Source organism: Cherax quadricarinatus, chromosome 56 (genome assembly GCF_038502225.1).
Source record: "Cherax quadricarinatus isolate ZL_2023a chromosome 56, ASM3850222v1, whole genome shotgun sequence".
Classification (NCBI taxonomy): Eukaryota; Metazoa; Arthropoda; class Malacostraca; order Decapoda; family Parastacidae; genus Cherax; species Cherax quadricarinatus.
The window spans coordinates 20,778,192-20,850,045 of NC_091347.1; the positions used below are offsets into that span (position 1 = coordinate 20,778,192).

At 46.0% G+C, this 71,854-nt stretch overlaps 4 protein-coding genes across 6 annotated transcripts; 2 read left to right on the forward strand and 2 right to left on the reverse strand.

Moving 5' to 3' along the window:
* The first annotated feature begins 349 nt into the window (after positions 1-349).
* On the forward strand, positions 350-39,453 carry LOC128700810 (uncharacterized). The gene is made up of 3 exons (XM_070097170.1): positions 350-791; positions 34,924-35,084; positions 36,644-39,453. The coding sequence occupies exons 1-3, from the start codon at positions 789-791 to the stop codon at positions 37,386-37,388; spliced, it is 909 nt and encodes a 302-aa protein (XP_069953271.1). The 5' UTR covers positions 350-788; the 3' UTR covers positions 37,389-39,453.
* Positions 39,454-44,014: 4,561 nt separating this feature from the next.
* On the forward strand, positions 44,015-46,824 carry LOC128700747 (uncharacterized). 3 transcript variants are annotated; one of them, XM_053794149.2, is made up of 7 exons: positions 44,015-44,149; positions 44,422-44,568; positions 44,880-44,971; positions 45,128-45,230; positions 45,306-45,444; positions 45,522-45,646; positions 45,746-46,824. In XM_053794149.2, the coding sequence occupies exons 2-7, from the start codon at positions 44,521-44,523 to the stop codon at positions 46,712-46,714; spliced, it is 1,476 nt and encodes a 491-aa protein (XP_053650124.2). In that variant the 5' UTR covers positions 44,015-44,149; positions 44,422-44,520; the 3' UTR covers positions 46,715-46,824. The 3 variants fall into 3 exon arrangements, with proteins under 3 accessions (XP_053650124.2, XP_053650126.2, XP_053650125.2); XM_053794151.2 differs by having other exon boundaries at positions 44,017-44,149; positions 45,546-45,646; XM_053794150.2 differs by having other exon boundaries at positions 44,019-44,149; positions 44,403-44,568.
* A 1,421-nt stretch (positions 46,825-48,245) lies between these two features.
* LOC128700750 (uncharacterized) lies at positions 48,246-52,247 on the reverse strand. Its single transcript, XM_053794154.2, has 3 exons — positions 52,104-52,247; positions 49,545-49,800; positions 48,246-48,983 (listed from the first exon to the last, which is right to left on the reverse strand). The coding sequence occupies exons 2-3, from the start codon at positions 49,789-49,791 to the stop codon at positions 48,805-48,807; spliced, it is 426 nt and encodes a 141-aa protein (XP_053650129.1). The 5' UTR covers positions 49,792-49,800; positions 52,104-52,247; the 3' UTR covers positions 48,246-48,804.
* Positions 52,248-62,427: 10,180 nt separating this feature from the next.
* Positions 62,428-65,149, reverse strand: LOC128700749 (uncharacterized). The gene is made up of 3 exons (XM_053794153.2): positions 65,016-65,149; positions 63,996-64,369; positions 62,428-63,390 (listed from the first exon to the last, which is right to left on the reverse strand). Exons 2-3 carry the CDS (start codon positions 64,360-64,362, stop codon positions 63,185-63,187), a joined length of 573 nt encoding a protein of 190 aa, XP_053650128.1. The 5' UTR covers positions 64,363-64,369; positions 65,016-65,149; the 3' UTR covers positions 62,428-63,184.
* Positions 65,150-71,854: the final 6,705 nt, after the last annotated feature.

The window sequence follows — 71,854 nt, forward strand, 5'->3', positions numbered from 1 at the left end:
TGGCAACTGAGCACTCACATAGAGTTGCAGAGATATTAGGACACATTTAAGCAGCACCAGAGTAGTAGAAAGATGGAACAGAAGAGTGAACAATATAATTGAAACTGAAACAATGATAGGTCAGGATCAAGCCAGTCATTACGATGTTAAGAAGCCACCATTAGAACCGGAGTTCAAAAAAATAGCAAAATTTGCTAGGAAATTATACAGACGGAGACATACAGGCAAGGGGTAAAGGCAGGCAGGGAGACACATATAGACAGAGAGAGAGGCAGGGACACAGGCTGGCAGGGAGACATGCAGGGTGGAAGGTGGGCGGGTGCGGGTGTGGTATAAGAGAGTGAGAGAGAGAGAAGCAAGCATCACTCCGCGGCTCCACACTCCCACGACTAGCCAGACACGACACATCATCCACCGTCGCTCACACTCATCCAGTTCGGTGGCACCCGCCTCCTGTGTCGTCGTCGCTGCCGTTGTTGTCGTGTTGGTACACTCCGACGTCCACGGCAACGCAGCATCGAGACTATGGCCATCTGATAGGAGTGTAAGACTGTTGAGAGGAGGTTCCCCTCCCCCCAAGCTTCTTCCTGAAGAAGAGGTGGACGTCTGTGGGCCCGCAGTGACGTGTTGGAAACAGGAACCATCTGAAGGTTTCCCAGGTGCTCCTCTGCAGCCCTTTATTCAACTTCAAGTGACCATATACCTGTGGCCACTTCACCTTGCCACAAGTTCCCCACTTTCCGGCGTTAAGGTCTCCACTGATTCTCACCTTTACTGCTACAGACATAATGGTAAGTATCTCATGTAAGCTAGTTGAGACTCCCTTCTTAATGGATTCTTTGCTAATTTTTAAACGCACTGCTTAGATCAATCATGCGGCTCGTTTACTCTTTCAAATACGGCTCACAAGACAATATCCAGAACAGAGAGTAAACCTGAGCAAACGAGCCGTTTGCTGTCCTCGAGCCATGACATCACCACATTTACCTTAGAGAACCTTAAATTTATTAGTTTTTTCCTTATGTACAAGGAGCAGAATTTAGGAGTTTTGAGAAAAAGAAAGTACTAAATAACAGCTGGACAGATTGCTGCTTTTAAAGAGCAACGGCTGCATATGCAGGATGAGTCCTGCTCCCAGAATTCTGGTGAAGATTTTGCCCAAATCTGGGGGAAGGGGTAATGGAGAGGAAATAAGTCTCCTTCAAAAAGGAAAAAAATAACGGGAACAAAATGTTCCTAATTAGGTCAAGTGGGTCCTGCAGAACCAGGCACTCACACCCAAGCCTTACCCCAGTCAACACCAACAAGATTTCTCCAAGCCTATAAGAAATGATGTAAGGCGTCGTGAGCAATTGTCCAGCAGCGAGCCAAGTGAGATGAGGACGAGTGTCCTGGGTAGAAGACATGGGAAAGTGCTCGCTGATGCTGGAGGCAGGGACATACAGAACGAGACGTATACAGCTGAAGGCAGGGATAGGCAGAACGAGGCGTACACAGCTGAAGGCAGGGATAGGCAGAACGAGGCGTACACAACTGAAGGCAGGGATAGGCAGAACGAGATGTACACAGCTGGAGGCAGGGACATGCAGAACGAGGCGTACACAACTGAAGGCAGGGATAGGCAGAACGAGGCGTACACAGATGAAGGCAGGGATAGGCAGAACGAGGCGTACACAACTGAAGGCAGGGATAGGCAGAACGAGATGTACACAGCTGGAGGCAGGGACATGCAGAACGAGGCGTACACAACTGAAGGCAGGGATAGGCGGAACGAGGCGTACACAACTGAAGGCAGGGATAGGCAGAACGAGATGTACACAGCTGGAGGCAGGGACATGCAGAACGAGGCGTACACAACTGAAGGCAGGGATAGGCGGAACGAGGCGTACACAACTGAAGGCAGGGATAGGCGGAACGAGGCGTACACAGCTGAAGGCAGGGATAGGCAGAACGAGGCGTACACAACTAAAGGCAGGGATAGGCAGAACGAGATGTACACAGCGGGAGGCAGGGACATGCAGAACGAAGCGTACACAGCTGAAGGAAGGGACATGCAGAACGAGGCGTACACAGCTGGAGGCAGGGACATGCAGAACGAAGCGTACACAGCTGAAGGAAGGGACATGCAGAACGAGGCGTACACAGCTGGAGGCAGGGACATGCAGAACGAGGCGTACACAACTGAAGGCAGGGACATGCAGAACGAGGCGTACGCAACTGAAGGCAGGGACATGCAGAACGAGGCATACGCAACTGAAGGCAGGGGCATGCAGAACGAGGCGTACACAACTGAAGGCAGGGACATGCAGAACGAAGCGTACACAACTGGAGGAAGGGACATGCAGAACGAGGCGTACACAGCTGGAGGCAGGAACATGCAGAACGAAGCGTACACAGCTGGAGGAAGGGACATGCAGAACGAGGAGTACACAACTGGAGGCAGGAACATGCAGAACGAAGCGTACACAACTGGAGGAAGGGACATGCAGAACGAGGCGTACACAGCTGGAGGCAGGAACATGCAGAACGAGGCGTACACAGCTGGAGGCAGGAACATGCAGAACGAGGCGTACACAGCTGGAGGCAGGAACATGCAGAACGAGGCGTACACAGCTGGAGGCAGGAACATGCAGAACGAGGCGTACACACACAACGAAGGTTGCCGCAGACATCTGGTTGTTTAGAGCTGTTCCTCCAACTTAAAGACGATCGTGTATGTTAGATATACATGTCTCCTTTTTGATGAGTAAGATACTTGTGGAAAAATTGGGTATTTTTTTATTGTCGAAAAGTTTCGCCTGTTCTGCAGGCTTCTACAGTCGGATACAGAGGTGACAAATATTGTAGACAGCAGAAGCAGTGGAGAACTGAAGATGATGTGGTCAGTCCCTCAGCCATGATAAGTGTTCAGCTCTATAGTCTCGATCAAAGTGAATAATTGAGACCATGGAGCAGAACACTTCTCAAGGTCGACAAGCTGACCAGCTCAAAACTCCTTCAAGACTGACTAACTGCCCACCATCTCATCTTTGCCTCTCAATTTCTGCTGTTTACAATAATTATCAGCTTTGTATTTGACTGAAGGAGTCTTCAGAGAAGGCGAAACGTTTCCACGGTAAAGATACCCAGCTATTATACGAGTGTTTCGCTCATATTATGACCTGTGTCCTGGGTGTTGAAGGATGCATGGCTGCTTCTAAACTAAAGACCTCTCAGTATAACAGGTCATTGTGGTCTTCAGACTTTCCCAGTCTTTGTTTACTGGTCTTCAAATATTGTGTCTCTACCTGTTTTTGAGGTCGCTGTCTACCTGTCTTAGTGCACGCTGTCTACCTGTCTTAGTGTGCACTGTCTACCTGTCTTAGTGCACGCTGTCTACCTGTCTTAGTGTGCGCTGTCTACCTGTCTTAGTGCACGCTGTCTACCCGTCTTACTGCACGCTGTCTACCTGTCTTAGTGCACGCTGTCTACCTGTCTTAGTGTGCGCTGTCTACCTGTCTTAGTGCACGCTGTCTACCTGTCTTACTGCACGCTGTCTACCTCTCTTAGTGCACGCTGTCTACCTGTCTTAGTGTACGCTGTCTACCTGTCTTAGTGCACGCTGTCTACCTGTCTTACTGCACGCTGTCTACCTGTCTTAGTGCACGCTGTCTACCTGTCTTAGTGTGCGCTGTCTACCTGTCTTAGTGCACGCTGTCTACCTGTCTTACTGCACGCTGTCTACCTGACTTACTGCACGCTGTCCACCTGTCTTAGTGCACGCTGTCTACCTGTCTTTGAGGTCGCTGTATACCTGTCTTACTGCACGCTGTCAACCATTTCTTAGTGAACGCTGTCTACCTGTCTTAGTGCACGCTGTCTGTCTTAGTGCACGCTGTCTGTCTTAGTGCACGCTGTCTACCTGTCATACTGCACGCTGTCTACCTGTGTTAGTGCACGCTGTTTACCTGTCTTAGTGCACGCTGTCTACCTGTCTTAGTGCACGCTGTCTACCTGTCTTAGTGCACTCTGTTTATCTGTCTTAGTGCACGCTGTCTACATGTCTTAGTGCACGCAGTCTACCTGTCATACTGCACGCTGTCTACCTGTCTTAGTGCATCCTGTCTACCTGTCTTAGTGCACGCTGTCTACCTGTCTTAGTGCATCCTGTCTACCTGTCTTAGTGCATCCTGTCTACCTGTCTTAGTGCATCCTGTCTACCTGTCTTAGTGCATCCTGTCTACCTGTCTTAGTGCACGCTGTCTACCTGTCTTAGTGTACGCTGTCTACCTGTCTTAGTGCACGCTGTCTACCTGTCTTAGTGTACGCTGTCTACCTGTCTTAGTGCACGCTGTCTACCTGTCTTAGTGCACGCTGTCTACCTGTCTTAGTGCACGCTGTCTACCTGTCTTAGTGAAAAATTAGACACATGTGCAACATCTGGGTATCTGTACTTTAGACGTTTCGCCATCCAGTGGTTTTATCAATACAAATTCAATGACATAATTGGAAGACAGAAGAACTATACACAAAAGGTGAGGTAATTAGTCACCCAGTCTTGGAGTTGGTGTGAAGAGCACCGTAGTTGTGAAGATTCTGGAGCACAGGCAATGACTCAAGAAATCGTAATGACACGATTGCTGGTCTAGTGGCTAACGCGACGGGCTGGAGTTTTGAGACTATGACCGCGGGTTCAATCCCGGCCGGGGGTATGGTTTTTTTGGTGCACAGGCAATGTTCTGTTGTAGATTCGCCGGTATATTCGCCCCGCCCGGGCCTTTTCCAAGAGGTGGACTGGCCTTGGCTCCCTTTCGCGGGAGTGTCTCAGATCAATGTCTGCCGTGGGAGGAGGTACAAGTACCTCTTCGTCTTCTGGGACTAGCTGTTCCTAAGCCTTGCCCTATTTCCCGCCCCCACGGGGCTCGGAGGGAGAAACTAGGCACGTTGGGCTGCCACAAACCCCGCCCACAATGGGCTCGACGGGTGTGGCAGCTGCATAGCAGCAGACGATGTCAGGAGGTGCAAAGGCAGCAAGCACTACAGGGTCGTTTTGGAGTCACACCCCAACTTTGGGCATTAAGCCCGAGCGCTGGGGAAGCTCAAGAATGCCTCTTGCTATGTATGTTGCTGCTGCTACTACTACACTTGTCCGTTGCACTCTGTCAGCACAGGCAAGAAGTGATAAATAGTTTAAAAAGCCGACAAGTTGAAGACTGAAGGCTGGCGCTTATATACTGGCGTCAGGTGGGGAGGGACGGGTAGCAGACGAGGGCATAGTCACTGGTAGGCGGGATTCACCAGTGGAAGTAGGTCATACTCGAGGCACAGGTTAGTGGTAGTAGTAGTAGTAGCAGCCGTGAAGGTCATGTAGATGTCCTCTGAACCAAGATTCCATGATGTTGTAGTGTCTGACAAGTTGTATATAAGTAGAATACAATACCGACAAGATGTCTTAGTGCACGCTGTCTACCTGTCTTCATGGACGCTGTCTACCTGTCTTCATGGACGCTGTCTACCTGTCTTCATGGACGCTGTCTGCCTGTCTTCATGGACGCTGTCTACCTGTCTTCATGGACGCTGTCTACCTGTTTTCATGGACGCTGTCTGCCTGTCTTCATGGACACTGTCTACCTGTTTTCATGGACGCTGTCTACCTGTTTTCATGGACGCTGTCTGCCTGTCTTCATGGACACTGTCTACCTGTTTTCATGGACGCTGTCTACCTGTTTTCATGGACGCTGTCTACCTGTCTTCATGGACGCTGTCTACCTGTTTTCATGGACGCTGTCTGCCTGTCTTCATGGACGCTGTCTACCTGTCTTCATGGACGCTGTCTACCTGTTTTCATGGACGCTGTCTGCCTGTCTTCATGGACGCTGTCTACCTGTCTTCATGGACGCTGTCTGCCTGTCTTCATGGACACTGTCTACCTGTCTTCATGGACGCTGTCTGCCTGTCTTCATGGACGCTGTCTACCTGTCTTCATGGACGCTGTCTGCCTGTCTTCATGGGCGCTGTCTACCTGTCTTCATGGACGCTGTCTGCCTGTCTTCATGGACACTGTCTACCTGTCTTCATGGACGCTGTCTGCCTGTCTTCATGGACGCTGTCTACCTGTCTTCATGGACGCTGTCTGCCTGTCTTCATGGACGCTGTCTGCCTGTCTTCATGGACGCTGTCTGCCTGTCTTCATGGACGCTGTCTGCCTGTCTTCATGGACGCTGTCTGCTTGTCTTCATGGACGCTGTCTGCTTGTCTTCATGGACGCTGTCTACCTGTCTTCATGGACGCTGTCTACCTGTCTTCATGGACGCTGTCTGCCTGTCTTCATGGACGCTGTCTGCTTGTCTTCATGGACGCTGTCTGCCTGTCTTCATGGACGCTGTCTGCTTGTCTTCATGGACGCTGTCTGCCTGTCTTCATGGACGCTGTCTGCCTGTCTTCATGGACGCTGTCTACCTGTCTTCATGGACGCTGTCTACCTGTCTTCATGGACGCTGTCTGCCTGTCTTCATGGACGCTGTCTGCTTGTCTTCATGGACGCTGTCTGCCTGTCTTCATGGACGCTGTCTGCTTGTCTTCATGGACGCCGTCTACCTGTCTTCATGGACGCTGTCTACCTGTCTTCATGGACGCTGTCTATCTGTCTTCATGGACGCTGTCTACCTGTCTTCATGGACGCTGTCTACCTGTCTTCATGGACGATGTCTACCTGTCTTCATGGACGCTGTCTGCCTGTCTTGATGGACGCTGTCTGCCTGTCTTGATGGACGCTGTCTGCCTGTCTTCATGGACGCTGTCTGCTTGTCTTCATGGACGCTGTCTGCCTGTCTTCATGGACGCTGTCTGCTTGTCTTCATGGACGCTGTCTGCTTGTCTTCATGGACGCTGTCTGCCTGTCTTCATGGACGCTGTCTACCTGTCTTCATGGACGCTGTCTGCCTGTCTTCATGGACGCTGTCTGCTTGTCTTCATGGACGCTGTCTGCTTGTCTTCATGGACGCTGTCTACCTGTCTTCATGGACGCTGTCTACCTGTCTTCATGGACGCTGTCTACCTGTCTTCATGGACGATCTCTACCTGTCTTGATGGACGCTGTCTGCCTGTCTTGATGGACGCTGTCTGCCTGTCTTGATGGACGCTGTCTGCCTGTCTTCATGGACGCTGTCTACCTGTCTTCATGGACGCTGTCTACCTGTCTTCATGGACGCTGTCTGCCTGTCTTCATGGACGCTGTCTGCCTGTCTTCATGGACGCTGTCTGCCTGTCTTGATGGACGTTGTCTGCCTGTCTTGATGGACGCTGTCTGCCTGTCTTCATGGACGCTGCCTGTCTTGATGGACGCTGTCTGCCTGTCTTCATGGACGCTGTCTGCCTGTCTTCATGGACGCTGTCTGCCTGTCTTCATGGACGCTGCCTGTCTTGGTGGACACTGTCTACCTGTCTTGATGGACACTGTCTACCTGTCTTGATGGACACTGTCTACCTGTCTTGATGGACACTGTCTACCTGTCTTGATGGACACTGTCTACCTGTCTTGATGGACGCTGTCTACCTGTCTTGATGGACGCTGTCTACCTGTCTTGATGGACACTGTCTACCTGTCTTGATGGACACTGTCTACCTGTCTTGATGGACGCTGTCTACCTGTCTTGATGGACGCTGTCTACCTGTCTTGATGGACACTGTCTACCTGTCTTGATGGACACTGTCTACCTGTCTTGATGGACGCTGTCTACCTGTCTTGATGGACGCTGTCTACCTGTCTTGATGGACACTGTCTACCTGTCTTGATGGACACTGTCTACCTGTCTTGATGGACACTGTCTACCTGTCTTGATGGACACTGTCTACCTGTCTTGATGGACGCTGTCTACCTGTCTTGATGGACGCTGTCTACCTGTCTTGATGGACACTGTCTACCTGTCTTGATGGACACTGTCTACCTGTCTTGATGGACGCTGTCTACCTGTCTTGATGGACACTGTCTACCTGTCTTGATGGACACTGTCTACCTGTCTTGATGGACACTGTCTACCTGTCTTGATGGACACTGTCTACCTGTTTAATGGACGTTGACGTCTGACTCATGTAATTACAAAAACCCAACAATAAAAAAGGTGATTCACCTTTGCCAGTATTCATTAAAAAAATCTTGTTTCCTTTCAGTAAAAAATAAAATGAATAATGAAAAATGACGATAGAAATTATTTTTAGTATTTTAGGCAGTGTGACCAGTTGACTGTCTACTCTGTCTATTTTAGGCAGTGTGGCCAGTTGACTGTCTACTCTGTCTATTTTAGGCAGTGTGGCCAGTTGACTGTCTACTCTGTCTATTTTAGGCAGTGTGGCCAGTTGACTGTCTACTCTGTCTATTTTAGGCAGTGTGGCCAGTTGACTGTCTACTCTGTCTATTTTAGGCAGTGTGGCCAGTTGACTGTCTACTCTGTCTATTTTAGGCAGTGTGGCCAGTTGACTGTCTACTCTGTCTATTTTAGGCAGTGTGGCCAGTTGACTGTCTACTCTGTCTATTTTAGGCAGTGTGGCCAGTTGACTGTCTACTCTGTCTATTTTAGGCAGTGTGGCCAGTTGACTGTCTACTCTGTCTATTTTAGGCAGTGTGGCCAGTTGACTGTCTACTCTGTCTATTTTAGGCAGTGTGGCCAGTTGACTGTCTACTCTGTCTATTTTAGGCAGTGTGGCCAGTTGACTGTCTACTCTGTCTATTTTAGGCAGTGTGGCCAGTTGACTGTCTACTCTGTCTATTTTAGGCAGTGTGGCCAGTTGACTGTCTACTCTGTCTATTTTAGGCAGTGTGGCCAGTTGACTGTCTACTCTGTCTATTTTAGGCAGTGTGGCCAGTTGACTGTCTACTCTGTCTATTTTAGGCAGTGTGGCCAGTTGACTGTCTACTCTGTCTATTTTAGGCAGTGTGGCCAGTTGACTGTCTACTCTGTCTATTTTAGGCAGTGTGGCCAGTTGACTGTCTACTCTGTCTATTTTAGGCAGTGTGGCCAGTTGACTGTCTACTCTGTCTATTTTAGGCAGTGTGGCCAGTTGACTGTCTACTCTGTCTATTTTAGGCAGTGTGGCCAGTTGACTGTCTACTCTGTCTATTTTAGGCAGTGTGGCCAGTTGACTGTCTACTCTGTCTATTTTAGGCAGTGTGGCCAGTTGACTGTCTACTCTGTCTATTTTAGGCAGTGTGACCAGTTGACTGTCTACTCTGTCTATTTTAGGCAGTGTGGCCAGTTGACTGTCTACTCTGTCTATTTTAGGCAGTGTGGCCAGTTGACTGTCTACTCTGTCTATTTTAGGCAGTGTGACCAATTGACTGTCTACTCTGTCTATTTTAGGCAGTGTGGCCAGTTGACTGTCTACTCTGTCTATTTTAGGCAGTGTGGCCAGTTGACTGTCTACTCTGTCTATTTTAGGCAGTGTGGATAGTTGACTGTCTACTCTGTCTATTTTAGGCAGTGTGGCCAGTTGACTGTCTACTCTGTCTATTTTAGGCAGTGTGGCCAGTTGACTGTCTACTCTGTCTATTTTAGGCAGTGTGGCCAGTTGACTGCCTACTCTGTCTATTTTAGGCAGTGTGGCCAGTTGACTGTCTACTCTGTCTATTTTAGGCAGTGTGGCCAGTTGACTGTCTACTCTGTCTATTTTAGGCAGTGTGGCCAGTTGACTGTCTACTCTGTCTATTTTAGGCAGTGTGGCCAGTTGACTGTCTACTCTGTCTATTTTAGGCAGTGTGGCCAGTTGACTGTCTACTCTGTCTATTTTAGGCAGTGTGGCCGGTTGACTGTCTACTCTGTCTATTTTAGGAAGTGTGGCCAGTTGACTGTCTACTCTGTCTATTTTAGACAGTGTGGCCAGTTGACTGTCTACTCTGTCTATTTTAGGCAGTGTGGCCAGTTGACTGTCTACTCTGTCTATTTTAGGCAGTGTGGCCAGTTGGCTGTCTACTCTGTCTATTTTAGGCAGTGTGGCCAGTTGACTGTCTACTCTGTCTATTTTAGGCAGTGTGGCCAGTTGACTGTCTACTCTGTCTATTTTAGGCAGTGTGGCCAGTTGACTGTCTACTCTGTCTATTTTAGGCAGTGTGGCCAGTTGACTGTCTACTCTGTCTATTTTAGGCAGTGTGGCCAGTTGACTGTCTACTCTGTCTATTTTAGGCAGTGTGGCCGGTTGACTGTCTACTCTGTCTATTTTAGGAAGTGTGGCCAGTTGACTGTCTACTCTGTCTATTTTAGGCAGTGTGGCCAGTTGACTGTCTACTCTGTCTATTTTAGGCAGTGTGGCCAGTTGACTGTCTACTCTGTCTATTTTAGGCAGTGTGGTCAGTTGACTGTCTACTCTGTCTATTTTAGGCAGTGTGGCCGGTTGACTGTCTACTCTGTCTATTTTAGGAAGTGTGGCCAGTTGACTGTCTACTCTGTCTATTTGAGGCAGTGTGGCCAGTTGACTGTCTACTCTGTCTATTTTAGGCAGTGTGGCCAGTTGACTGTCTACTCTGTCTATTTTAGGCAATGTGACCAGTTGACTGTCTACTCTGTCTATTTTAGGCAGTGTGGCCAGTTGACTGTCTACTCTGTCTATTTTAGGCAGTGTGGCCGGTTGACTGTCTACTCTGTCTATTTTAGGCAGTGTGGCCAGTTGACTGTCTACTCTGTCTATTTTAGGCAGTGTGGCCAGTTGACTGTCTACTCTGTCTATTTTAGGCAGTGTGGCCAGTTAACTGTCTACTCTGTCTATTTTAGGCAGTGTGGCCAGTTGCCTGTCTACTCTGTCTATTTTAGGCAGTGTGGCCAGTTGACTGTCTACTCTATTTTAGGCAGTGTGGCCAGTTGACTGTCTACTCTGTCTATTTTAGGCAGTGTGGCCAGTTGACTGTCTACTCTGTCTATTGCGGTTGCCATGGTAACTGTGGCCCCCTCAGTGGAGGTTTTTTGATACCAGTGAGGGGGGGGTAGAAGCTCTTAATCCAAGCAATTGGAGTTGCTCTCCTTTTCCAGGAATCGAACCTAAGTGCCTACCAGGCACTGTATGACTCCTATGGGTTTAGGTCTTCCCCATAGTAGTAATAATAACAAAAATAATTATTATAATGATAATAATAATGATAATAACAGTAATAATAATGATAATAACAGTAATAGTAATAATAATAATGATAATAGCAGTAATAATAATAATAATAATAATAATAATAATAATAATAATAATAATAATGATAATAACAGTAATAATAATAATAATAATAATAATAATAATAATAATAATAATAATAATGATAATAGCAGTAATAATAATAATAATAATAATAATAATAATAATAATAATAATAATAATAATAATAATAATAATAATAATAACACGTGTGGATGTTTAGTGAGCAAAAGAATGAGTGGCGTCGTCAGTCCAAGACAATATAGACTGGAGAGTGTGACAGGAGAGGTCTGACGTGTTCAGTCCCTCAACCTTGGTTATGTTAGGTAATGTTTGTTAGGAAACATGACAAGCGTTTCCTGATGCTGGTCTTAGTTATATGATGACCCACAGCTGGAGCTTCTGGTCATCTGACCGAGGCCTTCTACTGGCTTACCCCTCCACTCCTTTAAAAATTAAGGTTAGGATTATAATTAGTTTTTTTGGCCTTGATGAATCTGTGATTTGTCAAGACCGAGGGACTGAACACCTGCTACCAAGACCGAGGGACTGAACACCTGCTACCAAGACCGAGGGACTGAACACCTGCTACCAAGACCGAGGGACTGAACACCTGCTACCAAGACCGAGGGACTGAACACCTGCTACCAAGACCGAGGGACTGAACACCTGCTACCAAGACCGAGGGACTGAACACCTGCTACCAAGACCGAGGGAGTGAACACCAGCTACCAAGACCGAGGGACTGAACACCTGCTACCAAGACCGAGGGACTGAACACCTGCTACCAAGACCGAGGGAGTGAACACCTGCTACCAAGACCGAGGGACTGAACACCTGCTACCAAGACCGAGGGAGTGAACACCTGCTACCAATACCGAGGGACTGAACACCTGCTACCAAGACCGAGGGACTGAACACCTGCTACCAAGACCGAGGGACTGAACACCTGCTACCAAGACCGAGGGACTGAACACCTGCTACCAAGACCGAGGGACTGAACACCTGCTACCAAGACCGAGGGACTGAACACCTGCTACCAAGACCGAGGGACTGAACACCTGCTACCAAGACCGAGGGACTGAACACCTGCTACCAAGACCGAGGGACTGAACACCTGCTACCAAGACCGAGGGACTGAACACCTGCTACCAAGACCGAGGGACTGAACACCTGCTACCAAGACCGAGGGACTGAACACCTGCTACCAAGACCGAGGGACTGAACACCTGCTACCAAGACCGAGGGACTGAACACTACCGAGACCGAGGGACTGAACACCTGCTACCAAGACCGAGGGAGTGAACACATTCTACCGATACCGAGTGACTGAACACCTGCTACCAAGACCGAGGGACTGAACACCTGCTACCAAAACCGAGGGACTGAACACCTGCTACCAAGACCGAGGGACTGAACACCTGCTACCAACACCGAGGGAGTAAACACCTGCTACCAAGACCGAGGGACTGAACACCTGCTACCAAGACCGAGGGACTGAACACCTGCTACCAAGACCGAATGAGTGAACACCTGCTACCAAGACCGAGGGACTGAACACCTGCTACCAAGACCGAGGGACTGAACACCTGCTACCAAGACCGAGGGACTGAACACCTGCTACCAAGACCGAGGGAGTGAACACCTGCTACCAAGACCGAGGGACTGAACACCTGCTACCAAGACCGAGGGAGTGAACACCTGCTACCAAGACCGAGGGACTGAACACCTGCTACCAAGACCGAGGGACTGAACACCTGCTACCAAGACCGAGGGAGTGAACACTTGCTACCAAGACCGAGGGAGTGAACACCTGCTACCAAGACCGAGGTACTGAACACCTGCTACCAAGACCGAGGGACTGAACACCTGCTACCAAGACCGAGGGACTGAACACCTGCTACCAAGACCGAGGGACTGAACACCTGCTACCAAGACCGAGGGACTGAACACCTGCTACCAAAACCGAGGGACTGAACACCTGCTACCAAGACCGAGGGACTGAACACCTGCTACTAAGACCGAGAGACTGAACACCTGCTACCAAGACCGAGGGACTGAACACCTGCTACCAAGACCGAGGGACTGAACACCTGCTACCAAGACCGAGGGACTGAACACCTGCTACCAAGACCGAGGGACTGAACACCTGCTACCAAGACCGAGGGACTGAACACCTGCTACCAAAACCGAGGGACTGAACACCTGCTACCAAGACCGAAGGACTGAACACCTGCTACCAAGACCGAGAGACTGAACACCTGCTACCAAGACCGAGGGACTGAACACCTGCTACCAAGACCGAGGGACTGAACACCTGCTACCAAGACCGAGGGACTGAACACCTGCTACCAAGACCGAGGGAGTGAACACCTGCTACCAAGACCGAGGGAGTGAACACCTGCTACCAAGACCGAGGGACTGAACACCTGCTACCAAGACCGAGGGAGTGAACACCTGCTACCAAGACCGAGGGACTGAACACCTGCTACCAAGACCGAGGGAGTGAACACCTGCTACCAAGACCGAGGGACTGAACACCTGCTACCAAGACCGAGGGACTGAACACCTGCTACCAAGACCGAGGGACTGAACACCTGCTACCAAGACCGAGGGAGTGAACACCTGCTACCAAGACCGAGGGAGTGAACACCTGCTATCAAAACCGAGGGAATGAACACCTGCTACCAAGACCGAGGGACTGAACACCTGCTACCAAGACCGAGGGAGTGAACACCTGCTACCAAGACCGAGGGAGTGAACACCTGCTACCAAGACCGAGGGAGTGAACACCTGCTACCAAGACCGAGGGACTGAACACCTGCTACCAAGACCGAGAGACTGAACACCTGCTACCAAGACCGAGGGACTGAACACCTGCTACCAAGACCGAGGGAGTGAACACCTGCTACCAAGACCGAGGGACTGAACACCTGCTACCAAGACCGAGGGACTGAACACCTGCTACCAAGACCGAGGGACTGAACACCTGCTACCAAGACCGAGGGACTGAACACCTGCTACCAAGACCGAGGGACTGAACACCTGCTACCAAGACCGAGGGACTGAACACCTGCTACCAAGACCGAGGTACTGAACACCTGCTACCAAGACCGAGGGACTGAACACCTGCTACCAAGACCGAGGGACTGAACACCTGCTACCAAGACCGAGGGACTGAACACCTGCTACCAAGACCGAGGGACTGAACACCTGCTACCAAGACCGAGGGACTGAACACCTGCTACCAAGACCGAGGGACTGAACACCTGCTACCAAGACCGAGGGACTGAACACCTGCTACCAAGACCGAGGGACTGAACACCTGCTACCAAGACCGAGGGACTGAACACCTGCTACCAAGACCGAGGGACTGAACACCTGCTACCAAGACCGAGGGACTGAACACCTGCTACCAAGACCGAGGGACTGAACACCTGCTACCAAGACCGAGGGACTGAACACCTGCTACCAAGACCGAGGGACTGAACACCTGCTACCAAGACCGAGGGACTGAACACCTGCTACCAAGACCGAGGGACTGAACACCTGCTACCAAGACCGAGGGACTGAACACCTGCTACCAAGACCGAGAGACTGAACACCTGCTACCAAGACCGAGGGACTGAACACCTGCTACCAAGACCGAGAGACTGAACACCTGCTACCAAGACCGAGGAACACCTGACTGAACACCTGCTACCAAGACCGAGGGACTGAACACCTGCTACCAAGACCGAGAGACTGAACACCTGCTACCAAGACCGAGGGACTGAACACCTGCTACCAAGACCGAGGGACTGAACACCTGCTACCAAGACCGAGGGACTGAACACCTGCTACCAAGACCGAGGGACTGAACACCTCAAATTACTTTTGCACTTGTGCAGGTATTAGGCTGGTTGTCGAGACGTCTCCTTCACTACAGATGTCCAGCTGATGAATCAGAAACTAAAATTTCTCCCAGCGAAATCTCTTCTCAACACGTCATAACTAATGCCGGACGCCAGGGACCTGACGAAGTTACTTCAGACGCCAATACAAAACTACTGCAGAAAACATGACAAAACTACTGCCAAGAACCCTAGAAACTACTGTCGTGAGCCTCATACCTCACCATAGCCTTGTACCTCACAAAAGTACCGTCGTGAGCCTCACGAAACTACTACCTAGGATCTGACAAAACTACTACCTAGGATCTGACAAAACTACTACCTAGGTTCTGACAAAACTACTACCTAGGACCTGACAAAACTGCTACCTAGGATCTGACAAAACTGCTACCTAGGACCTGACAAAACTGCTACCTAGGACCTGACAAAACTGCTACCTAGGACCTGACAAAACTGCTACCTAGGACCTGACAAAACTGCTACCTAGGACCTGACAAAACTGCTACCTAGGACCTGACAAAACTGCTACCTAGGACCTGACAAAACTGCTACCTAGGACCTGACAAAACTGCTACCTAGGACCTGACAAAACTGCTACCTAGGACCTGACAAAACTGCTACCTAGGACCTGACAAAACTACCTAGGACCTGACAAAACTGCTATCTAGGACCTGACAAAACTGCTACCTAGGACCTGACAAAACTGCTACCTAGGACCTGACAAAACTGCTACCTAAGACCTGACAAAACTACTACCTAGGACCTGACAAAACTGCTACCTAGGATCTGACAAAACTGCTACCTAGGATCTGACAAAACTGCTACCTAGGACCTGACAAAACTGCTACCTAGGACCTGACAAAACTGCTACCTAGGACCTGACAAAACTGCTACCTAGGACCTGACAAAACTGCTACCTAGGACCTGACAAAACTGCTACCTAGGACCTGACAAAACTGCTACCTAGGACCTGACAAAACTGCTACCTAGGACCTGACAAAACTGCTACCTAGGACCTGACAAAACTACTACCTAGGACCTGACAAAACTGCTACCTAGGACCTGACAAAACTGCTACCTAGGACCTGACAAAACTGCTACCTAGGACCTGACAAAACTACCTAGGACCTGACAAAACTTCTACCTAGGACCTGACAAAACTACTACCTAGGACCTGACAAAACTGCTACCTAGGACCTGACAAAACTGCTACCTAGGACCTGACAAAACTACTACCTAGGACCTGACAAAACTGCTACCTAGGACCTGACAAAACTGCTACCTAGGACCTGACAAAACTGCTACCTAGGACCTGACAAAACTACCTAGGACCTGACAAAACTTCTACCTAGGACCTGACAAAACTACTACCTAGGACCTGACAAAACTGCTACCTAGGACCTGACAAAACTGCTACCTAGGACCTGACAAAACTACTACCTAGGACCTGACAAAACTGCTACCTAGGACCTGACAAAACTGCTACCTAGGACCTGACAAAACTGCTACCTAGGACCTGACAAAACTGCTACCTAGGACCTGACAAAACTGCTACCTAGGACCTGACAAAACTGCTACCTAGGACCTGACAAAACTGCTACCTAGGACCTGACAAAACTACTACCTAGGACCTGACAAAGCTACAATCTGTCTCTTGTAACTCTGGTTGTCAGTGTGACCACTGAGGTCACGGCTCCGGCGAATGTTGTATCCAGTTGTAGCTGGGTTGAACCCCAGCTCTTGGGCAGCGCATTTGTACCGGGATTTCCTACCATAACTGTGACATTCTCGGCAGTTATTATTTGTAAACATGATCCCTGAAACTTGAACTGTTATGGGGTCACCATGGCAACCAGCAACAGCTAGGCCTAGCAACAGCTAGGCCTAGCTGTATTTTGTATTGAATTACACTATATTAACATTATTATTTTTAAAAACCTCTTTTCAAACAGTAGACCCAAATTTTATAAGCAATGTGGATTAAATTCGCTTCTGGGCCCCTCCGGGATTAGGGGCCCTTTAAGAGGCCCCTGAGTTTCCCTGTCTCCTAATATCATGTTCATTTTTCACTATAATCCACCTTGTCTATAATTACTATAGCATTTGCTTTGTTTTCGTAAGGTGAAGTCTAAGATCTTTCCTTAAGTCATGGTATAACTTAAATGTTTGAGGACAGTTGTGTTGGAGAGGTCTGAGCACAGCTGGTACAGCAGGTTTGTGTAGCTGGCTGATCAATAACACGTTGGTATCTTTACTTACGAAAACAAGATACCAAGTACTGTACACGTGTCTTACTCGTCAATCTGTGGTATTGTGGGTATTGTATCACGACTGGTGAGTGTGGAAGAGCAGCGGTCTTAGTAGGGAGCCTTGAGGTACCTCACCTGTTATTCTCGTCTGGGTTGTTGATATTAAGATCGTTGTGTTATCTTAGCCATGTGATGGGTTTTTCTTTAGAGTGCCAGTCTTGAAACATACGTCATATATAACACACGTCACAGTAAAACTTACATTAAATTATTATTATTATAATCAAGGGGGAAGCGCTAAACCCGGAGGATTATACAGCGCCTGGGGGGGGGGATGTGGAAGGCATTCAGGCTTAATTCGGGGAACTGGAGCACAGATCCAATTCTCTAAATCAAGAGCCCCTCACCAACATCAAGGAACCTTCCTTGAGGGGAACTTACATTAAAACAACGTCACACCTAAAACATTTTAACACAACGTTCCATAATAAAACCGTCACAGCAGAACACCCGTCATAACGTAACACACGTCAAAAGAGGACATACGTCACATAAAACACACGTCATCTCTTACACTAGTATTTTTGACCATATATTTTTACCTAGTTTAATATCCACTAGTGAATGGCAAATGATTTTTTTCCGTGAGGGACGAGAGGTGAGCGCACTTAATATGTGAGACAAGAGGCTGTAATTCAGTTTGTTTCGCCTTTTTTTCTAATTGTTACTCTTTAATGAGTTTCATTTGTGTGTGTGTGTGTGTGTGTGTGTGTGTGTGTGTGTGTGTGTGTGTGTGTGTGTGTGTGTGTGTGTGTGTGTGTGTGTGTGTGTGTGTGTGTGTGTGTGTACTCACCTAGTTGTGTCTGTTGGGGTTGAGTTTCGATTCTTGGATCAAAAGATCATTGTAAACTTTCAATATATTTACAGTTAGACATACGGACATCTAGGTGGACATACCCTGGTGTCCCTTCGGTTTTTCTTTTGTTAATTAGGCTAGAGACCTGACACGGGTCAGAATATTTTCTTACATTAGTCAGGACAGAGACCTGACATGGGTTATTATATATTAACAATCATTTTTGTCCCTGGGGAGTTACCGATCTTGTTGAACCAATGATCAGGACTGACAGTTGTGTTCAGAGTTCTATAGACTTCTTTGGTAAGGTTCCAGAAGGCGGTTTTGGGATTCACTAACCTCGTACTGACTGCAAATGTTAGGCAGTTTATGAGATCCTCTAGCACTTAGGCACCGACACAAAGTTGTTCATAGTCCATTTCTAGAATCCAGAGTGTTTTTATATCCGCCGGATCAAGCCAGCTGGCTGGCTGGTGTCACCATCCTAACTTACTGCCGGATCAAGCCAACTGGCTGACTGGTGTCACCATCCTAACTTACTGCCGGATCAAGCCAACTGGCTGACTGGTGTCACCATCTTAACTCATTCAGAGAAATCTCTCCCTCAGTCCTCCTGTTGCTACTCTTGCAACATTGCACAGCTCCTGACGACGTAATATATATATATATATATATATATATATATATATATATATATATATATATATATATATATATATATATATATATATATATATATATACATTAGATAATGAGTTTAATGGTTCATTAGTATTAAACAAACCAACGCTTTGTGGGTATCAGTTTTACACAGACAATAAACGCACTGGTAATTTTAAACATTATTTAGGTAAAACATGATCTCTGTGTAAAAATAATTATGTGATAGGATAATGTATGTTGTGGTTTGTTGCTGAGGACACGTGACAAGTGTCATGGCACGTGACAAGTGTTATGGCACGTGACAAGTGTCATGGCACGTGACAAGTGTCATGGCACGTGACAAGTGTCATATCAGGTGACAAGTGTCATGGCACGTGACAAGTGTCATGGCACGTGACAAGTGTCATGGCACGTGACAAGTGTTCTGACACGTGACAGGTGTGTCATGTCAGTCATGTCTGGGACACAACTGGTGCAGACAGGTTATATAGTCTATTGAATAAAAATGAGACATCATTTAGCACTGTCTCCTGACATGACTGGTGAGACATGACCGGTGAGACATGACTGGTGAGACATGACTGGTGAGACATGACAGGTGAGACATGACTGGTGAGACATGACCGGTGAGACATGACTGGTGAGACATGACCGGTGAGACATGACCGGTGAGACATGACTGGTGAGACATGACCGGTGAGACATGACAGGTGAGACATGACCGGTGAGACATGACTGGTGAGACATGACCGGTGAGACATGACTGGTGAGACATGACCGGTGAGACATGACAGGTGAGACATGACTGGTGAGACATGACCGGTGAGACATGACTGGTGAGACATGACTGGTGAGACATGACTGGTGAGACATGACCGGTGAGACATGACTGGTGAGACATGACCGGTGAGACATGACTGGTGAAACATGACTGGTGAGACATGACCGGTGAGACATGACTGGTGAGACATGACCGGTGAGACATGACTGGTGAGACATGACTGGCGAGACATGACCGGTGAGACATGACTGGTGAGACATGACTGGTGAGACATGACCGGTGAGACATGACTGGTGAGACATGACCGGTGAGACATGACCGGTGAGACATGATTGGTGAGACATGACTGGTGAGACATGACCAGTGAGACATGACTGGTGAGACATGATTGGTGAGACATGACAGGTGAGACATGACTGGTGAGACATGACCGGTGAGACATGACTGGTGAGACATGATTGGTGAGACATGACAGGTGAGACATGACTGGTGAGACATGACCGGTGAGACATGACTGGTGAGACATGACCAGTGAGACATGACTGGTGAGACATGACCGGTGAGACATGACTGGTGAGACATGACCGGTGAGACATGACTGGTGAAACATGACCGGTGAGACATGACCGGTGAGACATGACTGGTGAGACATGACCGGTGAGACATGACTGGTGAGACATGACTGGCGAGACATGACCGGTGAGACATGACTGGTGAGACATGACTGGTGAGACATGACCGGTGAGACATGACTGGTGAGACATGACCGGTGAGACATGACAGGTGAGACATGATTGGTGAGACATGACTGGTGAGACATGGCTGGTGAGACATGACTGGTGAGACATGACCGGTGAGACATGACTGGTGAGACATGATTGGTGAGACATGACCGGTGAGACATGACCGGTGAGACATGACTGGTGAGACATGACCGATGAGACATGACTGGTGAGACATGACTGGTGAGACATGACCGGTGAGACATGACTGGTGAGACATGACCGGTGAGACATGACTGGTGAGACATGATTGGTGAGACATGACTAGTGAGACATGGCTGGTGAGACATGACTGGTGAGACATGACCGGTGAGACATGACTGGTGAGACATGATTGGTGAGACATGACTGGTGAGACATGGCTGGTGAGACATGACTGGTGAGACATGACCGGTGAGACATGACTGGTGAGACATGGCTGGTGAGACATGACTGGTGAGACATGACCGGTGAGACATGACTGGTGAGACATGACTGGTGAGACATGGCTGGTGAGACATGACTGGTGAGACATGACCGGTGAGACATGACTGGTGAGACATGGCTGGTGAGACATGACTGGTGAGACATGACCGGTGAGACATGACTGGTGAGACATGACCGGTGAGACATGACCGGTGAGACATGACTGGTGAGACATGACTGGTGAGACATGACCGGTGAGACATGGCTGGTGAAACATGATTGGTGAGACATGACCGGTGAGACATGGCTGGTGAGACATGACCGGTAAGACATGACTGGTGAGACATGATTGGTGAGACATGACCGGTGAGACATGGCTGGTGAGACATGACCGGTAAGACATGACTGGTGAGACATGACCGGTAAGACATGACTGGTGAGACATGACTGGTGAGACATGACCGGTGAGACATGACTGGTGAGACATGACCGGTAAGACATGACTGGTGAGACATGACCGGTAAGACATGACTGGTGAGACATGACTGGTGAGACATGACCGGTGAGACATGACTGGTGAGACATGACTGGTAAGACATGACTGGTGAGACACGACTGGTGAGACATGACTGGTGAGACATGACTGGTGAGACATGACTGGTGAGACATGACTGGTGAGACATGACTGGTGAGACATGACTGGTGAGACATGACCGGTAAGACATGTACACCACATGTTTCTCTAGTGATTGTAACCCCCTGGTAGTGGGGAGGGGGGGTAGGTAGGGGGGAGGGTCATACATGACCTGGTGAAGGTCTGGGAATAATGAGGTTTGATGAATGTTGGGTAGAGGGGAGGGTATCTCTGTTTCCTCGGATCAAGACCCCTTTTCAACACCATTAAGGTTTATAATATAGAGGACATCAACTTCTCTTTCTTCTCTCTCTCTCTTTTTTTTTTTTATACACAGGGTTTGACAAGGTTAAGGATCCCTAGCTTTATTGACAGCTATTTACAGGTTAAGGATCCCTAGCTTTATTGACAGCTATTTACAGGTTAAGGATTCCTAGCTTTATTGGCAAGCTAAGAGCTGTTACCTACATCAGCTCATTTGAAAGCATTTTTATTGTTATGAGACATACAAGTAGGGAACAGGATGAAGTTGGAGCCATCTGTGGGCCAGCATTTTCATTTGATCAACTGACTTTATCTCGTTGACATCATTATGCTGTACGAATGTGTTCCATACTCGAGTCATCCTGGGTATGTATGATCTCAGATGGAGTGATGTTCTGGAGAAGGGTACAGCCAGAGTGAAGTTGCTGCTTTCTGCCCGTCTTGTGGCATAAAAGCTTGTTTCACGCTGTCCTCGAAGTGGATGCAAGTGTGGTATTTTGACAATATTGGCCTTGTACATAACAGTAAGGCCACCCACATCCCTCCTATGTTGAAGGCTCTGCTGAAATGACAGATCTATCCAGGATGGGTCCAGGCGAGAGATGAGACGTCTTGGTCTGTTCTCTACTCTGTCAGGCAGTCGCAGATGAGAGGGGGGGGGGGCAGGCAAACCAAGAAAGTGGAGCATACTCAAGGTGCGAGCGTACTTGTGCCTCGTACAGGATCTTGCAACCCCTACTGTCAAGCAGATGCGAGATACGGCGAAGTGCTGTAAGCTTCCTGGCTGCCTTGTTTGCAAGATTTACAACATGGTTCTTCATGGTTAGTTTGGAGTCAAATTTCACCCCAAGGATATCAACTTCTTCTCCATGTGCCAACACCCTCCCATTCATCCTTACTACTGCACCAGCATTACCATCATGGTGCCTAGAGACGATCATCATTTGCGTTTTCTCAGGTGCAAATGTTACTTGCCATCTATTTCCCCAAGCTGATATAGCTCTCAGCTGGTGATTGATGTAGCTTAGAGCAGCTGGCATTTCTTCTCTTCGATAAGTGAATGTCAGTGTACAGTCGTCTGCATATGCATGTGATTCTGGGATGAGATGAAGAAGGTCGTTGAAGTAGACATTCCATAACAATGGACCCAGCACGCTTCCTTGTGGAACACTTGCCCCAATAGGATGCCTCGCTGATTCCGTTCCATTGAGAACTACACTTAGAGATCTACCATGAAGGTAATCACTGAGAAGATATAGCGTAGAGCCTGCAATTCCCAGTGCTTGAAGTTTTGCTAAGAGGCCCTGGTGCCACACCCGGTCGAAAGCGCCAGCAATGTCCAGTGCTACCACACAGCTGACTTTGGATTCATCCAGTGACTGGTGCCACTTAGTGGAGAGGTTTAACAACAGATCAGCAGCAGAGTAACCTTTCCTGAAGCCATATTGACGATCACAAAGTAGTGAGTGGTAGTCAAAAAACTCTGTCATTTGTCTTGAGATTATTGTCTCAAGGATCTTACCAGTGATTCACAGGAGTGACACTGGTCTGTAGTTGCTGATTTCTGCTCTGCTCTTCTTTTTGTGAACAGGGACTACATTTGCCTCTTTCCATAGAGAGGGCCATTTACACTGTACTAGGCAGTTCTGAAAGATGCGAGTTAGAGGTGCTGCTAGCTGGTCTGCACATCTTCTCAACAATCTTGGGCTCAACTTGTCTGGGCCCACAGCCTTTTCTTGGTCAAGCGATTTAAGAAGGAAATGCACCTCCTCCTGCCTTATTGTCACCACTGACAGTTTTGACACAGTTCTCTCTCTCTCTCTCTCTCTCTCCTCTCTCTCTCCTCTCTCTCTCCTCTCTCTCTCTCTCTCTCTCCTCCCTCTCTCCCCACTCCCTCCCTCCCTCCCTTCCTCCCTCTTTCTCTCCCTCCCTTCCTCCCTCTTTCTCTCCCTCCCTTCCTCCCTCTTTCTCTCCCTCCCTTCCTCCCTCTTTCTCTCCCTCCCTTCCTCCCTCTTTCTCTCCCTCTCTCAAACCCTCCCTCCCTCTCTCCCTCCCTTCCTTCCTCCCTCCCTCCGTCCCTCTCTCCGTCCCTCTCTCCCTCCCTCCCTCCCTCTCTCCCTCCTTCCTCCCTCCCTCTCTCCCTTCCTTCCTCTCTCCCTCCCTCCTATTCTCACTCCCTCTCTCCCTCCCTCTCTCCCTCCCATCCTCCCTTCCTCCCTCCCTCTCTCCCTCCATCCCTCCCTTCCTCCTTTCCTCTCTCCCTCCCTTCCTCCCTCCCTCCCTATCCCTCTCTCTCCTCCGTCCTCCCTCCTCTCCTCCTTCCTCCTCCTCCTCTCCTCCTCTCCCTCCCTCCCTCCACCTCCCTCCTCCCCTCCCTCCTCTCCTCTCCTCCTCACTCCTCCCTCCTCCCTTCCTCCTCCTCTCCTCCCTCTCTCCCTCCTCCCTCCCTCACTCCTTCCCTCCTCCTTCCTCCTCTCCCTCCCTTCCTCCTCCTCCTCTCCCTCCTTCCTCCCTCCCTCTCCTCCTCCTCCTCCCTCCCCTCCCCTCCCCTCTCCCTCCTCCTCCTCCCTCCTCCTCCTCCCTCTCTCCCTCCTCCTCTCCTCCTTCCTCCTCCTCTCTCCCTCCTCCTCCTCCTCCTCCCTCCCTCTCCTCCCCCTCTCTCTCCTCCTCCCTCCTCCCTCCTCTCCTCTCCTCCCTCCCTCCTTCCTTCCCTCCTCCCTCGCTCCCTCCTCTCTCCCTCCCTCCCTCACTCCTCCTCCCTCCTCCTCCCTCTCCTCCCTCCCTCCTCTCCTCCCTCCCTCCTCCCTCCTCCCTCCTCCCTCCCTCCCTCCTCCTCCTCACTCCCTCCTCCTCTCCTCCTCCTCCTCCTCCTCCTCCTCCTCCTCCCTCCTCACTCCTCCCCTCCCACCTCCTCCTCCCCTCCTCCCTCCTCCCCTCCCTCCCTCCTCTCCCCTCCTCCCTCCCTCTCTCTCCCCTCCTCCTCCCTCCCTCCCTCCTCCTCCCTCCTCCTCCTCTCCCTCCCTCCCTCACCTCCTCCCTCCTCCTCCTCTCCTCCCTCCCTCCTCCTCTCCTCCCTCCCCTCCCCCTCCTCCTCCCTCCCTCCCCTCCTCCCTCACTCCTCCCTCCCTCACCTCCTCCTCCCCTCCCCCTCCCTCACTCCCTCCTCTCTCCCCTCCTCCCTCCCTCCTCCCTCCCTCCCCTCTCCTCCCTCCTCCCTCCCACCTCACCTCCTCACTCCTCCCTCCCCTCACTCCCTCCTCCTCCTCCCTCCTCCTCCCTCCCTCCCACCTCCTCCCCACTCCCTCCCTCCTCCTCCTCCCTCCCTCCCTCCCACCTCCCTCCCTCCTCACTCCTCCCTCCCTCCCTCCATCCACCCCTCACCTCCCTCCCTCTCTCCCTCCCTCCCTCACTCCACCTCCCTCCCTCCCCCTCCCTCCTCCTCTCTCCCTCCCTCCCTCCCTCCCTCCTCCTCCTCCCTCTCTCCCACCCTCCCTCCTCCTCCTCCCTCCCTCCCTCACTCCCTCCTCCTCCCTCCCCTCCCTCCTCCTCCTCCCTCCCTCCCTCCCACCTCCCCTCCTCCTCCTCCTCCTCCCTCCTCTCCCTCCTCCGTCACTCCCTCCTCCTCCCTCCACCTCCTCCCTCCTCTCCCTCCTCCCTCCCTCCTCCCCACCTCCTCCCCTCCCTCCCCTCCTCCCTCCCTCCTCCTCCTCCTCCCTCCCTCCCCTCTCCCTCCCTCCCCCCTCCTCCTCCTCCTCCTCCCTCCCTCCCTCCCTCCTCCTCCCCTCCTCCTCCCTCCCTCCTCCTCCTCCCTCCCTCCTCCTCACCTCCCTCCCTCTCTCCCTCCTCCCCCCTCCTTCCTCCTCCCTCCCTCCTCCCTCTCTCCCTCCCTCCCTCACTCCTCCCTCCCTCTCTCACTCCCTCCCTCCCTCACTCACTCCTCCCTCCTCTCCCTCCCTCCCTCCCTCCCTCTCTCCTCCTCCTCACCTCTCCCTCCCTCCCTCTCTCCCCTCCCTCCTCACTCCCTCCCTCCCTCCTCACTCACTCCTCCCTCCCTCCTCCTCCACTCCCTCCCTCCCTCACCCTCCCCTCCCTCACTCCCTCCCTCCCTCTCTCCCTCTCCTCCCCTCTCTCCCTCCCTCCCTCCCTCCCTCCCTCCTCCCTCCTCTCCCTCCCTCTCCCTCCCTCCCTCCCTCCCTCTCTCCCTCCCTCCCTTCTCCCTCCCTCTCTCCCTCCCTCCCTCCCTCCCTCTCTCTCCCTCCCTCCCTCCCTCCCTCCTCCTCCCTCCCTCCCTCTCTCCCTCCTCCTCGCTCCCCCCCTCCTCCCTCCCTACCCCCCTCTCTCCATCCCTCCCTCCCTCCCTTCCTCACTCCCTCCCTCTCTCCCTCCCTCACTCCCTCTCTCTCTCCCTCTCTCACTCCCTCCCTCCCTCCCTCCCTCCCTCCCTCCCTCCCTCCCTCCTTCTCTCTCTCCCTCCCTCCCTCTCTCACTCCCTCCCTCCCCAACCTCCCTCCCTCCCTCCTCCTCCCTCCCTCCCTCCCTCCCTCCCTCTCTCCCTCCCTCTCCTCCCTCCCTCCCACTCCCTCCCTCCCTCCCCTCCCTCCCTCCCTCACTCCCTCCCCTCCCTCCTCCCTCCCTCCTCCCTCCCTACCCTCCCTCCCTCCCCCTCCCTCCCTCCCTCCCTCCCTCCCTCTCTCCCTCCCTCCTCCCTCCCTCCCTCCCTCCCTCCCTCCCTCCCTCCCTCCCTCCCTCCCTCCCTCCTCCCTCCCTCCCTCCCTCACTCCCTCCCTCCCTCCCTCTCCCTCCCTCCCTCCCTCCCTCTCTCCCTCCCTCCCTCCCTCCCTCCCTCCCTCTCTCCCTCCCTCCCTCCCTCCCTCCCTCCTCCCTCCCTCCCCACTCCCTCCCTCCCTCCCTCCCTCCCTCCCTCACTCCCTCCCTCCCTCCCTCTCCCTCCCTCCCCTCCCTCCCTCCCTCCCTCCCTCCCTCCCTCCCTCCCTCTCTCCCCCTCCCTCCCTCCCTCCCTCCCTCTCCCTCCCTCCCTACTCCCTCCCTCCCTCCCTCCCTCCTCCCTCCCTCCCTCCCTCCCTCCCTCCCTCCCTCCCTCCCTCCCTCCCTCCCTCCCTCCCTCCCTCCCTCCCTCCCTCCCTCCCTCCCCCTCCCTCCCTCCTCTCCCTCCCTCCCTCCCTCCCTCCCTCCCTCCCTCCCTCCCTCCCTCCCTCCCTCCCTCACTCCCTCCCTCCCTCCCTCTCCTCCCTCCCTCCCTCCCTCCCTCTCTCCCTCCCTCCCTCCCTCCCTCCCTCCCTCCCTCCCTCCCTCCCTCCCCTCCCTCCCTCCCTCCCCTCCCTCCCTCCCTCCCTCCCTCTCTCCCTCCCTCCCTCCCTCACTCCCTCCCTCACTCCCTCTCTCCCTCACTCCCTCCCTCCCTCCCTCTCCCTCCCTCCCTCCCTCCCTCCCTCCCTCTCCCTCCCTCCCTCCCTCCCTCTCCTCCCTCCCTCCCTCCCTCCCTCCCCCTCCCTCCCTCCCTCCCTCCCTCCCTCACTCCCTCCCTCCCTCCCTCTCCCTCCCTCACTCCCTCCCTCCCTCTCTCCCTCCCTCCCTCCCTCCCTCTCTCCCTCCCTCCCTCCCTCCCTCCCTCCCTCCCTCCCCTCCCTCCCTCCCTCCCTCTCCCTCCCTCCCTCCCTCCCTCCTCCCTCCCTCCCTCACTCCCTACCTCCCTCCCTCTCTCACTCCCTACCTCCCTCCCTCTCTCCCTCCCTACCTCCCTCCCTCCCTCCTCTCCCTCCCTCCCTCCCTCCCTCCCTCCCTCTCCCTCCCTCACTCCCTCCCTCCCTCCCTCTCTCCCTCCCTCCCTCCCTCCCTCTCCCTCCCTCCCTCCCTCACTCCCTCCCTCCCTCCCCTCCTCCCACTCCCTCCCTCCCTCCCTCCTCCCTCCCTCCCTCCCTCCTCTCCCTCCCTCCCTCCCTCCTCCCTCCCTCCTCCCTCCCTCCTCCCTCCCTCCCTCCCTCCCTCCCTCCCTCCCTCCCTCCCTCTCCCTCCCTCCCTCCCTCCCTCCCTCCCTCCCACCCTCCCTCCCTCCCTCTCTCCCTCCCTCCCTCTCTCCCTCCCTCCCTCTCCCTCCCTCACTCCCTCCCTCCCTCCCTCACACACAACTTTGATATCTCTACCCCACAAATTTCCACTTTAACATCAATGTTTCAATATATTGCTTCTTGCCCTAGAGAATTATACATAAATTTATATATAAATATATATATAAACTGCGTAATTAACTATTCTTTTGTCTCTCTCTCTCTCTCTCTTTCTTTCTTTCTCTCTCTATCTATCTCTCTCTCTATCTCTATCTATCTATCTATTTCAAAAAATCGCAAACAAGCGATGCAAGATGCAAAACAACCACGGGGGGGGGAGTTGAGTAATAGCTCTAGGCCTTTCGTGTTGCAATCAACACATCATCAGGAACTTGCAATGTTGCAGGAAAGAGGAGGAGGTGCAAGCAAACACAATCCCAGGAAGCACTTTCGTTCCTCAGGCGTTGTATCACCCCTACGGGTTCACCGCTTACCTAAGAATATAATGATTATAATAATATTATTAACGGTCATAATAATAATAAATAATAATAACAATAATAATAATAATAATAATAATAATAATAATAACAATAATAATTCACACCTGCAGTGGGAGTTCACTTGTTCAAATTTGTTCGGTTCACTGAGCTGTTATATTCCTCTATTGTACATTTTCACTATAATTAAAGCCATGTTTATATATATATATATATATATATATATATATATATATATATATATATAATGAAGTGTTTATATATTTATAGATGTGTATACAGTGAGAACAGCAATGTATATTCCCTAGAAGTGGTGTATATCTCAGTATGTATGCTATTTAGATTTTGTCTAAATTAGTATTGACGGGGTGGGTAGCTCCATTCCCTGGACCAAGAGCCCTTCACTGGTTTCAAAGTAATTCTCTACTGGAAGAGAATAAAACTTACAAAATTGATAAAAAGAAAAAAAGAGAATATTACGAATTATGGCTGAAGATGAAGAAGAAAATAGATTTTAGGTATAACAGAAAAAATGGGGAGAAATTTGTATGATTGAAGGGAAGGTGTATTTCCACTGATTGAAGGGAAGGTGTATTTCCACTGTATGATTGGAAAGATATCCTACTTTAAGTGGAACATGATTCTTGCAACACAAATGTAACAAACGGGAATTACCAATAGACCCCTGGCTGCCTTCATGAGCAAGGTGGGCAGGTACCTAAAGTCAGTACCTGATTAGCTGGACTGTGGTTCGTAAGTTGGACTACGTACATCCTGGTTGATCAGGCCCTATCCACCTGGAGGCCTGGTCAAGGACTGGTCAACAGGGGTGTTGGCCCCCGGAACACCGTCCTGGTAGGTAGGTAGATGCATATCTCAACATATATACGACTTAGGTGTATAGCGTAGTGAACTAGACAGCTGAACTACCAAGATATGGTACAGATGTAATTATGATCATCTACAGTAACTATGTCAATACAGCTGTGGGAATATAAACAAATATGACTCGTTTAATTATAAAGAAAGTCAAGTCTCTTCCATGAAGTTGCTTCGAAAAGCCTTTATCTATTTTGTATTCTTAATGTTATATATGTGGTTATCACATTTCATCTTTTCCTGTCTATGTGTGAGCCAGCACGCCTGTGAGAGACAGCGTATTTGTCATTACCTCTTGAGGTGTTAGTTGAGGTATTGGGATTAAAAGAATGTAATGAGACACTGCGACACTAAACGTGGATAACGACTCCCATGACTGTAAACGAGTCTGTCGACTGTGTCGCGATAGTAAACGAGTGGGATGACCGCCCCGCGACAGTAAAGGAGTTGGGATGACCGCCCCACGACAGTAAACGAGTGGGATGACCGCCCCGCGACAGTAAACGAGTTGGGATGACCGCCCCACGATAGTAAACGAGTGGGATGACCGCCCCGCGACAGTAAACGAGTTGGGATGACCGCCCCACGATAGTAAACGAGTTGGGATGACCGCCCCACGATAGTAAACGAGTGGGATGACCGCCCCACGATAGTAAACGAGTGGGATGACCGCCCCACGACAGTAAACGAGTTGGGATGACCGCCCCACGATAGTAAACGAGTTGGGATGACCGCCCCACGACAGTAAACGAGTGGGATGACCGCCCCACGACAGTAAACGAGTTGGGATGACCGCCCAACGAAAGTAAACGAGTGGGATGACCGCCCCGCGACAGTAAACTAGTTGGGATGACCACCCACCCCCACGACAGGGTATTTCAGGTATTATTTGAGGTATCTGAGGTACTACTTGAGTTACCACACTTGTGGTGTCACAACACACGACCAAGAACCAACATCTTACTCACCGCTACATTAATATGCACAACACTCGTGAGGTGACTTAAGTCTCGCTCTCCCAAAACCCGAACTATGGTTGTGAACTGCCTGCCTAAAGTCCCATTCAATCCATGCATCGAGTGAAGGTTCCTTGATGACGAATGTGAAGAATCCCCTGTCATCCACAACACAATATATCACTGTCAGTTGTCCAGGTGAAAATAATATCCCTGAAAGGGGTAAGCCCGTGTAACAACGTCAGAACCTGAAGAATTACCTTTGGAACGAAACACCTTTGTATGTTCAGTGATGTGGCATAACAATGTATATTCTGAAACTCTCATTAATAATGATACTTTTCGAACACCAGGTATAATATAGCTCAGTAGATAATTCTTGTGTACAGCTATCACCAGCGCTGCTCAACTGTATTCAATTATGTATATTTGATTTATCAGCTGATACTCGTAGTTCAAGGAAACATAGAGAGATGAATTTAACCGATATTTTCTACTTTAACAAGATGTCTCTTTCTTACTTTAGTTCAATTCCTAATGGTTATAATCATAACAATTATTTTTAATGGGGTGGACTGGTAAGCCAGTGGAAGGCCTCAGGCAGATGGCCAAAAGCTCCAGTGGCGGATCTGGAAACACTTGCTCCGTTTCCTGACAAACTTACCTAACCTAACCTGTTAGGATACTAGTAACAAGGTTTTTAAATTCCTCACTACACACTTGTACACAGAGATATATTTCTTTCAGGTCAGTACAGGTCTAGCACAGGTCATTGAAAGATGCTGCTAGGTGAACCAGGTCTAGCACAGGTCATTGAGAGATGCTGCTAGGTGAACCAGGTCTAGCACAGGTCATTGAGAGATACTGCTCGGTGAACCAGGTTTAGCACAGGTCATTGAGAGATGCTGCTAGGTGAACCAGGTCTAGCACAGGTCATTGAGAGATGCTGCTAGGTGAACCAGGTCTAGCACGGGTCATTGAGAGATGCTGCTAGGTGAACCAGGTTTAGCACAAGTCATTGAGAGATGCTGCTAGGTGAACCAGGTCTAGCACAGGTCATTGAGAGATACTGCTCGGTGAACCAGGTTTAGCACAGGTCATTGAGAGATGCTGCTAGGTGAACCAGGTCTAGCACAGGTCATTGAGAGATGCTGCTAGGTGAACCAGGTCTAGCACGGGTCATTGAGAGATGCTGCTAGGTGAACCAGGTTTAGCACAAGTCATTGAGAGATGCTGCTAGGTGAACCAGGTCTAGCACAGGTCATTGAGAGATGCTGCTAGGTGAACCAGGTCTAGCACAGGTCATTGAGAGATGCTGCTAGGTGAACCAGGTCTAGCACGGGTCATTGAGAGATGCTGCTAGGTGAACCAGGTCTAGCACAAGTCATTGAGAGATGCTGCTAGGTGAACCAGGTCTAGCACAAGTCATTGAGAGATGCTGCTAGGTGAACCAGGTCTAGCACAGGTCATTGAGAGATGCTGCTAGGTGATCCAGCATCATACAAGTGTGTCCATGGTATAGCTGCTCTGTACAACCAGCTTTCATTAAAACTACAAACCTCTTCACCTCTACCCTTTACTGGTGAGGAGTTAAGATGCCAACTCTGAGCTAGGCTTTGGAAGCCTAGTAGTGGGACAACAGGCAGGAAGACCAAGACATACAAATTTCAATGGAAATTCTTTTCACTCAGTGGAACACTGATGAAACCTTGACAACACTCTGAGACGTTAATCTACGGCCTGACACTGACCACAAAACTGTGCATATTCAGCAAGCTTTCCATTGATTACTGGTATTTCACAATGTTATTTGTTTGTCTATCCTTGGCTGACATTTATCTTACATTTCTTTGACTTTCTGATTTTCTGAATCATAATTAAAATGCAATGGTAGTGTAAATCCAGTCTTAAATTACATTTCAGAAGTTATTTTTCCAGCACCACGAATAACTACACAGTTACACAAATAACCCGTAGACAGGAGAGAGGAGCTTACCACGACTTTTCGGTCCGTCTTGGACTATTTATAGTCACATTTGGACTATTTACAAAGTTATTGTGACTTTGTAAATGGTCCAAGTCGGACCGAAACGTCTTTATAAGCTCCTCTCTCCTGTGTCCGGGTTATTTCTGCATTGTTCCAGTCACGGTATTGTGCCTTTTTTGTTCTTTCTACATAGCTGTTAGTCAAGGTCTCCAGAATTAAAAGTCAGACAATTCTTCTAGTGACGAGAAATTTGTAAAACTTCTGGTAGCAAATTAGTTCCAAAAATGTGAACTGCTTAAAAGTTTCTCCCTTGACCAGGTGTATACTTTATCTCTCTCTCTCTCTCTCTCACAGTGAGCAGCGGGTGTCTGCTAATTACAATTCACAATACGTGAGAAGAATGAGAGTAATTTACTTGAGGCTGCGACCTCCCACGAGCGCCACACACATCTTTCTTTTACACATGCTAACCCACTTAAAAAACTCTGTTTTTTACCTCCATTGTCCGTGTATCAAGTGGAATATGATAGTCCACTTAACACGATATATATGTGCAGTAAGATCACAGTAAACAGGTGATATCACAATATGGAGAACAACCACTGTGGAAGAATAGTGAAATTCCAAGTGCTTTCGTGGCTTCTCAGATTATCAAGAAATTTCACTGTTTTTAACAGTGGTTGTTTCGCTCGATATGTTATTAATATTCCAAGGAGAACTAGCCAGGAATCACAGCTAACTCCTGCTCCCACTGTCTAAATATCACATAGAACAAGGTAGCAGCACGTTGCTGTTGTATCTAACATTAAAATAAAAGGGAGACTGACACAACCACTTTATAAACATCTTTCCGCCAGAGATAAGATGAATACCTCACTATCTGACTAGTACACTAAGTGACGCTATAATCATCTTGATAAGACAAACGGAAATCCTGCTCCTCAGGGCTACTTCAGGAGATTAAGGAATATTGTAATTCTGGAACAAATCTCATTACCTTCCCTTCCCCAGGAGAGGCTATTTCGAGACTCAGCTCCTGGCCCCGCCAGGGGTGTGTGTGTGTGTGTGTGTGAACCTTTGATGTGTATAAAGCTTGTACGAATAATACCTCACCTACAAGGGTCGAGATTCAGCTCCTGGCCCCGCCAGGGGTGTGTGTGTGTGTGTGTGCGTGTGTGTGTGTGTGTACTCACCTATTTGTGGTTGCAGGGGTCGAGTCCTAGCTCCTGGCCCCGCCTCTTCACCGGTTGCTACTAGACCCTCTCTCTCCCCGCTCCATGAGCTTTATCAAACCTCGTCTTAAAACTGTGTATGGTTCCTGCCTCCACTACGTCATTTTCTAGGCTATTCCACTGCCTTACAACTCTATGACTGAAGAAATACTTCCTACTATCTGTGTGTGTGTGTGTGTGTGTGTGTGTGTGTGTGTGTGTGTGTGTGTGTGTGTGTGTGTGTGTGTGTGTGTGTGTGTGTGTGTGTGTGTGTGTGTGAACCTTTGATGTGTATAAAGCTTGTACGAATAATACCTTTCCTTTCATTTTTCTATTTCTATCAGAATTATTCCCAGGGGCACCACCGGCACCAGAAGCCTCGGGGAATTAAAAAGGATTTCCCACAGGTAAGACGAAGCTAACAGACTAAACCGTAAAAAGCTTCACCTTGTAAAGCCTCGAACCGTATCAAGTGTCCTCCGTGTAAAGCTCCTACCGTGTAAAGCTCCTACCGTGTAAAGCCTCTACCGTGTAAATGCCCCGAGGGCGAGAACCCCTTTTTGTAAGTAATTCATTCTTATAACAGCCTTGTTAACACTTTTCTGAAAGCTAAAACGAGGCAAGATGCGCCACTCAAAATTTCTTTGAGAGATGGACATTATCCAGCTTACTCGTGCTCTCTGACTGACCAAGACGGATGCTACAAGAAGTTTTCTGAGCCGCTTTCAACCTGCTCACTAGAATTACAGAACAGTATTGAGTGAATGGAAGCATTGGAACTCAGGAGAACTTAGCGCCTCGCACGAATGTAGTATGGTGAATGAGGAGACGGGACATGTGTAGAGATATATTTACATTTTATGCTGGTTTCCAAATATTTTATGAATTTTTAATGGGTTGGCTGGTTGCTGTGTGTCACTGTTGCTGTACTGGGGGGCGGGGGTGATGGTTGTTGGGTAGTGTTGGTGGTGGTGATGATAGTGGTGGTGATGATAGTGGTGGTGCTGGTGGGATGGTAGTATATTAGACGATATATCAGTCCACCAGCTGGGCTGGTGGACTGATATATCGTCTGAGTGGTGAGTCTGGTGCCGCTCTCAGTGATGTCTGGAGTGAAGACATGAGTGGTGAGTCTGGTGCTGCTCTCAGTGATGTCTGGAGTGAAGAAATGAGTGGTGAGTCTGGTGCTGCTCTCAGACTGTTATTGCTCTGGAAGGTTGAACATTAGATCTCCTAAAATTGCTTCAACAACTGGCAGATATTGAGTTAGACTTGCCAATACCACCAGTCCGCGGTCTCACTTGTCTCAGGTACACAAATGTTGCATGTCTGAGGTCGATTTGAAGAGGCATGCTTAAATTATTGAATGGAAACGCTGCGATGACGAGGAAGATGAAAACAGAAGAAATATAAACTCACTGAACATAGCATTTCAGATCCATCATCACGATATTCTCGATTACTTGTTATAACTAATTTCCAGTCTATTTGTTCACTACATTTTTCCACATGTACAGTGTCTCCCATCATATCTACATCATCTTGAGCTCCCATGCCTCTCTCACTGCAAATAAACTATCTAATCATTATCATGTCGTATCTCAACTCTCTCCTCACCATGTATTTAACCCCGGGTCTCTCCTCCCGTAGGCTGGTCGTGTGGGCGTGGTCCTGGTGCTGGTCTGGGCATGTTGGTCTGGCATTGGTCGGGTTTTGGCCAATCACAGCCAGTGTGACGTGCAGGCCCTCCGCTGTGACGTCATCTGCGCCTTTCCTGACCTCGACCTTCACTGTAGCCGGTGCATCAGGAGGTCAGTGAGCCAACGTGACGTCACTAAGTCACGTAGGGCCAGGCACTGGTAGGGTTAAAGGCCAATAGTTGGAGGTATCGATCATGTGGGATTAAATAGTCAAGGTTAATGTGGTCAGGGTTTTGCTATGACTAGGTTACTAAGTGGGGGTCAAAAAGCTTATTTACTCATCATTTGGGACCGATAGACAGTTAAATTATATTACTGGTACACAATATACAACTAGTAAGATGTGTGCAACAGTAGGGTATGTTTACCTCTCCACTGCTTCTCTTACCTCCAATATTTACTCACCTCTGTATTCACCTGTAGAGCAGTGGAAGGTTTCCACAGTAAGATACTCAACTGTTGCACATGTGACCCAAGAGGTACTGAACCTGTGTACAAGAGCCAGGTAGTACCTGGGGTCAGAGCCAGGTAGTACCTGGGGTCAGAGCCAGGTAGTACCTGGGGTCAGAGCCAGGTAGTACCTGGGGTCAGAGCCAGGTAGTACCTGGGGTCAGAGCCAGGTAGTACCTGGGGTCAGAGCCAGGTAGTACCTGGGGTCAGAGCCAGGTAGTACCTGGGGTCAGAGCCAGGTAGTACCTGGGGTCAGAGCCAGGTAGTACCTGGGGTCAGAGCCAGGTAGTACCTGGGGTCAGAGCCAGGTAGTACCTGGGGTCAGAGCCAGGTAGTACCTGGGGTCAGAGCCAGGTAGTACCTGGGGTCAGAGCCAGGTAGTACCTGGGGTCAGAGCCAGGTAGTACCTGGGGTCAGAGCCAGGTAGTACCTGGGGTCAGAGCCAGGTAGTACCTGGGGTCAGAGCCAGGTAGTACCTGGGGTCAGAGCCAGGTAGTACCTGGGGTCAGAGCCAGGTAGTACCTGGGGTCAGAACCAGGTAGTACCTGGGGTCAGAGCCAGGTAGTACCTGGGGTCAGACATTAACGAAGCTGTCACTGGCAGTTATGTATTAGGAATTCTGAGATTTTTTTTCCTAGAAGATTTTAAAAATATAATAATCTCACAAACTTTTAGTATAATGTATTTTGTATTTGTATTTACTAGGAGAGTAGAAGACATAGAATACTCAAAATAGCCTCAAAGAGAAATCTCAGAATATTTTTCATTGAGTGTTTTTTATCTACATTTCTGAGGTTATGGGTCCCCGTACCTACACATAGAGGAGGACCTCATCCTTTATGTAAATAAAAATAACTTTAAACATTCTCAATATCGTAAAAATAAGAGATAGTAAAACCAATATTAACAAAGGCTTAAGACTAGGCTGGTATCATGGCTGTATGTTAGAAACACTGTTACAGTTGAAGGAAGTATTTGCTATGCTGCAGTGATACAATGTTCATTTCATTCTTAATGCTGTTTACTATCATATAATAGTGAGTAATTATAAACAAAAACATTTAAATGCTGTTCACTTTTTATCTCCCTGTATACAGACTAAGGGGGTCTTTTTTCTTCTTGTTACGGCTTGAGGTGGAAACAACGGCCAGTGGCTAAGAAAGTTGATCAGCGACACATTACATTTCTGTGTTTAACCGCGTTCTCTTTCTGTTTCCCAGACGACCCATGAGGTTTGGTAAAAGAAGTGAAGTCCTGAAAACATCCTCTGATGGGTCGTTAAGTGAGCAGCAACACGATGTACTGAAGGTGTCTTCAGATGGGTCGTTAAGCGAGCCACACGGTGTATTGAAAACGTCGTCAGATGGGTCATTAAGTTATCCCAACGGAATACTGAAGGCGTCATCAGATGAGTTGTTCACTGAGCCACTAAACACAAGGATCTCGAGTCTAGGACAGGCCCGTCTTCATACCATTAAGAGACATGATATGAAGTCCACCTCGGCCAGTAACACGAAGCAGCATACAAGACCAGCGGAACGGGAAAAGCAACCTGCCGTACTACTCAACGCTGGTCTTAGCCACTTTGTCAACAAGATCTGGAATCACTCTATTAAGAAAACCGTAGCTCCGAGACACTCACGAGACTCTTACAACACCGACCTCCTACACGGGCGCTATCCGCATGACCAGCAAGATAAGTTAGGCTTGAACAGTGATGATTCTGTGGACATGGACTTCACTACTCGAAGGAAGCGTCGAAGTACCTCCACCTTTTTCGACTTCATCGGCATCAGCAGGCGAAGTAATAGTGGCCACGGCACTAAGTTCCCCGAGGCGATGAGGATTAAGAGATCAGAAGCTCACGAGGTAGTGGAAGGACTCATGGAGCTGTTGGGTCTTGAGGAGCTGCCAGTAGATCCAAGAATCTACGGTTGCCACGAGTTACTTCCTGTCTTCGACTAGTCCCAGCGTCTCCGTTCTTCCTGCCGAAATATGCTCAACATGCGTAAATTTGTAGTGTAAAGCTGGCGTTGTTTGTACATTGAAAATAATATAGAAGTCCCATTCCCATTGACATAGTAATATAAGCATGAAATCAACCGTACAGTTTGTTTCTGTACCTGTTGTTGGAATCTTTAGTTAGGCACGAAGGTGGATAAATGTGTATATTGTTAAAATTGCAGTACTGACTGAAGGCTGACTTAGGAGCTTAGAGAGCACAACACTGATCACAGGATCATCAAAGATACTTCTGTAATCGCTGTTATGGATCAATGTCCTCCGCATACTTAGTAAATCTCTTGCAATAACATTTTCATCCGGGAGCTATGATAATGTATTTTATTGGATAGTCACAATTTCTTGCGACAAATATTTAGTGGTTACTCAAAAGAGTTCAGCATTTTGTAGACGTCTCGGAAAACTCTTCTCATTTATGGGTCCTAAAGTCATGCTGAGACTACTGATAACCGACCTTAGTGCTGTCATTAACTAAAAAAAAAAATTGTCAAGAAAGAATTACTTTATTATTGTAGGGGCAGTAAAACATATTTAACTAAAAAAAAAAAAACGTACAAAACTAGCTGCTCTCTAATTTGATCATCTAGGTTTGAATATCAATATATAGTTTATGTTTTGCTCATCTGCAAGTAACCGGAAGTAAAGAAGGAGGATAACGTAGCACAGACAATACATCAACTTGATGGCCACAAGTTGAATCAGATAGCATGGATTCTGATTGTGTATGAGTAACTGAGAGGATAGGAGCAGAGATTCGTCCCCCCAGTAACCATACCTAGGCGAATCCAATCAGGCATCATCAGCATGCATGTGGTTACAGTGGTTCCTCAACATGACTGGGCACTGAGGCTGGCTGAGAAGGGGTTTCCGACGTTCAATCTCAGCCGTGGCCGACTCTCTTTACTGAGGGTTCTCCAAGCTGTAAGACACTTGACGCTACTTAACGTGGAACTTCCCTAAAGCGAAAGAAGCCGGTCCTTAACGTGATTTTTACCAGTTGTTGCTTCCTGCATTCTTCCTGTTTCCTGTTCCAATATTGCTAAATAACTTTGCTAACTGGTCCTTCCTAGAGACTATCGTCAACTGGAGCGTAGGGTAATGAGAACAAATATCAGGTGAAGATTGGAATGAACGCTTTGCTGGATATTTCAACCAGCGACTGATCACCTGAAGACGACTAATATGTGTATATATGATGGTGTAGTTACAATGGTGTTCGTATTTCAGTGTGGCGAGCCAGAATGATGAACTGGAGGAAGAGGGCTGAGGAGGAGGGTAATGAGAGAGAGAAGAGAGGTAGAGAGAAAACTGAAGAGAAGAAAATAAGCTTAGGAGTATGAAAGAGAGAGAGCTGAGGTGATCAGCATCAGGCTGTCTGCTATCACTGTCACGATTTGTAAAGGAAAATCACTGACGGTGTACACACCCGTTGATAACACGGTCAGTAATGAGGAAAGAACACTCACCCCCTAACAACAAAGTTGCTCACAATAACTTAAACTCTCACGTGAACCGTGGTCTTGATTTCCAAATACAAACCAGTAATAACTTCAACATAAAGTGGGGGAGAGAGGTATGGCGGCTCCTCAGGATGAACACATTATTGCATTATGAATCTTAAGGTTGAAACTTCCCTAAAAATCTTAGAAGAAAACAATGGCTAGGGAAAGGAATATTTTTATAATCCAGAGTCCACAATCTTTCAGAGTTTGAAGAAAACGTCCTTAAATATTCTGTAATTGGTATTTGTGTAAAATAATACATGAAAATAAAATTTCAGCATATAAGCTCACCTTTGTTAAGTATTGACCTAGCATGTGTAATGTAAGGTTAACATGGCGGTGTAAAGCATAGTAATAATGCTGTACCGTTGGCATGATGGAACTGTCTTCAGGGACAAAAGTGCTATATAATATCGACACGATGGATAAAAATTAATGTATTTGTGACTTGATAAAGCCCACTGCGTGGGCGAAACGTTGTCAATAAATGCTCGCATTATACTGTATTTGTGTCCTTTTGTTTTCCATAATGATCCAGTGCACGGGTTATGGTATTTATTTTAATATATGAGTCAGAGACTTTAACAATTCATACAGAAACAAGAAATACACGAGACCTCATCCAGTCATCCCCTCTGGTGAGGAAGTGAGTTCTGAGGTGATGTCAGTGTCAGGTTTACCTAATACCTAGTTCGCTTAGCAGCTTCTTCACCTCCTCCTCGGTTGTATGTATCGTTGTATGTATTGGTGCACCCCACCTCTCCGTCCTTGCGGAGTCCCTTCTGTCTCCACTGTGAATACTTCTTTGAATCTCATGTCGAGCTTCTCATATACTTCGTTTCTTGTAGACTCCCCTCCTTCCTTCCTTCCTCAGCCCGATTACCTAGTCTTTGTTTTCTTCCTGATGTGGCTGTACAACAGCATAGGGTCAGACTTGGCTTTCACTATGTCATTTTCGTATTGTCGTTGGGCCTCCCTCCTTACCTGTGCATATTCATTTCTTGCTCTTCGACTACTCTCCCTGTTCTCCTTGGTCCTTTGCTTTCTATATTTCTTCCATTCTCTAGCACACTTGGTTTTAGTCTCTCTACACCTTTGGGTGAACCAAGGGCTCGTCCTGGCCTTCTCATTAAGTCTGTTGCCCTTGGGTACACACCTTTCCTCATCTTCCTTGCATATTGTTGTCACATGTTCCATCATCTCATTTACTGTTTTCCCTGCCAATTCTCTGTCCCACTTGGCCTCGTGCAGGAAATTCCTCATGTCTGTGTAGTCCCTTCTCTTGTAGTTTGGCTCCATCCTTCCTGCTTCCCTCTCCACTTGTAACTCTACTATGTATTCGAAACCTAGAACCACGTGATCACTTGCTCAAAGGGGCTTCTTCATATATAATGTCCTCAATATCTAAACTGCTCAAGGTGAATACTAGGTCCAGTCTTGCTGGTTTATCCTCTCCTCTCTCTCTGGTAGCGTTACTAACATGTTGATGCATGAGGTTTTCCAGTACCACCTCCAACAATTAGCCCTCCACTTTCCTGGGCTCCCATGTGACTCCAGGTTTTCCCAGTCAATTTCTTTGTGATTAAAGACACCCCCAATCAGTAGCTTTGTCTTACCCACATGGGCCCCTCTGGCCACTTCAGCCAGTGTATCAACCATCTCTCTGTTTCATCAAATTTTTGTCTTGGCCTCCTGCTGTTCTGTGGTGGGTTATACATCACTGCAATCACCACCTTGGGACCTCCAGTCTGTTACATTCCTATTATGTAGTCCCTTGCTGCTGTCCCCTCTCTCCAACACTTCAAAATACCATTGGTTTTTGATGAGCAGTGCCACTCCTCCCCTCTGTTCCCCCTGCCTTTCCTCAGGATCTGATACCCAATTGGAAAGATAGCATTTGTTATAATTCCTGAGAGCTTGGTCTCTGTGAGAGCTATGATGTCTGGTACCACTCCTCTCACTTATTCGACATGTTTGTTGTGTGTCTGTACTCACCTGATTGTGGTTGCAGGGGTCGAGATTCAGCTCCTGGCCCCGCATCTTCACTGATCGCTACTAGGTCCTCTCTCTCCCTGCTCCATGAGCTTTATCATACCTCGTCTTAAAGCCATGTATGGTTCCTGTCTCCACTACGTCACTTGCCAGACTATTCCACTTCCTGACAACTCTACGACTAAAGAATACTTCCTAACATCTCTGACTCATCTGAGTCTTCGACTTCTAATTGTGACCCCTTGTTTCTGTGTCCCATCTCTGGAACATCCTGTCTCTGTCCACCTTGTCAATTCCTCGCAGTATTTTGTATATCGCTATCATGTCTCCCCTAACCCTCCTTTCCTCCAATGTCGTCAGGCCGATTTCCTTTAACCTTTCTTCGCAGGACATTCCCCTTAGCTCTGGAACTAATCTTGTTGCAAACCTTTGCACTTCTCTAATTTCTTGACGTGCTTGACCAGGTGTGTGTGTGTGTGTGTGTGTGTGTGTGTGCACTGTACATATCCAAATGTTCCGTAGTCTCAAATTCCATCATTAATACTAAAACTAATAACAATAACCAGACAGAATGCTTGGTCAACATTAAACAAAAAAAACTCAAAACAGAGTCATCCAATTTTAAATATTACAGAGGTTGTCCAGTGACCTTAACAATGTTACCTGAACTAACATTTCTACTACAATATAATCAACGCCTGAAATACGTCACTATAATAATGATACGTCTGCTAATAATATTTTTTATTTCTACAAGTACATGTACAAGGTATACAGTCCTAGCTGACATCAATGACATTAATATACAGAAAGCCGCTTGTTATGCTGAACACTTCGGGCACATTAGGTCAGTTTTGTCGCAGGATGAGACGCACACCAGCCGACTAACACCCAGGTACCTATTTTACTTATAGGTGAAGATGGACAGCAGGTGTCTTAAGGAAACACGCCCTAATGGTTCCTAGCTGGAATGAAGGTGTACACTTGAGGCCTCAACCTGACACTGTACTGGCACTCACGACACTGTACTGGCACTCACAGATAACGAGGTCCAGTCTCTGATTGTGAAAGTTATGAAATTGTCAGACGATTGCGGAATTTTTTTATATTTTATTTAAAATACAATACATAACGAGAACATGAAACCCTGTGACCATAACACGTCACACCATACTGGCATACAAAGTTCGCCTATAACAACCCTGACATTTGGCATAGACACAAAGGTTAACAGTTACACTCACGATGAACATATCTCATATGAACAACTGAACGTTAATTATAATAGGGAAAATAACCTACACCTAGACCGGGCCGCGGGGGCGTTGACCCCCGGAACTCTCTCCAGGTAAACTCCAGGTAATAAACACAATACAATAACAATGCACACTCCTACACGAACACACACAATGCACACCATATTATTTATATTTTATATGAACTCGCACATATACATGGATAGGTACACAAGAGAAAGATACAAGATATGTGGTTATAAACACTGACTCAGCCTGACGCTATACCAGGTCACGAAGACACCATGAATAACACCAGCTAACCTAACAACCAAACCAAAAATAAATACATCAGCAACTAGTACAATGGTTACATCGTGCAATAATATAGACACCATGCCTCCTACCCCCACTAACCCCCTCCAATCCTAACGGAAAGGCAAAACCCATTGCCTCATATTTTGCACAAGGACACACACAATAATTAACCATAGATCCGCATGTTTTCACCGAACATCTCCAGTACGAAGGTGAACAGCCACCAACACTGACATCACAAGTATACACATTATACACACAACTTACACAAACAAAAAACCTCGACATCCCATTGAGAGCCACACCATATAATTCCTCAGTGGGGATGCCATAGACGTCGCGAATGATGGTAGGCAACAAGACATGCATCGTTGCACCACTGAGAGAGCCACGAATAAATTCCACACAGACCGTGTTTACTCTTCTACCTTGACGATCCGCCATCTTGCGTACTGTAGTACACGGTTCGCCACCAGGTGTAAGCAAGAGCAGGCTCAGAAAGCGTCCTCTCAGCCCGCAGGGTGAGAGACGAATCACACAATAATTAACCATAGACCCGCATGTTTTCACCGATCATCTCCAGTACGAAGGTGAACAGCCACCAACACTGACATCACAAGTATACACATTATACACACAACTTACACAAACAAATCATACTTTTACCAAAAGAAAATGTAATTTCACAAACATAGCGGCAACAGAGCCAATAAAAAACACAATATGTCCGTGTTATGTACCACTTAACAAAACCATGATATAATGTGACAAAAATGTATCTCGACAAAATTCATCTCCACAAGACGGGCATCTCTCGTTATATACATTTATACACACACATACACATATATATAATGGTTCAATCTTCCCCGTACTTGCCTTCACATATCTAAACCGTCTAATTCCGCAGTTGCATCACTTGTATGCAATGTTTTAAATAAAATATAAAAAAAATTCCGCAGTTGTGGACTGCATAGTTAGAGAGGATGTGTGTGGTGGGGGAAGCATATTGTTAAAGGGGTGGAAGGGTAAGCCAGTGGAAGGCCTCGGTCAGATGACCAAAAGCTCCAGCTGTGGGTCATATAACTAACACCCGCGTCAGGAAACACTTGTCCTGTTACCTGACAAATATTACCTAACCTCCAAATGGTTTTAGATTAAATTACTGGCTAGTAGACAATAGCCATTACGTTTAAAAGTCTACCATTTTTATATTATATCCGACTGTTTATTCTGAAATTTTACTTTTCCTCTTCGCTGTGAGTTTGACGTGTTTGTCAGACAGCACTGATGGCTAGTTTACCACAATTTACAACTTCTAACTACGATAATGACCAGTTTAATGTCAACTTATGAAGCTTGGAGTATATAAGAATGTTTAATTAACATTATTTATGGATAGGAACTCTCATTCTGTTTTTTTTCCGTAGTTTTAATACTAGTGCATGACCATAATGATGAGGGTAATTGGGTGAGTTAATTAACCTTGGTGGTGTATGTGGAGAGGTCAGGTGAGGTTACTAGGGATGTGAGGTCACTTGGTAGTGTCAGTTAGCCTCAGTGACCTGACCACTAAGCAAGTGTCTGCTGCTATAGTGCTGTTATTAAAGATAGATAAGCAGTGTTTAACCCACTTGTTTTAGGTTCACGAGATAATGTAAGTCTTTAACTTGTCTCGTAACGTTACTGAAAATTACTTAGTAAAAGTTTTCCCTTGGTTCCCGCTAATGAAGCTATTTATTCTTAAATGGTTTTTTTGTCCCTTTATTTCCTATTTATTGAAACTGTTCTATATAAGCTAGTGCAACACAGCTTCTGTATAACAAAGAAATTTAAGTCCTGGCTTACACGAGTTGTAAGCTCTTCAACCTTAAGTGGTTTATACTTCTAAATGTTAAATCTACCTGCAGAAATTTTTCTCCGGTGCAGAAAGTTGTATGAAGACTTCTAACAACCGGTATTTAAGTAGCAAAATCACCAACGTTAAAAATTGCCATCAACAAAAACTTCTTAGAGGTGCCGTGAATTATGACCACCATGATGAACTACCAGACTAACAGCCCCGCCAGAAGATACGTGAGTACTTCATTTTGAATTCCTCTCCACTAAATTCATTAAGATTTATTAAGTTTATCTCTAACTCAAGAACTCTTAAACGGTTTAACGTAAACGTCCGTAATTACCTCTAATAGTAAGGGTAAATATTACTGAATCAAGCTTTCCCAAACTCTCGAAACACTACAAACTTTATTTCCCCCCCCCCCCCCCCCCGGATAAATTGAAGACTTTTTCAAATATCAGTAAGGGAGTTTTAAACTTTATTAAAATAAAACTACCTTACCTCTAGTCTCTTCAAATCTTAAACAATAAACCTTTACTTCTGACAGAGCATGTTAGACGTGTCACTGGCACCCAAATGGAGGCCACGTAGTGCTTCCATGAGTGTGGTCGATGTTTCTAACTTCTCTTCTCACATCGGGTTAGTACTTAATTCTACCTATCCAGTCTTAACCTCATCTTCCCCCACACCTGCCTCCACTCTCCCTGTGAATATGAACTTTAGCTTACCACGATAAAATCCAGTTCGCACAACTCTCATGTTAATGTACTATTTTTTTTCTTCCTTCCCCTTTAGAGGTATCATGAATAGACGACCAGCAACACCATGCACTACTCCATGCTTTGTCAGCCCCCGTATGGCCTTCACCAGTCAGTTCTCCTACGACTCTCCCATACAAGTAAGCATTTGAACAGTACTATCTATATTTAAAACTTTAAACACCGAGATTTTAAAACTTCTCGTCTCTGGCCAGGTACTAAGCAGTTCACCTCGCGCTCTGTCAAAGTTGCATAAATTCTCCCTAAGAAACTTGTCTCATCGCTGTCAAATGCTACTGATCTTGGTCTTCCTCGGCCTCGCTGCTACTCTCTTCCTCGTCAGAACTATCTCAGGTGAGGGAGATGAGTTAAGCGTAATTTCATAATTGCCCTGATAATGAATGGAGCTTTAAAAAGCTTTTACTTCAAAGTTGAAACAAACTTTGAATTTTCAGAGAGCAAACAGCATAATACGAACTTAGTGGAAGTGTGTGCTGAGGATGACCTCTCCTGCTTGGGTGGAGAGACTGCCACTCATGAACATCCCAGACTGCAGGTAGTGTATTGGAATCCTCTTAAAATAATTGTAGGAAGATATCTTTGGTTCTCCCTACTTAAGTTTTAGTACCACCACTTTTTTTTTTTTTTTTTCCAGAGGTTCATGCGGGCAGTGGCACAGCCTCCAACTCTCGACAGTCTGTCGACAGACCCAGAGGATACTGAACTGGACACCAGTCGTGAAGAAAGACTATCACAAACACTCGAAAGTAACTCTTCAGAAACTGTCACTGAATACCAAAGTGAATATCTTCCTGACGGTGATGCCGGGGAACTACAGCCTCTGCCTTCTGTCGGTAACGTTGCTGCCTCTAGCCGAAAGCAACGGCTACCTGTAATTCAGGGAGAGTACTCTGACAATACACAGCAATACCCTGTGCATGGAAATGACTTTACCTCTCCTGCACAGCACTTAACCATAGATCATACTAATTACTTGGAACACCCTACTCTGCAGGGGGTAGAGTCTTCAATGGTACAGTATTATGGGGAAACTGAGGAACCTAGGCTCATAGACGGCCAGTTAAATTTTGAAGTGGATTCTGAGTCTCGCTATTTTAAGGATGAAACTAAATATGCGACAAAAGAGTATGAAAACCTAGATTCTCGGTATAACCTGAAGCTGATGCAGGATAATACCCTTCAGCTTAGCGAGGATAATAGGGCAAAAGACTCCAATCAGCGACAACACAATGCTTTGAGAGAAACTCTGGTAAGGGAACCACAAATTGAGTGGGAATGGAGACAGCCTACTGCTAATTCTTACCCCATGGACTCCCCTCAGTGGGAGGGATATTCTAGAGAAGCCTTAAGGCTGAATTTTGAAGAGTCGAGGGCACTTGCTGATCAGCAACAGCAGCGGAGGTCTACCAGATTTGTGACTGAGGAAAGACCTCGCCGCTTGCAGGAAAAACTAGCGCAAGAACACTTGCAAAGTTTGCAGGGACAACAGAGGATCCGACCAGTGTACTCTCCTGAAGAATGGCGAGAGGCCAGCGGAAGGCAGGTACACTTCAGGATACCTCCAGGCGTCAACCCCGCCAGGTACACTCGTCACGAGCTATGATTTACCTCCTGGGTTTTATGTCCATTTACCTCCTTTGGGAGTTTAATTTTTAATATGTAACCACTTGCTAGTCATAATTTTACCGTAACTTCAATAAATTAATTTTATTATGCTTGGTTTAAGTTTGATCCCTGAAGGAATCTCATTTAAGGATTGGGGAAGGGAAGTCCTTATGAAAGGAAAGAATCTAGTCTATTTGCATTAATCTTTCTTGATTATTCGCCTTGAATGTCAAAGTAACTGGCACTAACCTGACGCGGCAAGTTTTGCTGTATCCCTGATCTCGGCTGTGCTAGCAGACTTCAACCTTCCCACACTTTAGGATCTTCCCCTCCCCCCCTTAAGTTTAAAGAAACCACTAAAAATAGTTTAGCCAATTATGATAGCGTTGAAACGGCAGTAATCTTAAGTTTGTCACATACTCTTGCCTCTTACCCGAGGTCCTTAACGCAAGGAAGTAGCTACCTTTCTTGGCTCGCTCTCCTGGGTACTACGCGGTCTAACTTTAGCGCCCCTTTTTCCCCCCCCCCCTATCTGCCCAAGAGCTGGAAAGCTATTACATGGTGTCAAGATCTTTAACTAGGCAATACTTTCAAAAGCGTGAGCGGCGACAGGCTGCATCTACACAGCTTTCCAAAACGGCCAGACGAAACTTAAGACTACGGTGGCTGATCTAATTTGTGTAGATGGCGAGGCTGTTCCTTTACAAGGGTGGCTACTTAAAGCAAATTGTAAGGTTCTTGATCTAAGAAACTGGCTGTCCTTGGCTTTAACCCGAACGTGCTGCAAGACTTAAACTTTTAGCACTTCTTCATTCTAAGCTAACACAAATGAACCTTAGACGTTCTGGCCCTTGTGGGTTTAGCAGTTAACATTTTAATACTATAAGAGATTGTCATCTTGCAGCTTCGCTGAGGTACTCTAAATGGAACAGCCCTGCTCTAACCAGACTCCTAGAGTGCTGGCGCTTACGGGTTTAGCGCTTCCCCCTCGTTTGGAATGGGATTGTACCAATGTTAAAACAGTAAAGATGCCTAACCTATAACATGCTTAACTAGAACCCAGCCTGGCAGTACATAGTGGTACTACCTCGTAGGTCAAATACTAGTTGGTACCATTACAGGTGTACCATGATTCTAGCAGTTTTCATCACATTAAACCTGCTCTTGCCTCTAACCTGAATACCTCCCATTCCATACTAGTGCACCTCCAGTGCGATGTTTATTCCTTTGCCTTGAGGTAATAAGCACTTGACATCGAGGAAGACTTCCCCTACACCCGGAGGGATTACTTTTTAATTCCTTTTAAACTACTGCAGTCACCCATAGTGGTGCTTTAATGTAATCCACCATAAACTAGCGGGTGTTCATCCTTGCAATGCAGAGATTAAAGACAGCTTCCACTTCCTAATTAATCAGTCTTGAGGCTTTAGACCTACATAATTTTAAGTACCTACTTTAAATGAATAGCTCTGTATGACCCTTGTGGGCTGAGCTGTTCTAACTTACACTTGGAAAAGAACAAACTTAAATCTTTTTCTTTTTTATTTGTGAAAGATAGTGCTGCCGATGGCACGGAAGACGGGTATAAACTGCTGTCAGGACATGCTGAGAGCTCCAGCTGTTGGCTCCTGTCAGGTGTGGAGTGATACAGGACAAAGCTACTTTCGGACTAGGATGCAAATTTTTTTTGACTACTTAAAATGTTTAAAAATGTGAAGGTAACTTTAAGGATAGCACACCCGGGGAAAGTTTCTAGAGACGGCCTGAAGGAGTAGGACCAACAGGTGACAAATGCAGATGCAATATGCTATCTTGTTTACAGAGTTACTCATGCAGTTGGCTTTTTCAGGAGACTTTGGAAGCCCACTGCATGTGCGAAACTGTAAAGGAAATCATATTTTCATCCAGTGTTGGTATTTTTTCCACTTGAGGACGGATTCTATATCGTGATGGTTCATAAGGGTGTTGGCGGCGTTGGTATCAAAAAGATGGTGACGGCCGAGCGTCCCGGAAGTGTGTGGATTCCGCAGATTCGGTGTGGACGGTCCAGGTGAGGCACTGACTGATTCGGTATACAGACTGTCCATCCTAGGCACAAGGGTTTGTGCTGCCGAAGAGCCCATTGATTTGAACGAAGTTCTGGACTTGGCAAGCCAATTCTTTGTAATCGTTCTTGAGGACATCCAGGGCGTATCTCAGCTTCTCCATCTCGCATTGTGAGCATCCATAACAGAGTTGACTCACCCGCTGCTGATCCCTCATCAAATCTGGCAAGAAGAGAATTATTACTCGGTTTTCCAATGAAATAAGAGCTCGAATATAGTTGAAGTCGCCCATGGTGCATTATTTTCATTGGAGTTTTTCCCCCAGTGATACGACCACAAGTCGACTAACATTCCTTTACCTACTTATTGTGATGGTCAGTAGGTGCAGGAACTGTTCCATCTCGCCCCAGAAGTAAAAATAGATACTGGCTCATGAAGGGTCAGGAAGATGCACCTTGATAAGGAAACTGTCTTGATTCAAGGGAATTAGCTATCTTTCTGATTACCTACCATATTCCACAGGAGCGGTGTATCCCTTAAGGATTTAGCACTCCATGAATTTAATAAAATAACCATACAATACCATGTGTGCTGTATCATGTTAAGTGAGTTACTCTTAATTTAGGTGTAGCAAATGCAGACTACACGAGGGTCTTTAAATATAGACTGGGGAATACAATGACTAGTGCACCTCTCGAAAGGGTTTACGAGACCTTAATACCCTCGTATAGTCCATACACTTTAAAAGTTATAAGCAGCGATGATGGTACACAAGTCACTCACTCTGCAGAGCCTTGCCAATGTTGTCGCAGGTACCAGCTTCTATCACACATTCTACGTAGAACTTGACTGTGGCGGGATTCTTCAGGTTGCTGACCAGCTCAGTGAGGGGCAGCTCTGTGAACGGCTGCCTCAGCTTGCGGATGGCATCAGGTACAGCAACTTCCTGCTGTGCCTGGGTGGGCTCTTGCTCCTGGCCTGCCACACACACTACAACGCACACCACACATGCTGCTACCAACACACGCATCTTTGCTACCTGTACAACATAAATAATAATTTGACGAGGTTCGAACCTACTGGGAAGGGAGAAGTAGAGTAATGATTTTTTAAGATTTTGATGGATGCTAAAAAATGGTCGATTTCTCTTAATTTGAAGTATCAACAGCACGAGGGTCATTAAGGACAAGATTTACCTGGTCAGTGACACTACTATAATGGAAATGAAGATAGTTCTTGGAATGCATATATGCAGTCAGATTTAAAAATGTGGGAAGTTAATTTATTCAGGTATTTGGTAGTGGTGTTGCCATCAGATGTTTGAAAGACGGGTCATAGAATAGTCGAGGGGAGTAAAGATAGATGGGGTGTCGAAGTATTTGTAAAAAGAATATCAGTACCATAACTGTTATATGGGTGTGAGCTTGGGTTTTCAACGTTGCAGCGAAGATGAGGGTAAAGAAAGTGGAGATGATGTGTTTGAGGGCAATGTGTGGTGTGTATGTTATGCAGATCATACTGAGCGCAGAAATTAGACAGGATGGGGTTAAGGTATAACTGATGTCAAAAAGAGGATTGTTGAAGTGGTGTGGGAACTTAGAGATGATGGAACAGATTATGATGCTAGTCTACAAATTTGGGTTATAGCCCTTGTGGCTTAGCGCTTCTTTTTGATTATAATAATAATACAAATTTGGGATGGAAGGAATGACGAGCAGGGGACGTTCCTGGAAGAGTTGGAGGGGGGTAAAGCTTTTAAGTGTTGTGGGCGTGAACATCCACCAGACTTGTGCTAGCTCGTGAGAGTGGAAGTGGTCTTTATGGCTTGACGTGCTGTTGGAGTGTAAGATGCCATGTATGAAGGGATTCAGAGAAACTGATTAGCCGGACTTGAGTCCTGGTGGTGGAAGGTACAGTGCCAGGACTCTGAGGGAGAGGTGGAGATGCTCAGTCCAGAGAGTCATTTAGGTTTCGATGTCTGCACACTTCTACCAAGACAGCTATTTTTTTTCTGCGGGGAGGGGGGGGTCACCCTACCACAGTGGGAAACAACCTTTGTGTTAGCAAAAAAAAAAAAAAATGCCAGATCAGTCACAAGTGACAGTTCTTAGAGAAAAATGAAAACCAAAAAAATCATCAATGTTTTATAAAGGTATGGCAAAAAGAGCTTAGCATACCATTCTCTTTTGTCCATAAAGGGAGGTTCAGTGTTCAAAGTTCCTTGTTGTAACTAATTTAAATGCTGTGAGAGAGAGCAACACCAGCTTGCTACGACTGTCCTCCTGACACTCACTCGTCCAGTCGACCTTCCTTACACTCGCTCACCTAGTAGACCAAGGCTGCTTTTTCTGAGGTCGGATTTATTTCCTTATCCGTGGTCTGTACCTCACTATCATACGTTGTATTGATGCTGTACTTGTACTCGTGGTATACCTCACTATCTTACGTTGTACTCGTGCTATACCTCACTATTTTACGTTGTACTCGTGCTATACCTCACTATCTTACGTTGTACTAGTGCTGTACCTCACTATCTTACGTTGTACTCGTGCTGTACCTCACTGTCTTACGTTGTACTCGTGCTGTACCTCACTATCTTACGTTGTACTCGTGCTGTACCTCACTATTTTACGTTGGACTCGTGTTATACCTCACTATCATACGTGCTATCTTACGTTGTATTCGTGGTATACCTCACTATCATACGTTATTGATGCTGTATCTCTGTATTATACAGTACCGGCACTATTTCCCTACAAACATATTTTTTCAGAATTTGCCTCAAAATCCTAGTATTGTGCTACAAGTATCAACAGTACCGCAGGAAAGACACAGTACTGAAATAGCCTTTATTGAACTCTATGAGTTTAATAAAACCCTACAGTAGAGCGAAACGTTGCCACAATAAAGGCACGTCCAGCACCTTCTTCAACGAAGTGTTACGCTGTCTTAAATTAGGTTGAAGTGGCGGCTTCTCGAGATGTTTGTAAGTCTTCGAATATCTGGTTGTCTCAGAGTGTGGAAAGAAAAGTTGAATTTTTTTTCTGGGAAATATTAAACTGTCAGTTACTGTTAATAATAATAATAATACAAGTTCTTTGTAGAGCTTTATCAAGTTATGACTTGATAAAGTTCTACGAAGAATTAAACCTGAATGCCTGCCATCTCTCCCCCTCTACAGGCGCTGTATAATCCCTCCGGGTTTAGGGGTCCCCCATGATAATCTTCACAGTAAAACATGATAAAGCTCTACACAGAGTGAAACATGATAAAGCTCTACACAGAGTGAAACATGATAAAGCTCTATAGACAGAGTGAAACATGACCTGTGGCAGTGTTTACCTTACGGAGGAGAGGAGAGAGACCTGAACAGATGATCCACACTGCTTACTGAGTGCCTCAGCTGCCTTATATACACAAACATCTACTCCCTCCCACCTCATGGGGAAAAACTGGCCTTAAAAAAATATGACCATGGAGCAGCGTAGCCTTCCCTTGTACTGATATTACTGTTCAGGTGACGACATTTATGTGGGTGACTTGTGTCAGATATTACACCGCCCAGCTTACTGCTCCTCCGCTATACTTACTGTTTTCTCCTATCTATCGTCTTCTTTTATGTTATCCTCTCCTCTCTTTACCCATTCCTGCATGTTGTTTTTTCCTTTTCTCCCCATTACGTATCTTTTTACCATCTTTCGTATGCCCTTACACTGGTACTGTCTCACGGAACGGACTACGTACCAAAATCTTGGAAACATTGACCAAGAGAAGACTTAGAGGAGATATGATCGGACTATTCAAGATACTCAGGGGATAATAACTTGTATGATTCACGTAGATTTACCAGATACGTTTTAAATTAATATATATTTTGGGTAAAAGTACACTGAAAGGCACTGGACAGGCACCTAAAGTCAGTACCTGACCAACCGGGCTGTGGTTCGTACGTCAGCTTGCGTGCGGCCAGCAGTAACAGCCTGGTTGATCAGATCCTGATCCACCATGAGGCCTGGTCTCAGACTGGTCCGAGGGGGCGTTGACCCCTGAAGCCCTCTCCAGGTAAACTCCAGGTAACTGACATGGGAGGGACCTGAGTGATGGGAGACACGGGAACAAGTAGACAGGAAGCTTAGAGATGGAGGAGGCATACTCCACACACACAGCTTCACGACCAGATACGGCACATCCCAAGTGATTAATATTCCATGCGGATTTAGTGCTTCCCCATTAATAAATTAAAAAAAATAAACACATCCAATGAAACATTTTGGTGATGGATGAGAGGTGGGGTCCGAGAGCCTATGCTCAACCTCTGCGAATAGACAGAGGAGTATACAAAAGTTAGATACAGCAAAAGTAACTAGAGATGGGAGGATATTACAGTGGAGACTTAAGGAAGGAGCAGAGGACCTGTGTGACCCTATAACAACGACTCACCATAAAAAGAGTTGAAAAGCCGCCAGTATAGAAGGAAAGAGGAAGCAGTGAAGTGTACACTAGTGAGCTTCAGTGACTAGCATGACAGCACTGCTGACATGTCACTAGGAAACTGATACACCAAGTAACTAGCAAACTAGTTAATACACTCCAAGTTCTGCTGAGTTTTTATACATGGTTTTGCTTACTTACCGGGATTATTGTATTACCACGCCCACCCATCCACGCCTACCCATCCACGCCTACCTATCCACACCCATAGCCATCCACATTCATCCACCCACATCCATACCCACCCACGCCCACCTTCGTCCATACCCACCTACACCCACCCTCGCCCACACCCACTCTCGTCCATACCCACCCACACCCCCTCATCTATACCCACCCACTCACCTTCACATAATAGGCTGTTCCTGATGTCTGAGTCACGATCCATGACTCGGCGGTAATCCCCAGTCACCTGTTAAGCACCTGTCCGTCACCCGTTGAACACCTGTTCGTCTCCTGTTAATCCCCTTCTAACCACCAAACATTCTGATTTACTTACAGATTAACAGATTGAAGCCACCAAGACTAACAGACACAAGTTGAATCCCATTTAACAACAGGAACATCACTGAAGCAACAGGAACATTAATAAAGCAACAGGAACACCAATAAAGCAACAGGAACATTAATAAAGCAGCAGACAGAAACATTAATAAAACAACAGGAACATTAATAAAGCAACAGGAACATCAATAAAGCAACAGGAACATTAATAAAGCAGCAGACAGAAACATTAATAAAACAACAGGAACATTAATAAAGCAACAGGAACATCAATAAAGCAACAGGAACATCACTGAAGCAAAAGGAACATTAATAAAGCAGCAGACAGAAACATTAATAAAACAACAGGAACATTAATAAAGCAACAGGAACATCAATAAAGCAACAGGAACATTAATAAAGCAGCAGACAGAAACATTAATAAAACAACAGGAACATTAATAAAGCAACAGGAACATCAATAAAGCAACAGGAACATCACTGAAGCAAAAGGAACATTAATAAAGCAACAGGAACATCAATAAAGCAACAGGAACATCACTGAAGCAACAGGAACATTAATAAAGCAGCAGACAGAAACATTAATAAAACAACAGGAACATTAATAAAGCAACAGGAACATCAATAAAGCAACAGGAACATTAATAAAGCAGCAGACAGAAACATTAATAAAACAACAGGAACATTAATAAAGCAACAGGAACATCAATAAAGCAACAGGAACATCACTGAAGCAAAAGGAACATTAATAAAGCAACAGGAACATCAATAAAGCAACAGGAACATTAATAAAGCAGCAGACAGAAACATTAATAAAGCAGCAGAAACATTAATAAAGCAACAGGAACATCAATAAAGCAACAGGAACATCAATAAAGCAACAGGAACATCAATAAAGCAACAGGAACATTAATAAAGCAACAGGAGCATTAATAAAGAGACAGGAACATAAATAAAGCAACAGGAACATTAATAAAGCAACAGGAACATTAATAAAGAGACAGGAACATAAATAAAGCAACAGGAACATCAATAAAGCAACAAAAACATCAATAAAGCAACAGGAACATCAATAAAGCAACAGGAACATTAATAAAGCGACAGAAACATTAATAAAGAAACAGGAACGTCAATAAAGCAACAGGAACATCAATAAAGCAACAGGAACATCAATAAAGCAACAGGAACATCAATAAAGCAACAGAAACATTAATAAAGCAACAGGAACATCAATGAAGCAACAGGAACCTCACTGAAGCAACATGAACATTAATAAAGCAACAGACAGAAACATTAATAAAGCAACAGGAACATCAATAAAGCAACAGGAACATTAATAAAGCAACAGACAGAAACATCAATAAAGCAACAGGAACATCAATAAAGCAACAGGAACACCAATAAAGCAACAGAAACACCAATAAAGCAACATAAACACCAATAAAGAAACAGGAACATCAATAAAGCAACAGGAACATCAATAAAGCAACATAAATATTAATAAAGAAACAGGAACATCAATAAAGCAACAGGAACATCAATAAAGCAACAGAAACACCAATAAAGAAACAGGAACATCAATAAAGCAACAGGAACACCAATAAAGCAACAGGAACATTAATAAAGAAACAGGAACATCAATAAAGCAACAGGAACATCAATAAAGCAACAGGAACATTAATAAAGCAACAGACAGAAACATCAATAAAGCAACAGGAACATCAATAAAGCAACAGGAACACCAATAAAGCAACAGAAACACCAATAAAGCAACAGGAACACCAATAAAGCAACATAAACACCAATAAAGCAACAGGAACATCAATAAAGCAACAGGAACATCAATAAAGCAACAGGAACATCAATAAAGCAACAGGAACATCAATAAAGCAACAGGAACATCAATAAAGCAACAGGAACATCAATAAAGCAACAGGAACATCCATAAAGCAACAGGAACATCAATAAAGCAACAGAAACATTAATAAAGAAACAGGAACATCAATAAAGCAACAGGAACATCAATAAAGCAACAGGAACATCAATAAAGCAACAGGAACACCAATAAAGCAACAGGAACATCAATAAAGCAACAGGAACATCAATAAAGCAACAGGAACATCAATAAAGCAACAGGAACACCAATAAAGCAACAGGAACACCAATAAAGCAACAGGAACATCAATAAAGCAACAGGAACATCAATAAAGCAACAGGAACATCAATAAAGCAACAGGAACATCAATAAAGCAACAGGAACACCAATAAAGCAACATGAACATCAATAAAGCAACAGGAACATCAATAAAGCAACAGGAACACCAATAAAGCAACAGGAACATCAATAAAGCAACAGGAACATCAATAAAGCAACAGGAACATCAATAAAGCAACAGGAACACCAATAAAGCAACAGGAACACCAGTAAAGCAACAGGAACATCCATAAAGCAACAGGAACACCAATAAAGCAACAGGAACACCAATAAAGCAACAGGAACATTAAAATGGTGAAATTAATGAAAAAAACAAGATTAGTTATTTTTTTATTGAAGACCATTTAAGCGGCGTTACATTACGACACAGTCCCTACTAAGCGGGTGATCGTAATTCCTTCCTTTATCTTCTCCCGTTTTATTGTGTTGCTTCTGTATCTCTTGATATACACGACTACTTAGTGGTTCAGCAGGTCTACCAGTGGTTCAGTATGTCTACCAGTGGTTCAGCAGGTCTACCAGTGGTTCAGTAGGTCTACCAGTGGTTCAGCAGGTCTACCAGTGGTTCAGTAGGTCTACCAGTGGTTCAGCAGGTCTACCAGTGGTTCAGCAGGTCTACCAGTGGTTCAGCAGGTCTACCAGTGGTTCAGTAGGTCTACCAGTGGTTCAGCAGGTCTACCAGTGGTTCAGCAGGTCTACCAGTGGTTCAGCAGGTCTACCAGTGGTTCAGTAGGTCTACCAGTGGTTCAGCAGGTCTACCAGTGGTTCAGTAGGTCTACCAGTGGTTCAGCAGGTCTACCAGTGGTTCAGCAGGTCTACCAGTGGTTCAGCAGGTCTACCAGTGGTTCAGTAGGTCTACCAGTGGTTCAGTAGGTCTACCAGTGGTTCAGTAGGTCTACCAGTGGTTCAGTAGGTCTACCAGTGGTTCAGCAGGTCTACCAGTGGTTCAGCAGGTCTACCAGTGGTTCAGTAGGTCTACCAGTGGTTCAGCAGGTCTACCAGTGGTTCAGTAGGTCTACCAGTGGTTCAGCAGGTCTACCAGTGGTTCAGCAGGTCTACCAGTGGTTCAGTAGGTCTACCAGTGGTTCAGTAGGTCTACCAGTGGTTCAGTAGGTCTACCAGTGGTTCAGTAGGTCTACCAGTGGTTCAGCAGGTCTACCAGTGGTTCAGCAGGTCTACCAGTGGTTCAGCAGGTCTACCAGTGGTTCAGTAGGTCTACCAGTGGTTCAGTAGGTCTACCAGTGGTTCAGTAGGTCTACCAGTGGTTCAGTAGGTCTACCAGTGGTTCAGCAGGTCTACCAGTGGTTCAGCAGGTCTACCAGTGGTTCAGTAGGTCTACCAGTGGTTCAGCAGGTCTACCAGTGGTTCAGTAGGTCTACCAGTGGTTCAGCAGGTCTACCAGTGGTTCAGCAGGTCTACCAGTGGTTCAGTAGGTCTACCAGTGGTTCAGCAGGTCTACCAGTGGTTCAGTAGGTCTACCAGTGGTTCAGCAGGTCTACCAGTGGTTCAGTAGGTCTACCAGTGGTTCAGCAGGTCTACCAGTGGTTCAGCAGGTCTACCAGTGGTTCAGTAGGTCTACCAGTGGTTCAGCAGGTCTACCAGTGGTTCAGTAGGTCTACCAGTGGTTCAGTAGGTCTACCAGTGGTTCAGTAGGTCTACCAGTGGTTCAGTAGGTCTACCAGTGGTTCAGTAGGTCTACCAGTGGTTCAGCAGGTCTACCAGTGGTTCAGCAGGTCTACCAGTGGTTCAGTAGGTCTACCAGTGGTTCAGCAGGTCTACCAGTGGTTCAATAGGTCTACCAGTGGTTCAATAGGTCTACCAGTGGTTCAGTAGGTCTACCAGTGGTTCAGTAGGTCTACCAGTGGTTCAGTAGGTCTACCAGTGGTTCAGTAGGTCTACCAGTGGTTAAGCAGGTCTACCAGTGGTTCAGTAGGTCTACCAGTGGTTCAGTAGGTCTACCAGTGGTTCAGCAGGTCTACCAGTGGTTCAGTAGGTCTACCAGTGGTTCAGTAGGTCTACCAGTGGTTCAGCAGGTCTACCAGTGGTTCAGTAGGTCTACCAGTGGTTCAGCAGGTCTACCAGTGGTTTAGTAGGTCTACCAGTGGTTCAGCAGGTCTACCAGTGGTTCAGCAGGTCTACCAGTGGTTCAGCAGGTCTACCAGTGGTTCAGTAGGTCTACCAGTGGTTCAGTAGGTCTACCAGTGGTTCAGCAGGTCTAAAAGTGGTTCAATAGGTCTACCAGTGGTTCAGCAGGTCTACCAGTGGTTCAGTAGGTCTACCAGTGGTTCAGCAGGTCTACCAGTGGTTCAGCAGGTCTACCAGTGGTTCAGCAGGTCTATGAATATTTCAGTAGGTCTTTATTTAGAATATTCATATAGGTAAATAGGGGAATATACCAGATAATAGTGACACAAACACTGTTATATAGGTGTGAGCATGGGTTTTAAACGTTGCAGTGAAGATGAGGGTGAAGGAAGTGGAGACGTCGTGTTTGAGGGCAATGTGTGGTGTGAATATTATGCAGATGTAATTCATGATGACAAAGACAGGGTTGTTGAAGTATTCTGAACACTTAAAAGAGGAAGGATACTGCTAGTCTACAAATCTGAGATGAAAGGAAGGAAGAGCAGGGGTCGTCTCAGGAAGAGTTGGAGGGAGGAAGGGTAAAGGTTTTATGTGCTGTGGGCTTGAACATCCACCAGATTCATGCGAGTGTGTTAGATGAGAGTGGAAGTGGTCTTTATGGCTTGACGTGCTGTTGGAGTGTAAGATGCCATGTATGAAGGGATTCAGGGAAACTGATTAGCCGGACTTGAGTCCTGGTGGTGGAAGGTACAGTGCCAGCACTCTGAGGGAGAGGTGGAGATGCTCAGTCCAGAGAGTCATTTAAATTTTGATGTCTGCACACTTCTGCCAAGACAGCTATTGACTGAATGATGGTATTTTTTTCGGGTGGGGGGTGGGGGGTGGGGGGGTCACCCTACCACGACCCTACCACGGTGGGAAACAACCTTCGTGTTATCAAAAAAAAGAGATAATGCCAGATCAGTCAGAATTGACATAGATCTTAGACAAATAGAAAACTGAAACCAAACAAATCACCGGACCCTGACGATTTGTTTTAAAGTTTTATAAAGGAATAAAGACGTTAGCGTACCATTCAATTTTTGTCCATGAAGTGAGGTTCAATGTTCAATGTTCCCTTGTTGTAACTTAGTTCAATTTTCAATGTTCCCTTGTTGTAACTTAGTTCATTGTTCAATGTTCCCTTGTAACTTAGTTCAATGTTCAATGTTCCCTTGTAACTTAGTTCAATGTTCAATGTTCCCTTGTAACTTAGGTAAACATTGTGAGAGAGCAACACACCGTCATGCTAAGACTGTCAGCGGGCACCACACCGTCATGCTAAGGCTATCAGCCAGCACAAGTGCGTACTAAGACTGTCAGGGAGCAGCTGACGCACATGCTATGACTTTCTCACTAACATACACTCGTTCAGTCGACCTTCTTACACTCGCTCACCCGGTAGACCCAGGCTACCATTTCTGAGGTCGAATTTAGGTTTTCATTCATGGTCTGTACCTCGCTCTCTTACGTTACATTGTTGCTGTACCTCACTAACATTGTAATGATGCTGTACCTCGCTAACACTGAATTGCTGCTGTACCTCAGTCTTATGCTGTATTGATGCTGTGCCCAATCGCTAAACCCACAAGGGTCACCAAGTCAAGGCTTAACACAGCTCTACACAGAGAAAAACATGAGAAAAACACTGCCTCAGCAGCCTTATATACAAAAACATCTACTCCCCTGCTATCACACTATGAAAAACTGGCTTTAAAATAACTGACCATGGACAAGCATTTAACGACAGCTTGGAGAATTTATGCACTGGGAAGAAAATACATTAAAAGTGCCTAACAAGAATTAAAAATAATGCTTACCCAGACGCTATTACACAGTCTGTCAGCATTGTCGCCATTTGCGTCAATAAGATCATTGATTTGCAGATATTACTATAACAATATTGCTGGAGAAATTATTGTATATTGTGTGTGATTGTTAGTCTTGTTCAGGCAAGTGTGTAATACAGTCAGGGGATAATTGTAGCATCATGCAGAGGATACACACAGTTTTGACCAGGAGTAAATTCAAAATTTTGAGAGGCCAGACATTACCAGTTTTCGTTCCCCAGAGCACAAAAGACATGTATATCACTGCTTTTGAAGGCACCAGCGGTAAAGAGAATTATAAGAGACAGTGAGCCGACTACTGGATGAAAATCCGGAATCAGTCGCTGCTTTTATGGGCCGTCCAGCCAGGTGGAAAAGGTGACAGCCTAGTCAGGCCCACTTTCTGACCTCACCTGACACCTCGGTGAACAAGACAGTGATGGTAAAGCTTGCTAGATTCTTAGTATTTATACTGTGTTCCTTGACGCGATAAGCTGAATGTTGAAATTTTTATGAAGCTGGCAAGACGTGTCCTCAAGAAATTTATCAAGTCATGTTTGGCTGTGTAGAGCTTTAGCAAGTCAATGTGGCTCTGTATAGAGCTTCATCAAGTCAAGGTGGTTCTCCCCTAGTGGGTTCGTACCTGTGAGTCCTGTTCTTTCGTTACAAGAACTTACATGGTTATATTCATAACCATGATTTTCAAAGGGGTAGACTGGTTAACCAGTGGAAGGCTACGGTAAGATGACCAGAACCTCCAACTGTGGGTTATCATAAGACCCATCACATAGACCTGCGTTAGGAACCACCTCTGTTTTCTTGACAAACTTAATACCTACCAATACATCTACTGTACGGTTTACTCGTTTATATTTTGGTGACATTTTAAGCAATATTTAATTTCCGACTCTGTCCTGGCCAGTATTATTACTGTTGTATGAGTCAGTATTATTAGTGTTGTCGGGAATTAATTGTCCTATTTCTTTTCTCAGGATATATTCCGATGAGTATATTTCTCTCAAAGTATATACGCTGACAGTATAATTTTAATCCTCGGTAATGGGCGGGGCCGCGGGGGCTTTGACCCCCGGAAAACTCTCCAGAAAAAAGTAACAACGACACAACAGAGACAGGTGGCAGCACGTGTCCTCAACAGGAACAACAGCGACACAGAAGAGGAAACACCTGATCTGTTGTACATGTCAGAGAAGAACGTGTCTGTGATGACAGGTATTAAGTTTAAAATAACAACGAACTCTTGATAAAGACTTTTGACAGGGAGTCAAGAGTGACAACATAACTACAGCAACAGAGGAGTGATGAGACACATGTGGGCGAAACAGCAAGATCCCTAGAACTAAGAAGATATTAACACACATGTAGCCATGTTGACCAGAACAACACCTGTGTTCAGAAGAACAGTACATAGGGCCACCTCGTGAAATAATGAAAAAAGACAAGCTAGGAGGCTGAGAACGCGGCCTATGATGTCGGCTGAAGTGTCTAGTAGTTGTCAGCAGGCATCATCACCATCTCATAGGGATGGACCGGTAAGCCAGCTGAAGGCCTTGGTCAGATGACCAAGAGTGGGTCATCATAAGACCAGCGTCAGGAAACACTTGTCCTGTTTCCTAACAAATCTTAGTTTATACAAAGGTTAGGTTAGGTAAGGTTCGTCAGGAAACAGGACAAATGTTTCCTGACGCGGGTCTTAGTCAGATGATGACCCGCCTTTGGAGCTTTTGGTCATCTGACCGGTCCACCCCTTTAAAAATTATGGTCACTTATAACCATTGTCTTTTTTTTTTTTTTTTTTTTTTTTTATTTTTTTTTTTTTTTTTTTTTTTTTTTTTTTTTTTTTTTTATATACAAAGGTAATCTTAAACGGTTCATCTATATATATTTAAGAGACCCTTGTCAGGAGACACTTATCCTGTCTCCTGACGAATAAAACAACTTGGTTTATATATATACCAAAAGTTTAGCATCATCCTCAGTGACGTCGGTGTATATATAACATTATGGGTGACCAGAACATTATAGGTAACGGGTCTTCGAAATTAATAAAACCCGTGCCATGTATCCTGACACTTAAACCAACAACAACCAGAGAAGATTAACGATTTTACCCTCCACCCCATATTCACAGAGAAGGGCTAAACCCGTATGGGGTTGTAGACCACCTCGGGGATTTAAAATATTTTCGGAATGTATCCTGAGACAAGAATCTTAAATCATAAAACAGCACTAATAATAATACTGGCCAGGACAGAGTCGTAAAAGTATACTGACGAATATTATGTTCGTCAGGAAATAGGACAAGTACAGTATTTCCTGACCAGGGTCTTAAGAACTAAGAAGAAATATAATTATGTTAACCAGGCCTAAGTCAGGCTCACTGTGTCCCCGGTGAGCTCAAGTTTAACTCAGCTCGTACCATAAGGTAGTTTGGTCTGGCAGAAGGTGGACGAGACAGCGTCTGGTGACGGATGAGTTGGATCCAGGTGGAGTAATGTAGAGAAAAGACACGTTGGAGAACAAGCTTTTTATTGGTTCAACTTTAGCTTCGTGAAGGTTATTAATCCATGACCTGATAAATGTCTTCACAGAGACAATTTGACTTGATAAAGCTCTACACAGAGCCACCTTGACTTTATAAAGCTCTACACAGAGCCACCTTGATTGATAAAGCCCTATACAGAGCCACTTTGACTTGATAAAGCTCTAAACAACCAAAAATGACTCGACGAAGCTCTAAAACCACGGAGGCAACCATGAAGACCTACACAGAACCAAACTTAATGTCTGGTTATTCGACACCCGGAATCATTTCTTTACGACGTTTATTCTGCTGTAACTTGGCAGAGATGAGATCCTGCTAAGTGATGGTAGGTGTTGGCTAGATTCTGGTAATTTCTAGGATATCAGATGGTCATTGCTGTAGGTGCAGTGAGGATATGACAACAGGTCAAGCGCAGCTAGGAAAGATACTGATTCAATTCTTGTCATTTCTAGGGAAATAGATGGTTATAAGTCTCCGTTGCTAGATGATTATTAGGTCTAATTTCCAGAAAACTATAAGGTTTCAGCGTCTATAGGTTATCAAAATCAGTTACTATATAGTTAGCAGTTAGGTCTAGTTATATAACTAGCAGGTAGAGCCAGTTTTCACCGTGAAGTCATCTTATGATTACGACCTGTGTCAGGAAACACTCATCTTGTTTCCTGACCAGTAGAACAACAACAGGTTCACTTACGGATCACTCCTCCAGTTCACATACAATGTTCTGCAGGTTGAAGAAGGTATAAATGTTGATATTCTTAACCTTCAAGATATACTCCTCGATTCTCTTGGCCTGATCATTATAATTGCATTTTAGCTGCCTCAGGATGTACTTGATACGTTGCTTCTGGCAAGGCTGACACCCGAAGCAGAGGTTGTTTCCAGCCTCGTCTGTCACGAAGTCTGCAGTGTGAGGGTAAATAACAGAATTTGTTATGAAGGTGAACAAAAGAATTCCTAATAATTAAAACTATAATTTTTAAAGGGCGGAGGGGTAATCCAGTGGAAGGCCTCGGTCAGAAGACCAAAAGCTCCAGCTGTGGGTCATCATATGACTAAGACCCGCGTCAGGAAACACTTGTCCTGTTTCCTGACAAATCTTACCTAACCTAAAGTGAACAATGAAGAGTAAAGAGAAAGAGATAAGAGAGTCGCACAATCTGGCGTTAGTGGCCATCACATATACAAGAAAGTACAAGGTTGGAATATTTGCGGTACAGAACACTGGAATATATGGGAAGGGAAGAGAGAAAAAATAGATTTTTACTAAATGTGACGTGCGTTATGGAGTCCGTGAATAAGTCTATATTTCACTACTGGATAGTAGAAGATATACAGCGAGTGCATGAACCAGTGGAATGAGTATATAAAACAGAGGAGTGACTGTATAAGGCATTATAATGAATGTATACGGCAGTGGTGAGAACAGAATAAGCGTATAATTCAGAGGTCTACATCGAAATACGTTTTCATGAAACTGGATGTTAATAACCGTCATTAATACTCACGTTGCAAAGACTTGCCCAGCCTAGTGCACGTCTTGTTCTCAATGATGCAGTCGATGTACATCTTCACGTTGTTCCTGTTGTTCACCAGCTCACGGATGCTTCCTGAAGTCTCGTCCAGCAGCGGAAAGTACAGCTCTCGAAGCGAAGAAACCACGCTCTGCTTGGCGGCGTTCTCCTCTTCAGCAGAGCAGTCAAGATGATCCACACCCTGGGTAGATGCTTGTTGGGGCTCTACCACACCCTGGGTAGGTACTTGCTGGGGCTCTGCCACACCCTGGGTAGGTGCTTGCCAAGGTTCTGTTACTTCCTGGCAGGATGCTTGCCAAGACGCTACCACCATCAGAGTCACACACGCCCACCCATACATCCTGAACCTGCCTCCACAACATCAGCGAAAGAAAAGAGAGGTAACAATAAGTCGCTGACCCAACAAGGGAAGAGAGTGACTGATATTGGTTCATGACGGACACTACAAGGGAAGGGAGTGACTGTTATTGATCCATGACAGATCCTACAGTGGCACAGGTGTCTTGACAGTGGCACAGATGTCTTGACAGTGGCACAGGTGTCTTGACAGTGGCACAGATGTCTTGACAGTGGCAGAGTACCGATTCAAAAGTCGTTTATCCTTTCCTCTAGTAAATGTCAGTAATTTGCAAAGGGTTTCTTTGATGCTGGCGAAGACCTCTTGACCTAAGGAATGGAAGCTATCCTTCCCTTCCTTGCATCAAAGCTACTTTCCATTCCCCCAGGCGCTGTATAACCCCTATGAGTTTAGCGTTTCCCATAAATATTGAGCTATAACCCGGAAACTGGTTAAGGTTGCTCACATGTACTTAATAATAACAGGAAGCAAACCTTGCAACATTGGACACGAGAATATGAGGAGACATGACCAAGACGTGCAAAATACTTGGAGGAGTCTATAGGACGAGGAGGCATAGATGGAAGGCAAAGACAATTACATAGAAAAAGTCTCTTGGAATTTCTTGAAGGTGAACTTACGATAGATTTGTTTACCTGCTGTTATAAAGTAAATATATAATGTTGGTACGAGTAGCAGCAGCAGCAACAGTAGCAACAGCAACAGTAGCAACAGCAACAGTAACAGCAGCAACAGCAGGATCAGCAGGAGCTAGGACAGTGGGCAACTTGCAAGTGAAAAGAGGTTCCTGCGTACCAGTATTTATACCTGGGACCTCAACCGCATCCCGGCACACACACACACACACACACACACACACACACACACACACACACACACACACACACACACACACACACACACACACACACACACACACACACACACACACACACACAGCACTGTGAACAACAACAAGGAGAGACAAACACGAACACAGACTAAACAGAGATCTAATTAATGCACTTAAACTAAGATCACTAGGAGAGTGGAGAACCAAGGAAAAACATTGTCCTGCCATTCAAAATCCTAAGAAGATTAGACAGTGCGGATAGGAACAGGATATTTGAGATGTGAGGAGTTTGAGCCAGGTGGCACTGATGGCCGTAAGAACGTTAGGAAGAGGTGGTACAGGCAAATTATACACAGCTTCAATGGTAGGTATGATCCGGAACTGGAGGACATAGGTCAGTAAAGTCGGTCGATATATGTCAAGTAGTGGGGCCAGGAGCTGTGACCCTACTCTTGCAAATAACTTTATTTATAAATACAAGTGTTCTAGATGTTGTGTCCTAGCATACACTACAAGTGTTGCTTCTCTGATACAGATTATAATATACTTAAAAAATAATTGGGCTTATTAATATTTTTCGACACATAAGAACATAAGAATGGAGGAACACTGCAGAAGGCCTACTGGCCCATACAAGGCAAGTCCTTATCAAAACTACCACAACGAATTTACTCCCGTACCAACGACACCAATCAAACCCAGGCCCTCGCACCCGTATGTCTGTCCAGTCTCTTAAAGCCACCCAGGATCCTAGCCTCGATCACACTACTCGGAAGATTGTTCCACGTATCCACAACTCTGAAAGCCAGTACTTACCTACGAGGGTCATTAACACTGCATTTCACCTGTTCACCACCAGTCAAGAATACTTTAATCCCAAATGTAGACTCATTAGGGTAATAGTAAACTTCAGGCGTCTTTATACTAACACATATACATCCTCGTGTGCATAAACTATAGCTCTCACTGTACACATACCAAGATATATATTCTCAGTAGAATATATACAAAGTGACTCAAAACACATTCAACAGTTTATGTATGTATGGTAGGATTGCTGGTTTCTTTTTCTGTCTCATAAACACACTAGATAACAGGGATATCTTGCTACTCCTACTTACACTTTGGTCACACTTCACAGACACGCACATGCATATATATATATATATACATACAACTAGATTTTTCTCCTTTTTCTACATAGCTCTTGTTCTTCTTTATTTCTTCTATTGTCCATGGGGAAGTGCAAAAAAATCTTTCCTCCGTAAGCCATGCGTGTCGTATGAGGCGACTAAAATGCCGGGAGCAATGGGCTAGTAACCCCTTCTCCTGTAGACATTTACTAAAAAAGAGAAGAAGAAAAACTTTATAAAACTGGGATGCTTAAATGTGCGTGGATGTAGTGCGGATGACAAGAAACAGATGATTGCTGATGTTATGAATGAAAAGAAGTTGGATGTCCTGGCCCTAAGCGAAACAAAGCTGAAGGGGGTAGGGGAGTTTCGGTGGGGGGAAATAAATGGGATTAAATCTGGAGTATCTGAGAGAGTTAGAGCAAAGGAAGGGGTAGCAGTAATGTTGAAGGATCAGTTATGGAAGGAGAAAAGAGAATATGAATGTGTAAATTCAAGAATTATGTGAATTAAAGTAAAGGTTGGATGTGAAAAGTGGGTTATAATAAGCGTGTATGCACCTGGAGAAGAGAGGAATGTAGAAGAGAGAGAGAGATTTTGGGAGATGTTAAGTGAATGTATAGGAACCTTTGAACCAAGTGAGAGAGTAATTGTGGTAGGGGACCTGAATGCTAAAGTAGGAGAAACTTTTAGAGAGGGTGTGGTAGGTAAGTTTGGGGTGCCAGGTGTAAATGATAATGGGAGCCCTTTGATTGAACTTTGTATAGAAAGGGGTTTAGTTATAGGTAATACATATTTTAAGAAAAAGAGGATAAATAAGTATACAAGATATGATGTAGGGCGAAATGGCAGTAGTTTGTTGGATTATGTATTGGTAGATAAAAGACTGTTGAGTAGACTTCAGGATGTACATGTTTAAAGAGGGGCCACAGACATATCAGATCACTTTCTATTTGTAGCTATACTGAGAGTAAAAGGTAGATGGGATACAAGGAGAACAGAAGCATCAGGGAAGAGAGAGGTGAAGGTTTATAAACTAAAAGAGGAGGCAGTTAGGGTAAGATATAAACAGCTATTGGAGGATAGATGGGGTAATGAGAGCATAGGCAATGGGGTCGAAGAGGTATGGGGTAGGTTTAAAAATGTAGTGTTAGAGTGTTCAGTAGAGGTTTGTGGTTACAGGAAAGTGGGTGCGGGAGGGAAGAGGAGCAATTGGCGGAATGATGATGTAAAGAGAGTAGTAAGGGAGAAAAAGTTAGCATATGAGAAGTTTTTACAAAGTAGAAGTGATGCAAGGAGGGAAGAGTATATAGAGAAAAAGAGAGAGGTTAAGAGGGTGGTGAAGCAATGTAAAAAGAGAGCAAATGAGAGAGTGGGTGAGATGTTATCAACAAATTTTGTTGAAAATAAGAAAAAGTTTTGGAGTGAGATTAACAAGTTAAGAAAGCCTAGAGAACAAATGGATTTGTCAGTTAAAAATAGGAGAAGAGAGTTATTAAATGGAGAGTTAGAGGTATTGGGAAGATGGAGGGAATATTTTGAGGAATTGTTAAATGTTGATGAAGATAGGGAAGCTGTGATTTCGTGTATAGGGCAAGGAGGAATAACATCTTGTAGGAGTGAGGAAGAGCCAGTTGTGAGTGTGGGGGAAGTTCGTGAGGCAGTAAGTAAAATGAAAGGGGGTAAGGCAGCAGGGATTGATGGGATAAAGATAGAAATGTTAAAAGCAGGTGGGGATATAGTTTTGGAGTGGTTGGTGCAATTATTTAATAAATGTATGGAAGAGGGTAAGATACCTAGGGATTGGCAGAGAGCATGCATAGTTCCTTTGTATAAAGGCAAAGGGGACAAAAGAGAGTGCAAAAATTATAGGGGGATAAGTCTGTTGAGTATTCCTGGTAAAGTGTATGGTAGAGTTATTATTGAAAGAATTAAGAGTAAGACGGAGAATAGGATAGCAGATGAACAAGGAGGCTTTAGGAAAGGTAGGGGGTGTGTGGACCAGGTGTTTACAGTGAAACATATAAGTGAACAGTATTTAGATAAGGCTAAAGAGGTCTTTGTGGCATTTATGGATTTGGAAAAGGCATATGACAGGGTGGATACGGGGGCAATGTGGCAGATGTTGCAAGTGTATGGTGTAGGAGGTAGGTTACTGAAAGCAGTGAAGAGTTTTTACGAGGATAGTGAGGCTCAAGTTAGAGTATGTAGGAAAGAGGGAAATTATTTCCCAGTAAAAGTAGGCCTTAGACAAGGATGTGTGATGTCACCGTGGTTGTTTAATATATTTATAGATGGGGTTGTAAGAGAAGTAAATGCGAGGGTCTTGGCAAGAGGCGTGGAGTTAAAAGATAAAGAATCACACATAAAGTGGGAGTTGTCACAGTTGCTCTTTGCTGATGACACTGTGCTCTTGGGAGATTCTGAAGAGAAGTTGCAGAGATTGGTGGATGAATTTGGTAGGGTGTGCAAAAGAAGAAAATTAAAAGTGAATACAGGAAAGAGTAAGGTTATGAGGATAACAAAAAGATTAGGTGATGAAAGATTGGATATCAGATTGGAAGGAGAGAGTATGGAGGAGGTGAATGTATTCAGATATTTGGGAGTGGACGTGTCAGCGGATGGGTCTATGAAAGATGAGGTTAATCATAGAACTGATGAGCGGAAAAGGGTGAGTGGTGCACTTAGGAGTCTGTGGAGACAAAGAACTTTGTCCTTGGAGGCAAAGAGGGGAATGTATGAGAGTATAGTTTTACCAACGCTATTATATGGGTGTGAAGCATGGGTGATGAATGTTGCAGCGAGGAGAAGGTTGGAGGCAGTGGAGATGTCATGTCTGAGGGCAATGTGTGGTGTGAATATAATGCAGAGAATTCGTAGTTTGGAAGTTAGGAGGAGGTGCGGGATTACCAAAACTGTTGTCCAGAGGGCTGAGGAAGGGTTGTTGAGGTGGTTCGGACATGTAGAGAGAATGGAGCGAAACAGAATGACTTCAAGAGTGTATCAGTCTGTAGTGGAAGGAAGGCGGGGTAGGGGTCGGCCTAGGAAAGGTTGGAGGGAGGGGGTAAAGGAGGTTTTGTGTGCGAGGGGCTTGGACTTCCAGCAGGCATGCGTGAGCGTGTTTGATAGGCGTGAATGGAGACAAATGGTTTTTAATATTTGACGTGCTGTTGGAGTGTGAGCAAAGTAACATTTATGAAGGGGTTCAGGGAAACCGGCAGGCCGGACTTGAGTCCTGGAGATGGGAAGTACAGTGCCTGCACTCTGAAGGAGGGGTGTTAATGTTGCAGTTTAAAAACTGTAGTGTAAAGCACCCTTCTGGCAAGACAGTGATGGAGTGAATGATGGTGAAAGTTTTTCTTTTTCGGGCCACCCTGCCTTGGTGGGAATCGGCCAGTGTGATAATAAATATATATATATATATATATATATATATATATATATATATATATATATATATATATATATATATAAATAAATATATATATATATATATCCAGAGGGATTATACAACACCTGTGGGGGGTGTTATGGAAGGTATTCAGGTACAGCTCAGTGAACTTGAGCACAGATTCAATTCCCTGGATCAAGAGCCCTCACTAACGTCAAGGAACCGCCCTTGAGGGACCCTCCTTCGGGAATACTTACAAAATCATTACGTTATTAATGTTTATAACAAAGATGTATCATTAATCCAACTCAGTACAATAATATTTTCTTTATAAGGAAGCGGTAAACCAATAAGGGCCATACAGCACCTGTAGAATGAAAGGTAATGATGTTTGATACGAGGATTTAGAACACAGCTTCAGATTCTTGCATCGGGAGGCCTTCCCTAGCATCAAGGTCCCTCCAGGGGTCCCACACAGACAAAGAGTACAGAGACACAGGGACCAGCATCCTCAAAGTCACGCTCTTTAGGTTTTGCCAATAGAGGTCCGGCTGTGAGTACAGAAAAAACCAAGTTCTTTTTTTTTTTGCATTCGGATTGCGTTCTTATGAAGGCAGTGCTACCTAGGTGGCTCCAATAGCAAGGAAAAAAAGAGTATTTGTTACGCTGACGGTCACTACGACTTCCTGTGACCTTGTACTTACACTAAAACCTCCAGTTTCGAACCCCGTTGGTTGATTTAAGACAATGTTTGTCGTACGCAACAATAGTTATCAGATCTGATGATCGAAGTGATAAACTATATTGTGTAGGCGGAACTTTTCTTAAATACAATCTCCAAATGTTGTTTGTATATCTTTATCAACTACAGAGACAGTAGGCGTTAGGGGCCATGTTCATGTCTCGACCTCGTCCGGGATTGAACATGGGTCTTTTGATTGTTAGTCAAAGGTGTTGCACCGGACCCATGACGGGGTTGGGTAAAAGGTAGCCATGCAAGACGTATCCAATGATGGTAAAAACATTGAAAAGTTTTGGTGTTTTGTTAATATCTCAAGGGGGGAGGGTAGGGAGGATGGGACGGTGGGTAATATCTGCACACCTTGTAACAAAATCTGTCAGCTCAGCCTGAGAGATTTTGATACGAGGTATACGAACCTCTCATAGTGTGTGATGGTGTATGGGAGGGTAACAACTAGCTTTTATTCCCACATTGAAGCTATCACACAGGCTGGGCAGCAGCACTCTGCAGTGACTCCCACTCCTGCAAAAAACATCACAGCGCTTCGCAAGTCCGGGTTTCATGCTCGTGATACTGAGGGGCACTGAGGCATATCCCAGTTACTCATTATTCAGTAAACCTCTCCTTAGAAGGTAGTGGCTTATAATGTGTTAAATCACCATCACCACAACACTAGTTCTGGCGCCGTAACTACGTAAACTCATTGAGGAGCAAACTGTATGAAGCAAGACTACAATCACTACTGCTCTCTCTCTCTCTCTCTCTCTCTCTCTCTCTCTCTCTCTCTCTCTCTCTCTCTCTCTCTCTCTCTCTCTCTCTCTCTCTCTCTCTCTGCCCGAAACCAAAATATTCGAAGACAACTACTAAAAATTTGGAAGATATTGATTAAGTTCGAAATGCTTATGATTATTATTATTATTATAATCAAGGGGAAGCGCTAAACCCGTAGGATTATACAGCGCCTGGGGGGATATGGAAGGCATTCAGGCTTAATTCGGGGAACTGGAGCACAGATCCAATTCTGTAAATCAAGAGCCCCTCACCAACATCAAGGAACCTTCCCTGAGGGGAAATACTTATGAAAGAGTATCTTTGCGAAGTGCAGTAACGTACAGTTACCTTGAACATTGGTATGACATGTGCAGCAGTTAGGTATCTTTATTAAGAAAGGCTTCGCCTATACAGTAGGAAAAATATGTGTCATCTAAATGGTTATAACTGACCATAATTTTTAAACGAGTGAACTGGAAAGCCAGAGGAAGGCCTCGGTCAGATGACCAAAAGCTCCAACGGCAGGTCATCATCTGACTATGACTTAGGTCAGGTAACACTTGCCCTGTTTCCTGACGGACCTGACCTGACCTGACCTACACAGT

Coding starts and splice junctions, on each gene's coding strand:
- LOC128700749 (XM_053794153.2), bottom strand. CDS start 64,362: ATGTATGGGTGGGCGTGTGTGACTCTGATGGTGGTAGCGTCTTGGCAA. Junction 63,391..63,995: donor GCTGGGCAAGTCTTTGCAAC/GTGAGTATTAAT, acceptor CTCACACTGCAG/ACTTCGTGACAGACGAGGCT.
- LOC128700747 (XM_053794149.2), top strand. CDS start 44,521: ATGACCACCATGATGAACTACCAGACTAACAGCCCCGCCAGAAGATAC. Junction 44,569..44,879: donor ACAGCCCCGCCAGAAGATAC/GTGAGTACTTCA, acceptor TACTTCTGACAG/AGCATGTTAGACGTGTCACT. Junction 44,972..45,127: donor AACTTCTCTTCTCACATCGG/GTTAGTACTTAA, acceptor CTTCCCCTTTAG/AGGTATCATGAATAGACGAC.
- LOC128700750 (XM_053794154.2), bottom strand. CDS start 49,791: ATGCGTGTGTTGGTAGCAGCATGTGTGGTGTGCGTTGTAGTGTGTGTG. Junction 48,984..49,544: donor CATTGGCAAGGCTCTGCAGA/GTGAGTGACTTG, acceptor TCTTCTTGCCAG/ATTTGATGAGGGATCAGCAG.
- LOC128700810 (XM_070097170.1), top strand. Junction 35,085..36,643: donor TGTAGCCGGTGCATCAGGAG/GTCAGTGAGCCA, acceptor TCTGTTTCCCAG/ACGACCCATGAGGTTTGGTA.